This window comes from Saccopteryx leptura, chromosome 6, assembly GCF_036850995.1.
Source record: "Saccopteryx leptura isolate mSacLep1 chromosome 6, mSacLep1_pri_phased_curated, whole genome shotgun sequence".
In the NCBI taxonomy this organism is placed as follows: Eukaryota; Metazoa; Chordata; class Mammalia; order Chiroptera; family Emballonuridae; genus Saccopteryx; species Saccopteryx leptura.
Genome location: NC_089508.1, coordinates 8,830,285 through 8,885,348, shown reverse-complemented (window position 1 = coordinate 8,885,348; position 55,064 = coordinate 8,830,285). Strand labels below are relative to the sequence as shown.

Sequence of the window (55,064 nt, the reverse complement as noted above, 5' to 3'; positions counted from 1 at the left end):
TCATCTTATCATTTGTCAGTTTATCTCGGCAACTGCACGTACGCTCTTACTGGGAAAGGTCAAAATCTAAATGTGATTGAATCCCCGTTGCCTCCAACCCATTCCACCAGACCCCACCCACTTCCAGGGATCTTTCGGAACTGTTAGGAAGTAACCCCTAAATCAGCTGAGCACCATGGACCAAACGGCAACTGGCTGCTCAGTAGGAACCAACCCCCTACACACACACACACACAGTCGTTCGGGTATCCAGGACCCGGAATTCCAAAGCAACAGGTCTTTGCAGTAGAGGATTATGTCACCCCACATCAACGCCAACATTTCAGAGGAGGCCAAGGCTGCAGGCTTTACCTCCTCATCAGATCAATCACGAATTTTAGTCTTCCCTATCAAGTGAACACTGGGACGTGAGTCCAGAGTTTCCAAATGAAAGAGAAAGAAAAGAACTTAAGACGCGCCCTGCTCCAGGGCACACGGCGTGTAGCAGGACAGAGTGGGGCCCGGGCTGCAGGGACAAGGCGCGACGGTAGACAGAACTGGCGCTGGGACGCCTGCCTGGCTCCCAAACCCCGGCAGAGCTACACAAGCGCGGGAAATCAGTAGCCCCGCCCCCATCCCGGAACGCCCCGCCCATCGCCCTAGGCCCCGCCCCATCCCGGAACGCCCGGCCCATCGCCCTAGGCCCCGCCCCCGGGGCCTTGGCGACCCAGCATTCCCAAGGCCGCGACCCCGCAGCCTTGGCAACCAAAAGGACGCTTTCTCCTTAGCAACTAGCGTGGCTCCCGCCATGGCAGAAGAGGAGGTTGTTGCCCGGACTGACAAAGTTATCCGGATCCAGAGGGTGTTTATAAACCTGCTGGACTCCTACAGCAGCGGAAACATCGGGAAGGTGAGCAGTGGCATGTCACAGAGGTCTTGTGCCACGGGGCGCCGTCGGGGCCTCTCCTGAGGAAGGGTCCCTCGTCCGGGCACAGCCAACACCCCCAGGACCCCAGTTTGAGTCCACGGTAGACAACGGCCCCACCTGGAAGTCCCCCCAAGCCTGAGATCACCAGCCGAGCCCCAGGTCCTCCCCTGTATTAATTGAGGCTCAGAGGAAGGAAGGCACTTTCAACTACCAATCGAATTGAAGGCAGAGCATGGAAAAGAGAGCCCAGGACTCTGACCTCCTATCTGATGCTCTTTCTCCTCCACCGCTGCATCTAAAGCAGGCAACTGATAAGAAAAAAGTCCAAAATAGTCACGGGGATGTGAAGTACAGCATAGGGAATATAGTCAATACCATTGTAATAACTATGTATAGTGCCAGGTGGGTGCCAGGTGTCAGCAGGGTTGGTTCCTCCTGGAGGCCCGAGGGGAGGATCTGTTCCATGCTTCTCTCTCAGCTTGGTGGCTGCCAACAGTCCTTGCCATCCCATGTCTTATATTGTATAGAATCATCACTCCGAACTCTGCCTCTATCTTCACATGGTGTTCTTCCCTGAGTGTCTCTGTGCCCAAATTTCCCTCTTCCTATAAGGACACCAGTCATTGGATTAGAACCCACCTAATCTGGTATAACTTCACTTACCCTGATTATATCTGCAAAGACCCTGTTTCCAAATATGGTCAGATTATGTTCCAGGTAGACAGAAATTTTTTTTGGGGGGGGCACTGTTCAACTCAGTGTATCATCTAAAGTTAATCAGTAAATTAAAAAGATATATATGTGATATATATATCTGTATATATATAATTTATATGCAAAAATAATATATTTTTATACAGCATGTCATTATCTATGACAAACAATATATATGATATTATATGTATTATATATAGTAAATGTCTACTGGAAGAGACTAAACACACATGACCAAAAAGAATGGAAAAAGAAGGGACAAGGACAAACAAAACTAAAACAGCACAATAACAAAAACATTTTTTAAAGAAAGGAAGCATTAAACAGGTATGGTGTGCATTTCTTTGTGTCTTTGAAAAAGATAGATATAGAAAAGATAGATAGATAGATAGATAGATAGATAGATAGATAGATAGATGATAGATCATCTATACATAGAAAATATCTCCAGTGATACACAAGAAACTTAACTAGTACGGCCTCTGGAGGATGGGGTTCATTCATGAGCACCAACAAAATGGCAGGCCCAGAGAACTGCACTCTGAAGAGGACCAAAAAAAGTTGCTGCCCTCAAGAACCTTGCCTCTCCTGGAAGAAGACAACTGCTAATTTTGAGAATAAACAAGACATTTCAATGTGTGATAAGCACTCTGAAGGAAAGAGGACATAACATGTTGACTGGTGGGTGAAAGCAGCTACTTTGCATTGAGTTGCATGAAAGGGCTCTTGAACTCAGGATGAGGGTCAAGCCCCAGGAACTAGTTCTCAGGGCTCACGAGAAGGGCAAAGACTCTGAGGTGGAGGTCAGGTTGGCATTTTCAGAGGACAGAGTGGCCCCGAATGGGAGCAGTGACTGGGAGCTCCAGGTCTGACTTCCTGGGTGCAGCAGACATGGTGCCCAGAGCCCACGAGACTTTGGGGCCCACACAACTGTTTTCATTTCTTTGAAAAGCAGAAGGAAGCAACTGAAATTTGAGAGCCAAAGATTATGTTTGTCTTTACACCAATACACATTTAAGTATAATTTGTGATATGTTTTTTTACGGAGGAAAGGGCCATGAAAGTCAGAATGTGGCCCTGCTCCACAGCTTAACAGCAGAGCCTCACACATGGTCAGCAAGCCAGTGGCATTTGCTGCATGAACCAATGAAGGAGAGTCTATCGCAAAGAGTATTTAAAAGGCGAGGCAACATGATTGAAACCAGAAGGGAGAGAAGGAAGAGAATGGAACTTTTTACTTTATCTCCTTTTGATCTTGGATTATTTTTTAACAGCATATCTTCAAAATAAAACTTTTAGTGTATAGAGATATTTCTTCACAAGCTTATGAACAGAGTTTTCTGGTTATCCCAAAACTAGCCAGGACCTCTCTTTCTCACATGCTGAGTAACTGCTGTTGTCTGTGCTATTAACCTAAAAACCAAAAGCTGAGGAAGAGGCAACAAGTGTGTATTTGAGATCCAAAAAGAGTGACTGTTCCGGAAGCACCAACCCAGGGAGAAGCCCAAACAGTGTTCCGATTGGGGGCGTGAAGGCAAAGGGGAAGGGAACAACTACACGAACAGAAGGGAGGAATTTCTGTTGGTGTTGAAAACTCAAGGAACTAATTTTTAGACGTGCAAATAAGCTAAGTTATCTGTTAGCTATACACGGTGATGCTTATTCTAGAGAGTGTGTTTTATTTCCACAGGTGATGCCTCTAGCAAGCCCTAACTAAAGGTGAGTTTTACTCCATTGTTCTCAGTATTGGGGACATTTCTCTTGTCTTGCAGTTCCTATCTAACTGTGTCGTCGGGGCTTCCCTTGAAGAAATTATGGAAGAGGAGGAAGAGGAAGATGAAAGTAAGTCAGCCATGCTAGCCGCCTCCTCGAACAAGTTGAAGGAAGGCACATTCCAGATCGTGGGCACGCTTTCCTCACCTGAGAAACCTGTGCCCGATTTTGCCCTGGAGACATACTCTGTAAGTCCCTACAATTCTCTATAAATACTGTATTTAAAATGTATTTTGTCCTGCATTACCCCAACACAACCCTGGGTCATGGCAGACACTCTCTGCGAAAGAGAAATCTCCTTTGCTAACAGGTCTCTCAGGAATAACATACCATTATATTGCTAACTTATTGGGAAACACTGCTGCTTCCATATAGCAAATTCTGCACAGTTCTCGTCCTGAGACATTGAAATACCTCCAAGAGGGGTGTTCCTCCCAGGTTAGCTCCTCCCATCACCCTGCCTGATACTCTCTAGACCAGAGGTCCCCAAACTATGGCCCGCAGCCCCTGAGGCCATTTATCTGCCCCCGCCGCACTTCCAGAAGGGGCACCTCTTTCATTGGTGGTCAGTGAGAGGAGCATAGTTCCCATTGAAATACTGGTCAGTTTGTTGATTTAAATTTACTTGTTCTTTATTTTAAATATTGTATTTGTTCCCGTTTTGTTTTTTTACTTTAAAATAAGATATGTGCAGTGTGCATAGGGATTTGTTCATAGTTTTTTTTATAGTCCGGCCCTCCAATGGTCTGAGGGACAGTGAACTGGCCCCCTGTGTAAAAAGTTTGGGGACCCCTGCTCTAGACCATGGGTAGTCAACCTTTTTATACCTACTGCCCACTTTTGTATCTCTGTTAGTAGTAAATTTTCTAACCGCCCACCGGTTCCACAGTATTTGTGATTTATAAAGTAGGGAAGTAACTTTACTTTATAAAATTTATAAAGCAGAGTGACAGCAAATTAAAGCATATAATAATAATTACTTACCAAGTACTTTATGTCGGATTTTTGCTAAGTTTGGCAGAATAAATCTTTATAAAACAACTTACTGTAGTTAAATCTATCTTTTTATTTATACTTTGGTTGCTCCTCTACCGCCCACCATGGGCTCTTGGCTCCTCCTGCCTTCAAGACCATCTTGGTCAGGGGGTCCTCAACCCCATCTCTCTTTACCAGCTCTCTAAGGGGCACCTCCTTTCCTTAGTTCAGTTCCCCATCATCTCTCCCCTTTTACACCTGACACTGCGTCGGTGAGTGTGTATGGAGCTCCCTAAGGATCCACAGTGGACAGAGCGCTCACAGCGGACGGGGGCTCTGTGCCACAGGCTGTTTGTTTCACAGCAGCACAGTGGACGTGACGGCAGAGGTGTGCACAGCAGTGTCCAGAGCAGTCTGGAAAGAGCCGGTGCTGAGTTCTCAGTCTTACCTACAGAGCCAGTCTGGCGAATGGGGCTCCAAACTCAGACCCACACGGATCAAGGCCCCCTAAACTCCTGTGGTCTGGAGACCCTGGAGCCTCCAGCAGCACAGAGTCCTGCAGATGGGCCTCCTTTGGGAGGTTGGGGTCTACTAGGGAAGCTGGGACTGGTGCTGGGCCTCTAGGGGGAGGGGGAACTGGGACCCAGACATCACCCGGGGAGAAGGTCATGTGAAGATGAAGGCAGGGAGCTGGGGATGTGTCACCAAGCCAAGGGACACCAAACATTGCCAGTGAAGCCACAGAGCTGGGGGAGAGGCGTGGAGCTGATTGTCCCTCACACCCTCAGGAGCAGCCAGCCCTGCCGGCACCTTGATCTCGGAGTCCAAGGCTCCAGAACTGTGAGACAATACATCTCTGTTGTTCAAGCCACTCAGTTTGCGAGACTTAGTTACAGCAACCCTAGGAAATGAATATAGCTGGACACAGAAAATAAGGTAGTAACAAGCTAAAGAAATGGGCATTCCACGCTGTTGAACTTGACATGGGCACATTAAACTCCCCAAGGTAGTCCTCTAGGATTAAAAAAAAGCATTCACTTTTCTTTGGTTCTCCTACCAATTGTGGTAAGAGACCAAATTTGATCTGCAAGGTTCTGTTTTAAAGCACCTGGTCAAGGACCTGTGGGGGATAGCTGATCCTCAGGATAAATGCAAAGGCTGGTTTGGAAGTCCATGGTCCTTACGTGGTTATCTTAATACCCACCTGCGACATTGCTCTCCTGGGAAATGTGCTGGCGTCCACGCAGTGAGGAATAACTAGTCAAAACACAATGATCACCACAGTTACTTTTGTCCAAAATAAGAACTTGATATTTTTTTTACCATTAAAAGTTTCTGTATTTTTAAACTATTCCCAACAGTCAAACCGTAATAAGAGACCATCCATCTAGAAAGAGAGCAGATTGGTTCCGCCTCAAGGATTCTGAAATAATCCCCATAAATTACTCATCAGCCCATCCAAGTGAGTCAAGATATATAATTGCCCAAGTAATCTTGCACAGAGTTTGAGTGGGTTTTAAATGCCTCCCACAATTTTTTCCAGTATGTTCTAATTCTTCCCTTCTGAATTGGGATGTAAGCGGCATACCTAAGATCATTATGCAATTTTCTGTTCCCAGCTATTTTCATAAACTTCTTTGTTATTTGAAGATGACACACAGAAGGGAGCCAGAATTTTATTTCAAATAGAAATCCTTCTGCAAATGTTTTCTGTGGGACCCTTCAATGCAGCATATCTAATTTGGAAATTGTCGTTCTGTCTGAATATTCAGGCTGTTTCGTTACCTCCCTGAACAAATGCCTGTCGATTCTCTCTGCAGGCCCTCTCTCGGGAAGAGCTTCTCCTGCGCCTGCTGGAGTGTGACGTTGTTATTTATAACATCACTGAGCACCCACAGCAAGTGGAAGAAGCCACCTGGGCAGTCTCTGGTCAGTGAGGAGACCTTTTTATCTCTGGGGACACCACTTTTGTGTAATTTACTTTACCTTAGAGTCCTCTAATGAACACTTGGCAAATTAACACCATTAGGGAAAAAAAATAATTTGAGACCTACCTAAAACACAGAATAAAATCAAGCTAATGGATATGCCTATCAACAGTGTTGAAAGGCAAAAAGGGGTATTTGAAAATTTTTAAGAGTTTGAGCGAAACTCAATACAATGTAGGTAGTGTAACATGGGCGGTGGTTAGGAGTACTCATCAGTAAGAGCCAGGGGAAAGGCTCTTCTAGAGAAAAGCTGGAAACAAAGCAGAGAAATGATTTGCTGGGCTGTAACTTAAGCATTTACCTTATCTGGAAGAGCCTCGTTGGCTGTTTGTGATTGTTGTCCTTACATTTTGATTTCTTAACCTTGAGGCATTAACTGACTTGGGTCTTGGTTTGCTTCTATAGGCTGTGAAGGTATCAGAACCACCTCAGTCTAATGGGACTTCTTGTTTAATTATTTTAAAAAAAAATAATTCTACTTAGACTATTTTTTTATCAGTAAAAGAAATGAAGGCTCTGGCCGGTTGGCTTAGCGGTAGAGCTTTGACCCAGCATGTGGAAGTCCCAAGTTTGATTCCCGGTCAGGGCACACAGGAGAGACAACCATCTGCTCCCCCCCACCCTAACCCCACCCCCTTTTTATCTCTCTCTCTCTCTCTCTCTCTCTCTCTCTCTATCTCTATCTCTCTCTCTCTCTCTCTCTCTCTCTCTATCTCTCTCTCTCTCTCTCTCTCTCTCTCTCTCTCTATCTCTTTCTCTCTCCCTCACTCTCCGGCAGCCATGGCTCACTTGATTTGAGCACATCAGTCCCGGGCACTGAAGGTGGCTCCCTCGAGCCTCCATGTCAGGTGCTAAAAATAGTTCGATTGCGATCAGCCCCAGATGGGCAGAGCATCGTCTCCAGACAGGGGTTCCTAGATGGATCCCACCCAGGGTGCATGTGAGAATCTGTCTCTGTATTTCCCCTACTCTCACTTAAAAAAAAAACAAATGAAACATTAACTTCCAAAATGTGACCTTTCTCCATTCTGCAGGCACTGCTTAAGGAGATGTGGTTGAATCTTATTGGGCAGGCACAAAGACAAATAAGCAAAACATTATATCCTCCAGGCACCTGGAGGCCTGCAAGAGCCCTGAGGCACCCGTGAGAAACTTGAATGCAGGCCCAGAACAGCATGTTCCCAGGAAGGGTATCACAGGACAGGCGTGATGTTAAGAGGAGAGAAATGATTTCTAACTGTGAGGAGTGGATTCGAGTCAACAAATATTCCCTGAGAATAAGAGCCAGAGAGGGCAACAGGGAATACTTGCAGTTTAAGATGCCTTGAAAAATGTGATGAACTCTAAGGACCTCAAGTCTAAGAGAACAAGGTGATGTTGAGCAAGTTGATGCTTTGTCATGTATCTCATTAAGCCAGGACCAAAGGAAAAAGTAGACCCATTCATTTGAACAATTTCTAGACTAGGACAGCCCAGAAGACACAGAGCACCTTACTTTTCAATACTTTCCTCACAGCATTATCGTTGTTTTAGGCAGTTTAGATCATGGGGTCAGCCAACTTCTTCTGCACAGGGCCACATAGTAAATATTTTTGGCTTGTCAAGCCAACTGCTCTGCTGTTACAGCCAAAACATAGCCACAGACGATATGTAAATAAATGGTCCGGTTCCAATCAAAATTTATTTAAAAAGCAGGCAGTGCTTTTGCCAACCCCTGAAAGGTATCAACAGCAAAGCTGTGTTTTGGCTTAAATTGAAGAAATAGAATAGAAGCCCTGGCTGGGTAGGTCAGTTGGTTACAATATCATCCCAATACACCAAGGTTGCAAGTTCTTTCCCCGTCAGAGCATATACAAGAATCAATCAAAGAATTCATGACTAAGTGGAACGACTAATTGATGTTTCTCTCTTTCTTTTTCTCTCCCTTCCTGTCTCTCTAAAAAAAAAATCAATAAATAAATTAAAAAAAACAAATAAAATAAGTGGAATAGAGCCTCAGGAATGACTGTGCCCATTCTGGGAAATCATGATGGAAAAGTGCTCTCTGTGGGTGTATAGGACTCCTGAGGGGCTTAGAATGATTGATCTCTCATTGATAACTGTGGATCTAAATTCCATTCAATAAGATGCAAATCAAAAACACGAACATTGTGTCATCTCTTGGATGCCTGCTTTGTGCATTTTGTCCCTTTGCAAATATTTACAAATGACGGATAATTGCACCTTCTGAAATAATTGCACCACCTGAAATAATAATCAGAGCTAACGTTTACTGAGCTCTTACTTTGTGGCAGGCTTTGGAAATTGATTTTCTCTATATAATGTATATGTGCAATTTTCTTCACATTTTTAATATCTTTTTTTCTGAAATAAAACCTGGACGTGTTTTGAAAATTGAAAAGCACAGTAGGGCTTAGAATAAAAAGCAACAACTCCCTGCATTTTCTTTCCACTCCATTCCTACTCCCCAAAAGGAACCTGCTTTAACACTCTTTCCTTTTAATACATAAAAATACCTGCACCGGTGCCCTTTGATTATGAATTTTAGCCATTAACCACTGACTTTCACTATGATGGATAGCGGACCCTCACACCCTCATAAGACACCTCCACACACACACACACACACCCAGCGTCCCTCAAAGGGAATGTAATTGGTTCTCAAACTTGGAAAGGAAGCTGCATTTTCTTTCTTGAGCTTTGAAATGTAGAGTATGTTTAACTGCTTCTTATTCTAACACAGAGCTTTATATAATTAAGAAAATGTTAACCTCTCTATTGGGTGGAAAGGTTTTTATTGTATCACCTCATTTTTGAGATCAAGAGTTGACTGTGTCTGCAAGAAAGTATAGTCAGAGGCCCTTGGTCTGTCATCCGGGTCACCTGGGGGGGGGGCATAGGGTTGGTGGGGCTATGGAGAAGGAGGGGGACACTTTGTCACTTTGCCTGAGGACATTGTTAGATTTGGGGGTTTTGTTTTATTTGAGCTTTGCAATGGATATGTATTACTTCTTAATAATGTGTTATTAAATTATCTTAACACGTTTTAATATAAAAGAATTCTCCTACCTCACCTTTCAGGTACAAGCAAAAGAAGGTAAAATGACATAGGAGAAAGGAAGAAAGTTATTAGAAATGACAGAAAACATTTGTGCACATGGATAAAATGCACTTGTTCACAAGTGAGCAAGCAGGTCATTTTGACCCATTAAAATGATAAATAAAGACGGTAACCCAGTTAGAGGACCTCTAAGTGTGCCAACACTCACAAAATAGGCCAATCTGAAACAACGTAGGGCAGAAAGCAGAATTAAATGGAAGAGGCAATCTTTGTTACTAGAACAAAGGTAGAAACTAAACTTAGCATTTGAGTTGGGAATGACGTGTGGACATAGTGCTCTTAGCCTGAACTCAGTGATACTCTCTCATCGTCAGTAAGGACCCAGTCAGATAGTAGAAGCCGGCATTTCATCGTTTTACTGGTTGTTTAAGGAATCAGCTCCTGAGACTAAAACTGAACCATGACTGTGTCTTTAGATCCTCTGACAATTTCATCAGACCTCACTTTAGAGTTTTTTCCTCTGGAATTTTACATGCCACAAAAAATATTTTAATGGAATCACGTGCCCAAAGTATTCAAGTAGAGTAGATGCTTAGATGTGTGGCAAGCCCTCCTGGAAAAAGAAAAGCCTTTGGAAATCAAATACTCACCCTTCCATTCACCACTGTTTTGAATTCCGAGGCCTACACCTGTTCCCAACCGAGCATTCCCACCTCACCCAGGCCCACAAGCACTGCCCACAGCCCCCGGGCAGGGGCCACTCTCCCCCACCCAGGGAAGTGGGAAGGGTGGGCACATTCCCAATTACTTCCTTCCACAACGGCTTGGGCTACATGGGGCTGCTTTATGTGAGTTCCTAAGAGGACCCTCCCTTCTGCGCAGGCGCACCCGCAGCCCCCAGCCCCAACCTTGCTGGGGCCTCCTGCTCCACGCCCCCTGCAGCTAGCTGCTCCTGCATAGTGGGAGGAGCACAGGCCTTGCAGCCGCTTCCCTCCAGGACCCTAGGCAAACTGTACCTCCGTTCCCTCACCTGTAAAACAGAGATCAGAGTGGTACCCATCCCATAACGGTCAGAGTTCAATGATGCCCATGAATCGCGCCCATCCACGTCCGTCCATTATGATTATTGCCACCCCTGGCCCTCCAAACAGGTGACAGCACGCAGCCACAGGCCTGAGGTGGGAAGGGAGTTCGAATTCTCAGCCGGGCTCAGAAGAAGTCAAGCGGCTGCAGGGAGAATGCCGACAACAGAGATGGGGGTGGACAGTGAAGCGCGAGAGGGGACGCCACCCTGGTGTTAAGTCGCTCCTGGGAAAAGGAGTAACCTCAAGTAACGCTCACGGTCCACGTGGTTTCAAAAACAGTTCCCACGTGGATCCAAGTAACCGCTCGCTTTTTTGGCCCTACAGCCCTGAATGAAGAAGTCAGCCACTTTGAGAGGCGAAAGGTGTTTATTTTAGTTTCCACGGTGATGACCTGGGCACGATCCAAACCCCTGGACCCTGTAAGTAGTGCAGCGCCACTAGCTTGTCCCTTGGGCAACGTTTCATCCTTAATACCATGTAATCTGTAGGCGGAGAGAACCTTCTGCGGCGAATCCTGGATCTATTCTTACTCTCCTGAACCCAATCTCAAAACAGGCACCGGACAAAATGCGCTGAGTCCGAGCTCACTCAGCCTAAGGGGGCCCACCGCTGCAGGTGCCGCCTGTGAAACTATACCAATGCTTGCTTGTCACTTCGGCTTTTTCCATGTGTTGTAAGAGCGCTCTTTTTAGACTTATTCAGACCTATAGTTTGGCCCTCTATAGTCTTGTGCATACACTAAAAGGAAATAGAAGTAAAAGACAGTGGTCATGGTAGCCCCAAAACTCGCTCAGAGCCTAACCTCTCTGAATCACACCTGCATTCTGTCTCCCCACAACTCAGCATCGAACCTTTCCTGGTGGGTACCTCCCTTTCCGATAAAGCACAGGGCTATTACTTTGCAAGAAAATGTGGACGTAGGGTCATTCTCCGAGCGCGGCTCGTTTTCCTCGGCTGACCTCAGACTTAGGTTTGCCGCTCGGCATCTCTGCGCCCGTCAACTGCCTTTGACTTCAGGGCTGAATCGCAGCATAATCTTTTCAAAGACGCTTTACGGGGCAATTGGGTCAACACGTGTAGTACCGAAGTGAACTGGGAGGGATGACAAGACGGACAGTCGTTCGCAAGGTCCCCCAGGCGCCAGCAGGGACAGGGTCAGCGCTTCCTCACTGGCTGTAGTTGTCATCGGTCATTAATCACGAGACACATTTAATTTCAGAGATGTTAAAATGGGAGACATGCACATGTCAGAATTGATGAGATACGTTACTTATAACAAGGAAATACTTAGGCGTTTGTCACACTGCTTCTGTCAGATGACATTTGTTTAATCCTCTCCCGCTTGGTGTACCAGGAAATCCTCGCTGGCAGGGGCCCGGCTTCATGCTCTTTTCTCGTAAAGTCCCCGCACCTAGGTCACTTGGTTGCCGATATCTCCAGGGACCGGCAAGTCGTTTAATTCCTGTTATGAGTCTAAGGGAAGGAACCCTTAGAGTATCTAGTAGGGTGTTTACTGCAAACAATCAGTGGTCACCCGACTGGCCTTACTGGTTGTCCCCAGTTATAAGCCAGCTCACGCTGACGTTAGCAAAGTGGGAACTGAATGACTCACATAGCTGGTTTGTCCAATAACGGACCTCAGGCACAGCTGGGTCCGAAGGCTTTAACAATGTCCGCAGAGCTCTCCTAGTCTCTTTCTCCCATTGCTTCCTGTCTCCTCTGAGTGGGCTCCAGTCTCAGCTAAGCTCTCCCTCCTTCTGGCCCTGAGCAGCTGCCAGGCTTATGTCCCTAGAGCCTCAATTCTCTTTTCCACATTGGCAATGTCCCATTCCCAGGACTGCAGGTGCTGTTTGACCGGGGCTTAGGTCAGGGGCCTAACTTTGAACCAGTCACTGTGGCCAGGGAAACGTGGAGCTCTGATTGGCCAGACCTGGGCTCATATTCCCACATGTAGAAGAAGGGTGATCAGCCCCCTAAAAGAGACAGGCTGAAGGGGGAGAAAGAGGTTCCCTCCTTGGATGGGGGGACATGACACCTGTCTTAGTTCTGATGTCCTGGCATGTCCCCATCCTCTCACTATGGTTTTCATTTGCATTTCCCTAATGGCTCGTGATGATTTTAAGTCAGGCTTATTAAGGTGTAATCTACATACAGTGAATTTAGCCCTTCTTACTGTATGGTTCTGTGAGTTTTGACACATGCATACAGTTGTGTAGCCACACAATCAAACACAGAGCATTCTCATCACCCATTCAGTTTCTCTCCCTCGCACCACACAACAGATCAGCTCCCGATGGATCACAGAGTTAAAAGTAAAAAAGCAAAACTTTAATTTTTAAGAAAAATTATAAAACTTATAGGGAAGGATTTCTGTCACATGGCCCAATAATGCTAAATATTCTTTTAAAAGACTGATTAATTCAACTGGAATACAATTAATGAAGTGTTTATGGGTGAAATAATACTATATTTGAGATTTACTTTAAAAAAATCCAAGATTGGGGTACCTAGCCAGTTAGCTCAGTCAGTTAGAGCAGTGGTCCCCAACCCCTGGGCTGCGGACTGGTACTGGCCCGTGGGCCATTTGGTACTGGTCCGCAGAGAAAGAATAAATAACTTACATTATTTTTGTTCTATTTATATTGAAGTCTGAACAATGTTTTATTTTTAAAAAATGACCAGATTCCCTCTGTTACATCCATCTAAGACTCACTCTTGACGCTTGTCTCGGTCACATGATACGTTTATTCATCCCACCCTAAAGGTCGGTCCGTGAAAATGTTTTCTGACATTAAACCGGTCCGTGGCCCAAAAAAGGTTGGGGACCACTGAGTTAGAAAGTCCTTTCAAAACACTAAGGTTGCAGGTTCAATCCCCGGTCAGAGCACATATGGGGAGTGACCAATGAATACACAACTAAGTGGAACAATAAATGAACACTTCCTTCTCTCTCTTTCTCTTTCTATCTCTCTCTCTTTCTCTTTCTATCTCTCTCTCTTTCTCTTTCTATTTCTCTCTCTTTCTCTTTCTCTCTCTCTTTCTCTAGCTCTCTCTCTTTCTATTTCTATTCCTCTCTCTTTCTCTTTCTATCTCTCTCTCTCCCTTCCTTTCTCTGTGTCTCTAAAATCAATCAACAAAAAAATTAAAAAGTAAAATAAAATCCAAGAGGGGAAGTAACCCAAGGGAACGAGTGAGTAGAGAGAGCACAGGGAACACAAGACTCGCTTTGCAGAAACCTGCATCGCGTCACGTGGAAACTTCTCATAATCCAGACGGAAGGACATTCTATTAAGTAACTGGCCTATGTTCTTTAAGACTGGCAATAAAAGACAAGGAAAACTGAAACACAGGTCCAGATAAAGAAGACTAGAGAGACATGGAGAGACATGCTCCGGGCTGGCCCTGCGCGGGAGGAAAACGTGCTAGAAGGACACTATTGGGAAATTGACAGGATTGGAACACGGACTGTCCTTGATTGGATAAAACCGTGGCGTATGGTTAACTTTCCTGAATTTCATAACGGGACTCCAGTTCTGTAGGGAGAAAGTCCTTAGGAAACACACCCTGAAAACTCAAGAGAAAAGGGGCATGACACCAGCAGCCTACTCTCAGATGGCTCAGAAAAAATAATATGTGTATACTGCTGGGGAAATCTAATTAAAAACAGAACCTTCATCCAGTCCAGAAAAATCTTTCCACGGGGAAGTAGAGAAAGAGAACAGCTTTATGACCGAATAAGCTTTAGACCAGAAGGTCACGCATATCACGGGTGATGCACTGAGAGACTCGAAGGATGGAAGGAAATCCCACCCTATTGCATAGCCAAGCAGATACCACCCATTACATGCATTTTCCTGATAAACAATAACTAGTTCTGAGTAAGAGGACTTCACAAAACCATTGGTTCACACATTCAGTCGTTTGGTCTAGAATTCTTCACCGAGTAATTCGAGTGACCCTCTGTGTGAGCGGACTAGCTTTATCCAGAGGAAAAACCGAGGGTGTGACAATGCTCAGTGGAGGGGTGCTAGGCAGCCTGTCACAGGAAACAGGAAGGTCATTTAGGCAGGCTGGCCACCACGTCCTATTGGCCAGGTCTGGGCAGATGCCAGGATGCAATGCATCCCAAAGGCAGAGAGGGTGACACTTGTTTCCAGACCCTGTGCAAGTAGGATTGCCAAATTTAGCAAGTAAAGACACGGGACACCCGGTTAACTTTGAATTTCAGATAAGCAGCAAATCATTTTTAGCATAAGTAGATCCCATGCAATATTTAAGACCGACTTATACCAAAAATGTGTGTGTTTATCTGAAATTTAAATTTAGCCGGGTGTCCTATATTTTATCTGGCAAACCTACATGTGAGCCACTGGGCATATATTTTTTATTTCTATTTTTTGTGACAGAGACGGAGAGAGGGACAGACAGACAGGAAGGGAGAGAGATGAGAAGCATCAATTCTTTGTTGCGGCACCTTAGTTGTTAAATAATTGCTTTCTCTTATGTGCCTTGACCGGGGGGGAAAAGTGGGGGCTACAGCAGAGCAATTGACCCCTTGCTCAAGCCAGCAACCTAGGGCTCAAGCTGGTGATCCTTGCTCAAACTAGATGAGTCCACGCACAGGCCGGCGACCTCGGGGTTTTGAACCTGGGTCCTCCGCATCTCAGTCCGATGCTCTATCCACTGTGCCACCGCCTGGTCAGGCCCACTGGGCCTATTTAAGAAGTCATCCACTTAGCTAGCACGTTTCCACTGAATGTGTACTATGGCCCCGGAATTGAGGTTGGTTAACTTGATCTTCCCCAAAAAACGAATTCCCCCGAGCCGTTCTCCCAGTGACATCTCCATCATTTCAGCTGCTCATCCTCACTCCCTTCCATCCACCAGCCAGTCAATTCTGCTCATTCATAATCTCAACTCTGTCATTCATCCATCTTGTTCTCTTTGTATCCATGGACCCCTAACATGGCTGCCTAACTGGTACCTGCCATCGCCTCCTCCGGGTCGATCTCCAAGGCACAGCCTAGGTGACCTTGTTTGGAACTGAGACCCTGTTGGAGTCCTGATGAAAACCCTTCAATGCCTTCTAGCGCCCTTAGAAGAAATCTAACATCCCCCTCGTGGTCCACAAGGCCTGATGACCTGGCTATGACCCACCTCATCCCCGATCAGTCCCCAGCTGGGCTCCAGTCATTTGGGTCCCCTCTTCCCATTTGTCAAACCTGCCCACAACTGTGCTACCGCAGGGACCGTCTTCTTCTCCCTCTCTGGTTAATTTCCCGGAAGCCTTGTGCGCTCTGGACTGGCTACTGAACTGAGACTGACGTCATGTGATTGAAAGGCTCCTCACTGGACACTGCATTTTAAAATCCTACTCCGAGTAGGACCTCTGAATCTGGATGGATTTGGGAGAACCCGCTCTGTGTCACGGAACTCGTTTCTCCCTTTAGTTCTCCGGTAACTTGTCATTTCGTTGTTTCAGATGTGTCCCTCCATGGGACAGTATGGGAGGGCGGGTCAAGGAGAGACAGAGTGTGACTGACAGCTCAGGGGACTGTCAGGAAATATTTATCATTCCTGTTCTCAGGGCAAACGGATGTTTTATCTTATCTGATGAAACCAATTTTTAGAGTCTGAGACAGAAAGTTGTACGTGGTATGTTCTTATTCACATGGGGTTGATTGGAGGGCAAGGGGCAGTGTAGAAAAGAAAAAAAGTCACAATTTAGATTGAAAACAAAATACATACATTATGAGCACTGTTAAGGAATGGGTTATTTAATGACTTCTTGGAGTCACTGTGCCAACCTGGCACCATCGCTACAAATAAAGGCATTTCCATTTTTAATTTTCTTTAGATTAAGATTAAATGATAAAATTTGGCTAGTTAAAACATTTTCAAGAAAATTAAATCACTATCAAATAAGCAGTCGTTTTTTTTTTTGTTGTTTTTTTTTTTTTGTATTTTTCTGAAGTTGGAAACAGGGAGAGACAGTCAGACAGACTCCCGCATGCGCCTGACCGGGATCCACCCGGCATGCCCACCAGGGGCAATGCTCTGCCCACCAGGGGGCGATGCTCTGCCCCTCTGGGGCATCGCTCTGCCGTGACCAGAGCCACTCTAGCGCCTGGGGCAGAGGCCAAGGAGCCATCCCCAGCACCCGGGCCATCTTTGCTCCAATGGAGCCTTGCTGCGGGAGGGGAAGAGAGAGACAGAGAGGAAGGAGGGGTGGGGGTGGAGAAGCAAATGGGCGCTTCTTCTATGTGCCCTGGCCGGGAATGGAACCCGGGTCCCCTGCACACCAGGCCAACGCTCTACCGCTGAGCCAACCGGCCAGGGCCTAAGCAGTCGTTTTTAGAACACTTTCTCTGAGCTTAAAGTAACACAGTCAAGCTGACATCTCTGGGTTTAGTTTTCCAAAGCCCTAACACACCGAATCTGGACTTTTTCCTTTTATAGGAAGACTCTGAGGTCCCATTTACTGAAGAGGATTATCGAAGAAGAAAGCACCATCCCAATTTTCTGGACCACATAAATGCTGAAAAATTGGTTCTCAAATTTGGAAAAAATGTAAGTCTGGAGTAGAAGAGCATTGTGGGTAAGAAAAAGTCCTTTTTGCCGCAGCGTACAATGGGCACGGCCAGGACCGTTGGGCATGCTCTCCATGAGTCCTCTCAATGCATCACACATCTCTGTGTTTGGTGTTTTCGTCCTAACACTCACAGATTTCTGAGCCTCAGGCTCTCCCCAAGATGCAGTGTCCTCAGGGCCTGGCCCAGGTTCTGGTCCAGCCCACTAAGCTGAAAGCCTTGTATAGGGTCCCCACAGAGGCGGATTAAAGTCAGTTGAGTCCCCAAGTGCAGAAGAAAATATTGGGCCCCTTAAAAAAGAAAAAGAGAGAGGGGAAATAAAAATACATGTTAACCATATTTTTAAATCAATAAAAAATATTAGGTACTATTAATGTTAAAATTGCACATACGAAACCAAACGTGGTGTCATTAGAAAAAATGTGTAAAGTTGGGGTTTTGCGGGGCCCTTCAGAAGTCGGGCCCAGGGCACGTGCCCGGTGCACCCGCCATTAAATCCACCTCTGGGTCCCCAGCAGAACTCAAGCTCTTACCTATGAGGAGTCTGTAGGTCCGAAGCATTGTTCAGCCCAGAAGAGGCAAATAACTCAGAATTGGAATGTGGAGGGCACATTTTCCCTTTTTTCTAGAATCAATCTCCTTTGGTTTCACATCTCTGAAAAGTGCATATTAACCTCTAAATCTTACAAACAAAGCGACAGGTTTTCAGAGGTTGAGTAACTTGGTCGAGGTCACGTAGGTAGGATTTACTAGGCACCATGCTGAGCACTTCTTCGGCCTGTCTGCTCTGCCCCTTACAACAGTACAGACGTTCTCATTATCCCCATTTCACAGGTGTGGACACTGTGGGTGAGAGATGTGAAGTGGTGGAGCCGTCATTCCAATCGAGCTCCATCGGCCTGCGGGTTTTTTTGTTTTGTTTTGTTTTGTTTTGTTTCTGACTCTAAAACTCCATCATTGAATAGAGTTATCTTGATACATCGAGGTCACCGATTTTTAAGACATACCTATAGTTGAGAAGTTCATGTAAACAATAATAGTAGCTTATTAGCCTTCTGTTGCAGCAAAATGTACCATATATATATATATATATATGAAATTATTTTATTTCTCTTATATTTTATCAACACAGATAACAGGAATGTCCTGGTGAAGCAGTAACACAGCTAAAAGGAAGGGCTTGTAAATCTCAGGCACTGTGCTAACTGGTTTACTTGTGGTACCTCGTGTAATCCTCGCGTGTCTCTTATCCAATCCTCAAAATTCTCTGAACTAGGTGCTATTATCATCATCCTCAGTGAGTTTTTGTACAACTTACATGGAACTCCCAGACCTCTGAGGGGTTCCATCCACTACATTTCCCCATTAGCTGGAAGACCTGCCGAAGTGGTATGGAATACTAGTTCTAAGGTGACACCTAGTGGTCTCAGAGGATATTACATTAGGAACTTGGTCCCCCGAGTTCAAGTTCTGTCCTTTTTTTTTTTTTTCTTTTACTTTGGCAATACAAACACTATGGGTATAAAATGTTTGAAGAAAACCACATAGGATTAGAATTAGAATTTATAACCGCTTTCCTACTTATTAATTTATAACCTTAGACAAGTGATTAAACTTTTGGAATTAAAATAAATAAATAAAGGGGCGAGACTAGACAGTTTAAATTTCTTCCAGTTTTGAATCTTATAACTGCATTATTTTATTAAACATTAGCCATTCCCCCAAATACAAAATCCACAATTTCTTGATCATTTATGCAGTTCAGTAATTGAGAACACATCCTTACACACACACACACACACACACACACACACTCACAAATAATTGATGTGAATGATAGTCTAAAATGGAGAAATGGCTTTATCTTAATATATTTTTTGTTAAAAAAAAACATTAAATTTGTCCTATACTCTAAATAATAGAATAAAAACTTTATTTTAAAAAAATTATTATTTTTATCCCCAGCTTTTATCACTCTTTTCTCAACAGTTAATAAGTAAGGTTGACCTGGCCAACTTGGTCATTGCAATGACCCTAATTTTCATCAGATAGACAGAACCTTGGAATTAGTCACGTAACCCATTACTTTAACACGTAGCTGTTTGGATCCTACTATGCCCCAGGCACTGTGGCTAAGGACGTCACAGGCATTGTCCTTCTAGATGTTTGTAGTAGCATAACACAGTGAAATGCTTGACCTTTCTGACTCCATCTGGTTCAAGACTACTTGTTCCCATGGCCTTCAGATGAGTAGCTTCTGCTTGATCTTGCATAGAGATATGTCAGTCTTTAGAGGAATTCTGCTTGGGGTTTGAGGAGATCAGAGAAGCAGGCATTGTGTTAAAGATTTGCTGGAACCTCACGACCAGCTCACAGCAACTAGTACAGTCGTCCTCAGACCCCTGCTGGCACCCAGATGTCTTCAGTGGTCACTCACCAGTTGTCCCTGGCGTTTCCCCTTCCTTTGATATAAATGAAGCCTGAATTCTGTGGTTCCCCAAGATGCATTTGAGGTACCCTTAGGGCTCCCATCTTCTCGGTTGGAGCCTTCTCAATCAATAAACCTTCCGCTACTCCAAACTCAGACATTTTGTTTCAGCCTTTTAAAATGTCAGGCACACCAACCTTGGACAGGTAACAGTAGGTGTCAACATCAGAATGTCCAAATCTACAGAGAATTTTTATAAGAATTTATCTGAGGCAAACTAACAACAGTTGCCAGGAAGCAAGATCTTAAATGCTTCCAAGAATGACAGTTTGCAGTTTCTTTTATGTCTTTGAAATTACAGAGGGAGAATTACATGAAGGTGGGAGAAAGCGAGGCGGGGACTGAATGACAGCAGAGTTAATGAGATTATGTACTTTCCCGAGGGTCGTTATGCTTACTTCAAAGGTGTATTAACCTAGATGAACAAAAAGAATGGACAGGGCCTGCTTAAGGCAAAGACAAAGCTTTTACTAAAAAAAGTTATATTCCCAGGGCGTGACTACTCACCATGAACTGCTCATTTAGGCATTTATGATCAAATCACCCTGTGGGGTTACTTTCTGTAGAACCCCTTTTATGTCCATATAGAAAAAGTTTTAGATTTTTTTTTTTAACCCACCATATTACTTGAAGCAGAAGAGAGGAATTCTATTTTCCTGATAAAGGCTCTGGATCCAATTACAAAGTGTATAGGGGGCAGGTTTTCCCACGCTACCAAGCAATTGTCATATACCACCTGGGTGTCCTACAATTCAACTCAATCCTGACACGACCCACCTGGAGATAGAACCACAGAGGACAGGCTGAGTTCTGCAAGACTGCTCCCAACCTTTCAGACACCAGTGACAAGCCCAGATTGTCACCTGTGCTTCTGACCAACCCTAATAGATTAGAGGTTCCGATGTCTACCCCACTCCCCAACTTTGACTTTGATTAATTGGCTAGAGTGGCTCACAGAACTCAAAGGAACATTGACTTGTTAGATCACTGGTTTATGATAAAAGGATATAATTCAGGAAGAGCCAGATGGAAGAAAGGCACAGGGCAAGGGACGGGGACAGGGTGGCAGAGCTTTTGTGACCTCTCCAGGAATGCCACTCTCCCCAAGTTTCCACGTGTTCACCAACCTCAAGCCCAAAGGCTTTCAAATCCTTTGGGGGATTTTCCTTTAAAAAAAATTTTTTTTAATTGATTTGAGAGAGAGGAAGGAAAACAGAGAGAGAGAGAGAGAGAGAGATATCGATTTGTGTTCCACTTATTTATGCATTCATTAGTTGACTCTCATATGTGCCCTGACCAGAAATCGAACCCTCAACTTTCGTGTTTTGGGGTGCTCTAACCAATTGAGTTGCCCAGCTAGGGCGGAAACTCTGTTGTCCCCTTACCCAGTACGTTTGGGGAATGCCAGGGAGCTAGGTTACCTGGCACCTTGCCCTTGCCTACCTTGTCCACTGGTCCGGGCAGAGAGGAGCGTGGGCCAGCGACAATGCCACAGATCCTCCTCAGAAACCTCGCTCAGGGACCCCAGTTCTCTCGCAGCCGGGGGTCCCCGCCTCTACTTGGGCTCCGGCCTCAGCTCATTACTCTTCCTTTCAGCCTCACAACCTCTAACCTTCCAGAATCGAATCGTAGTGCAGATGTGGGGAATGTCTTGATGGATAATTCTACTTCTGGGGCTCACGATGGTGTTTTAATTGGGTCGTGGATTAGCAAGAAGGGTCCGGGTCACACACATGTACACTTACAAGTTACTCTCGCTCAGGTAAGCATACATTTCCAGTTTAATTAACCGGGGAGAGAAAAGTCCGATCGATCTGCAGTGGGGTGGCCTGCGGCGCCCTGTGGGTCAAATACTTGATGGAACCTGAGCAGACATCCAGGGGCCCCTGCACCGCTTACACTTGGACCTCACATCGGATCCAGAAAGCGCTGCACCAGCAGCTCCGCAAGTCTCTCTGGATTTCTAAATTAAATATCATGAAAGGCATGTGGTTATTGGATTATTAGCAATGAGGGCATCAAAATAAGAATCAGTGCCCAGGTATTCTTAATATTATCTCTGCCTTAAGCTTTTCAACACGCCAAAAAAAAAAAAAAATGCCCATTTCCCCACAGTTTGCCATCTACCATGATGATTTTTTTTAAATGGTTAAGTAAATACTGAGGCAAAATCTCCCAGGCCTAAATTGCTCCTTCTGGAAGGAATAGACATTCCGTGGCAATTAAAATCCTTGTGTTAAGGTTTATTATTAAACACCTTGGCTTTATATATGTCCACCTTCCCTACTAGGTAGTTAAAGATCTTTGTGGAAGGAGTAATTTTTATATCTCCCTTTCCCCAAAGTCCTCAACACAGTACTTAGAGGTACTGTCTTCACAAATAATAAACCCTGGCTGTCATTTAATTAAGAGTGACACTTAAATTCTAATTGCGGCCAGATGCATTTCTGAATAGTGGGGGGTAGTGTCTATTGTCCACTTCAGATGGTAGGTACCATTTCTATCTTAAACAATACCTTGGTCACCTGAAAGAGGTCATGGGACTTCCTAAAGTACTCATTTTTAACCACGAAAATAATCTGGTTATGGTTATGATTACTAATATTACATTTAGCTTTTTTCCTGTATTTTACCTAATAGATGAAAAAATTCGCGACTTACGTCGTTGCTGCTGGACTTCAGTATGGGGTGGAAGAAGGAATCTTACATTGCTTTTTTAAGGTATGACTTTTCAATGACTGAATTTATTTATTTATTTTTTTTTGAATTTTTTTTTAAGACAGAGAGACAGGAAGGGAGAGAGATGAGAAATATCAACTCATAGTTGAGTCGCTTTAGTTGTTCCTTGGTTACTTCTCAAACGTGCCTTTACTGGGGAGCTCAAGCTGAACTAGTGACCCCATGCCTAAGTCAGCAACCTTGGGCTCAAGCCAGCGACCTTGGGCTCAAGCCAGCGACCTTGGGCTCAAGCCAGCAACCTTGGGCTCAAGCCAGCGACCTTGAGCTCAAGCCAGCGACCTTGGGCTCAAGCCAGCGACCTTGGGCTCAAGCCAGTGACCTTGAGCTCAAGCCAGTGACCTTGGGCTCAAGCCAGCGACCTTGGGCTCAAGCCAGCAACCTTGGGCTCAAGCCAGCGACCTTGGGCTTCAAGCCAGCAGCCTTAGGGCTCAATACAGTGACCTTGGGCTTTGAGCCAGCGATGTTTGGGCTTAAACCAGCGATCATATCAATGATCCCACATTCAAACTGGTGACCCTCTGCTCAAGCGGGTGAGCCCATGCTCAAGCCAGATGAACCCACCAGCGCTAAAGCCAGTGACCTCAGGATTTCGAACCTGGGACCTCAGCATCCCAAGTCAATGCTCTATCCACGGCATCATCACCGGTCAGGCTGTGAAGATTTTTTTTTTTAATGTTTTACAGTAAGGTTATACAATTTGAAGATATTTTTTATTGCTTCTAGCTGTGGCTATGCCGGTGAAATAGCAGAGAGTTCAGGGAAATATGGGTGTAGACGTAGCCACCTGTTTTTCCCAGTACCAACACTTTGTAGTCACCGCTCTCAGGATAATAAAGAAAAGGATAGATTAGAGCTCCTCTCATTCACAAGACAGTTATCGGTCGAGCGCCCCCCACATGCCGGAAACACATACTGGGTACCAGGAATCCGACGGCACGACCAAGTCCCTGCACCTGTGCAGCTCCCTTCTGGTGGGGCAGGGAAGAGGAGCGATAGGTCAGAAACAAGTTAGCCAGTGAACGCAGGGAATTTCAGATGTTGAAAAGTAAGTGGAAAGGGAGAGAGCAGAGAACGGTGAGAAGAGGGGGCCAGGGTAGGCACGGCGGTTGAGGAAGGGCTCTCCAGTGACGTGACATTTGAGCAGAAGGGGAAGGCAGGGAGGCAGCAAACTCACTTGCTCTCTGCAGAGAGACCCTTCCAGGTGGTGGGGGCGGGAAGAGCGAAGCACTGAGGCAGGACTGTGCTGGCTTTGTGAAGGAACAGCGAAAACACCCATGCGCCCAAGAACAGGAGGACGGTCGGCAATGACGTCGAAGAGGTGACGGAGGCGTCAGACGGAGCCCAGCCCTGTGGGCTATGGCGAGGACTGTGGCTTTTAACTGTGTAGGTTGGGAAGCCTTTAGACCAGTCTGAGCACAGCCGTGGCATCATCTGTCTCAGGTTTTAAAAGGGTGTCTGCTCCTCTGCTGTGCTGAGCATGTGCTGTACGGGGCACCAGCAGAGCAGGGAGACTAGGGAGGCGTGTAGAGCCCCAGCCCTGCATGGAAATGGTGGAGAGACGGAAGATCATTCCGACTTTGGGTGTATATGGAAGGTAGGGTCGATGGGATTGGCTCAGAGCTTGGATGTAAGGGTGACAGGAAATAAAAGATTGCTTGAAGGATTTTGGTCTAAGTCACTGGAACTGCCATTCCCAGGGACAGGGAGAGCGGGGGACGGAACAGGATGGGGGGGGGGCGTGCCACAGGAAGTTCAGGAGCTCAGTGTTAGACATGTTAACTTTGAGATGACGGACATCCAGGAACCGGTACTGAGGAGGGAGTCGGGCATATGAGTTTGGAGATCAGGGTGGTCAGGACTCGAGCTAGAACCTTGGGAGCTGCCAGCATGTGGGTGGCGTTTAAAGCCACGGGACTCGATGACGTCACCTGGAGAGTAAGAGTGGAGAGGAGAGGAGATCTGAGGACCCAGGCCAGGAACACTCCACTACTTGCAGATGACACGGAGCTGGGAGAGAATCAGGAAAGGAATCTGAGAAGGGGTGCCCAGTGAGGGAAGGGGGAGACCAGAGCAGAGTGTCAAAAAAGCCAAGAGAAAAAAAAGTGTTCCTTTAAAAAAATTTTTTTAATTGATTGATTTGAGAAAGAGGAACATTGATTTGTTGTTCCACTTGTTTATGCATTCATTGGTTGATTCTGGTTTGTGCCCTGAGTGGGGATCAGACCCACAACCTTGGTGTGTTGGGATGACGCTATAACCAACTAAGCTACCCAGCTGGGGCCAACAAAAAGTGTTTGTAAATAGAAAGAATGACCAACTGTGTGAAATACCAGTCAACCTCCTCAGCGCCTCAATTTAGATGTTTCACAAATCCAAACAAACTATACCTGTAGTCGCCCCCAAACTGCTGCTCCTCCAGGCCCCATCTCAGAAAATTGGACCACCTTCCACCCAGATGCACCAGCTAGAACCCAATCCCTCTCTCCTTTCCACCCATCACAACATCTCCAGCACTGTGGAGCCACCTCCTTTCCAACCTCCCCCCCCACGCCCCACCCACAGGGTAGGGTAAGCCGTCTCTTGTCCGCACAGCTGTCCCGGTCTCCACCGCCCTGTCGAGAGTCTCGCTTCCCCTCCTCCCTGCACAAGGCAACAGAAACAAATCTAATGAGGCCGCTTCACTGCCTAACCCTTCAGTGGTTTCCCGAAGTCCAAAAGACCTTACAACATCCCGCGATCTGCTGTGGCCCTCGGCTCCTCCTCTTCCACCGGCCGAGCACAGGACAGGGAGTTGGCACCCAGACTGTCTATTGGCCGAAATATTTAACGAAGGGAAAAGACAAGGATCTGGAGTCTGAAGATCGGGGTTCAAGTTCAGGCTCGGGGACTCATCAGACGTGTAAGCCCCTGCCCATTATTTTACCAGGCACGTCATCTATAAACTGATGATAATTATGCCAGCCGGAGGGGGTGGGGGGGTAGTAGAGGTTGCATTTAAAATTTTAATTGTCATCTTTGTGAGAATCAAAGACATCATGCTTATATAGGTATGACGTAGGTAACAGGCAGATGACTACTAAAGACAGCTGGTGAGATTACAGATGTCTTGAAAAGGATTTTGGCTCTGGGGTTACACTTTAATTCTCTTAATCGGGTTTGGTAAATCTCACCAGAACCGGTTGACCAAGCATCTCTTTGTGGCTTCGTTTGACGTGTACTGAGCCAGGCAGACAGACCTGGGGCGCCTCTGGCCACGGCGCTTTACGGGAACTGGAACAGTCACACACGTGTAACCGGGAGCACACACGTGTAACGGGGAGCACACACTTTTGCTTTTCTTCCTTTTAGTCCGCTTGGCTGGGTGAGGTCCCCGCGTTACCAGTTTTTGGAGACGGATCAAATGCAATTCCAGCGATTCACGTTCTTGACCTAGCGGGGTAAGTGTCCCCCCCAGAGAGGTCACTTCCCTCGGAGTCACTGACTAATAACTGCCTTTGTTTATGAGTGAGCGTTCATCGAGCGCTCACCAAGTGTGTTACCGTATTTATTCACTCCTCACGACAACTCAGTGCGGCAGGGACTGTGATCGTCTCCGTTTTGCATCTGGTGACATTGTATCCACCGTCTCAAAGCCCCACACTTCTGATGACAAGTTCAGGGTCATCTTTCACACACTTGATTGGCAGAATAGCACGTCTTGCAATTCTGGAAAAGAAGGCACTTGTTATGTGCATTCTGGGGACCTACCTTCTCATTCTTCCGTCCCAGGTGAGATTGCTACATCCAGCCCACAAGTTTAAGTTCTGGAAATCGGATAGCAAGCTCTAAAGGTGGCGTGGGTGTTTTTTTGTTTGTTTGTTTGCTTTTGGCAACTGTAGATAAAATTAACACATGTTTCTCACGCTCACAGGGTACCTCAGCTCTGCGCTCCAGACAGTCCGGAGACCCCCTCTTCTTCTCTGTACACCGTGACTTAAACACGAGTCAGACGGTGGTACACACACACACACACACACACACACTGAGGGCACAGTTTCAGCTCTTCCCCGATCTAGACTTCAGCTCTAGATTCTCACCCACTGTCACAGTCCCAGGCGGATTTACAGATCTCCTGGGAAATCAAATGAAGCTTTCACTTTGGGACCCCTCCCCTGCCTGGGTCTCTTCCAACCGAAGCCCTAGACTTCAGTTTTATTATTTTTTAAAACATACGAGCCGCAGGCCCCATGGAGAGCCTCGGTCCGTGGCAGCCCACGCTCAGGCAGAGACCTCGCAGCGTGACGTGACCAGGCTTCACAGACGTGCAGGGGTGTTTTATGTTATCGCAACGAAATATCGCTCAGCCCAAGTCCTTATCTTCCAAGCAGATAAACTGGAGAGTTACGTTACCCCCATCCCAGAGGGACTCGGTAGCGTTTTCTTTTCCCTGCAGATTTCTTTGAAGATTGTCAAATATTTAACAAAGGAAGAAACTAAAGGCTGCCGTGTTCTGAGGAATTAATATAAAATAAATGTGACACGGGTATTTAGATGCCTACATTGGTTTCCTTTTCATGTCACTGAAGGAAGAGGTTTCCGTGGAGGCAGCACCGACAGGCCTGGATTAGACTTCGGTTCGCTGCGGTGTCCCTCTGGGATTCTCTCCTTTGTTCTCAAATCCCTGCTCTGCCCCTTGCCCACCGTGTGGGGCTGGGAACAGTACGCAAGCTCTCTGTGTCTGATTTTTCTCGTGTGTAAGATAAGGATAATCAGAGTACCTACCTGATGAGATTGCTGTGTGGATTCAAAGGGGTAACACCCAGAAAGCCCAGAGCCCAGAGCCAACCCCGGGAACCGCTGGCTGTCACTGTTAACCAGGGTAGAACACCTTGGGCCCAGTCCCCAGAGCGATGTGGCTCTCTTAAGAAAGCAACAGATTCTCTGACCCTGCGTCTACTTTGTGAAGCACCTGCCCCACATGTCGTGTGGTGTGGCTTCAGGCAGCCTCCCACGGGGCAGACTTCCTGAGCTGTAGGCCCGCGGGGTCAGGAACACTCTGAAGTGTGCTGGACGGATCTGGAGATGGGTCGGTGTGGCTTCAAACCCCGCGGCCCTTCAGCCAGAGACACATCACTTAACTCTTGACCAGTGTCCTCCCCTGCAGTGCAGGGCCTCATCCTGCCCCCGACCTTGCTGGAAGTGAAGTGACGCCAAGCACCATGGTGCCGGGCACGTGGGGCTGCCGGTCGGTGAATTCCGGTTTCTGACACCTCTTCTGCTCTTCCCTCCCTGACGATTTCCCCTGTCGGTCTACAGAGTGATACAAAACGTCATAGACCACGTGCCGAAAAATCATTACCTGGTTGCTGTGGACGAGTCGCTCCACACCTTGGAAGACTTCATCAAGGTACAGCCATTTAACCCGCATTTGATGGCACTCCTTAAATCAGGGGTTGGTCCCTAAACATTTTACACAGGGGGCCAGTTCACTGTCCCTCAGACCATTGGAGGGCCGGACTATAAAAGAAACTATGAACAAATCCCTATGCACACTGCACATATCTTATTTTAAAGTAAAAAAACAAAATGGGAACAAATACAATATTTAAAATAAAGAACAAGTAAATTTAAATCAACAAACTGACCAGTATTTTAATGGGAACTATGCTCCTCTCACTGACCACCAATGAAAGAGGTGCCCCTTCCGGAAGTGCAGCGGGGGCTGGATAAATGGCCTCAGGGGGCCGCATGCGGCCCGCGGGCCATAGTTTGGGGACCCCTGCCTTAAATCATGTTAGCCCTAAAGTGCAGTTATGGAATCAGGTGTGCTTACAAGACTGGGGGCTCCTGACGCAGAATATCCTTAAAACCAAACTCCCCCATCTGCATTCGCAGTATAGGTGTTGGGGCATGACAACCAAAGTGGTCTTTCTCCAGTGACAGCGTCCGGGGACGCTCGCCTCAAAGTATTGGTGGTCGGGTTCTCCAAGCCCGCCGGCAGCTGCCAGGAGCTCTGGGTCTGTCAAGGCTCCCTCTGTGGTCCAGGCTGCTCTGCCAAAGCCATCTGTCACCTCAGAGCCTTCTCCTGCCCTTCCCCTCATCTTTAAGGCTCAGCTCAGATATCCTCCCCTGCGCCCTCCCTGCCTCCTTTCCACCTCCCGCGCAGGCCAGATGTTTCTCCCGTACTCCCAGCATGCCCTTTGGGGGCCGCAAACATTGCACACCTGTGTACACACATAGGCTCGCCTTTTCAGAGGCCCCTTCCTGAGGGCAGGAACGGGCCTTTCTCGTCCTTATCTCCAGTCCTGGCATGCAGCGGTGATGGTCCAATCAATGAGAGAATACACTCAGTGCCCTCCCCTCTGTTTTTCATACACACACACACACCCATCCGTATATACATATACATATACACACACACATATATGTGTATTTATATTTTAGTATTCAGTTATATTTGCATTCATTTGAGAACTTTTATCTTAAAACCTTCTGGGGAAACCAAGTAATATTTCTATTTTTCTCCCACAGTGCATCAGTAAAAATATGGGCCCTGGGAAAGTCCAGAAAGTGCCCAAAGAAAATGCTTTTGTGACCAAGGACTTAACAGTTAGTACCTGAGATTCTTTTTCCTGCCCTTTCCCTAAATGGAGCAGTCCTCGAGGGGTCCGGAGTCAGCGTGCCTGGCTGCCACGCGCCTTGCCAGCCCCTCCTGCTCAGCTCGCCAGCTGCCCCAGAGCAACTTTCTCTTCTTTGCGAGCCCATTTTCGTTTCTGAAAAACTCTGGGACGTTGTGGTCAGAAAATGTACTTGAAAGCTGTTTGACATGGAAAATGCTGCACAAACCCCAGTCATCCTCTTTGGCCTCTTTCGGAACTTCAAATGGGAGGCGGAGGTTCTGACTGCATCGCAGCAAAACAACAGTGCGGATTTAGCCAGTGTGTGCTCTCCGAGCTGGCTTCCGCTCCGGGTGTGACTGTTTTAGGGATAAACTGATCAAAACACTGCCTGTGAGACTGTTTCTGAAGGGGCTGGTGTCGTTGGTTGCCTGAGGAGCAGAACTGGGTTGGGTTGGTGGTGATGGCGTCCAAGAGTGTTTTCCTCTGCCGTTGGTTTTCTTGGATTTTTTTTAAAAAAATTTTAAATTTTGATGGCCCTGGTCATTTGGCTCAGTGGTAGAGTGTCGTCCCAGTGTGTGGATGTCCCGGGTTTGATTCCCAGTCAGGGCATACAGGAGAAGCGCCCATCTGCTTCTCCACCCCTGCCCCTCTCCCTCCTCTCTCTCTCTCTCTCTTCTCTTCCTGCAGCCATGGCTCCATTGGAGTGAGTTGACCTTGGGCACTGAGAATGGCTCCTTGGCCTCTGCCTCAGGTGCTAGAAGAGCTCAGTTGCTGAGCAACAAAGCAACATCCCAGATGGGCAGAGCATTGCTCACTAGTGGGCTTTCTGGGTGGATCCTGATCTGGGCGCATGTGGGAGTCTTTCTCTCTGCCTCCCGCCTCTCACTGAATTTTTTTTTAAAAAATCCATTGATGAGACAAAGAGAGAGAGGGAGGCATCAATTCATTGTTTCACTTAGTTGTTCCATTTACTTGTGTACTCATTGGTGGCTTCTCCTATATGCCCTGACTAGGGATGGAACCCATGACCTCTGTGTGCCGGGATGGTACTCTATCCCCTGGACCAGTGTCTTGCTTGGGTTTTTGAACTATTCAGAAAGTAGATACAATTAAACATTTTTAAGAAAATACCCTCTATTTGGACCACCCGAGTATCTTCCTCCTATGAGTGGCTGTGTAACTACGAGAGCCAGGGTGCTGCCCTCAGGAGAGAGCAGGGCGGGGGGTGTGGAGAGGTGTTGAAGCATCACAGCAGCGCTCCATCCGGGCTTAGTGCTGCATTTACTGACTGTCATGTGTAGTGAGTGAGTGTATGTGTGTGTGTGTGTGTGTGTGTGTGTGTGTATATATATATATACACATTTTTTTTTACAGAGACAGGGATAGACAGGGACAGATAGACAGGAACAGAGAGAGATGAGAAGCATCAATCATTAGTTTTTCATTGCGTGTTGCAACACCTTAGTTGTTCATTGATTGCTTTCTCATATGTGCCTTGACCGCGGGCCTTCAGCAGACCGAGTAACCCTTTGCTGGAGCCAGTGACCTTGGGTTCAAGCTGGTGGGCTTTTTGCTCAAACCAGATGAGTCCGCACTCAAGCTGGGGACCTCGGGGTCTCAAACCTGGGTCCTCTGCATCCCAGTCCGATACTCTATCCACTGCGCCACCACCTGGTCAGGCTATATTTATATATTTTTTAAATAAATTTTGGTCCGTTAGAACTGTCAAAATAAAAATGAAGAGACAGCCTGACCTGTGGTGGTGCAGTGGATAAAGCGTCAACCTGGAAATGCTGAGGTCGCTGGTTCAAAACCCTGGGCTTGCCTGGCCAAGGCACATATGGGAGTTGATGCTTCCTGCTCCTCCTCCCTTTTTCTCTCTCACTCTCACTCTGTCTCTTCTCTAAAAAATGAATAAATAAATAAATAATTTTTTTAAAATAGAAGCAATATGGTAATATCTTAAATAACACTTTAAAAAAAAAGAAGAGACACATCTTTAAACTTGCCCTTTTCTCTTAGCAAGGGAGTATTGACCATTTACTGGTCAACCTGAGAATGGAGGCGCTCTTTGTGAAGGAGAACTTCAACATCCGCTGGGCTGCCCAGGCAGGGTTTGTGGAGAACATCAGCAGCATCCTCAAAGAGTACAAGCAAAGCCGAGGGCTCCTGGTAACTATAACCGTGTCCTGTCCGACTTTGTGCTGATAGCAGTGGGGGTATTTCCTTTCTCAAATGCCCACATTTCTAAATTTGAGTGCTTTTTCGAGTTTGACCCATTTGTTCAGGGCTAACCATCTATGTGTGTATTATATTATTACTTTCAACCGAATATTAAGAATTATAAAGTTAACCTGGTGACTATTAAGTTTGGCACTCATTGAACGTGCTAGTAAGCTCAAGACTGATGTCCAGAGTTGTCTGTATAAGGGGAAAACCCGGTGCCTACAGCCTGCCGGCATCGGCCCTGGGGCTGTGCATGGGAGAGAAGGTGGGAAAGTCTGGTTATTACTTGGATCCTTTTGGCCAGGAGATTCACTGGTCATTTTAATCATCACAGCTTTTCAAGGCAGATATTCTTATCTCCTTAGTATAGACATGAACACCAAGGCTCAGAGCGATGGAGCAATTTCTTCACGGCCATATGGCTAGTTAGGGATTCAAACGAGGCAGGATGCACACTTAGAACGGCCACATTGCAGAGCCTCCACACCGCCCTCTGAAGGCAGGTGACTGCAGCACCCGCCTCAGTCTTTGGATTTACTTCTGGGAAGCTCCACAAAGGTGACAGTGAGCATTACGTGAGGAAATGTTTTGGAACTGTAGTGTAGCATCTGAGTAGTGGTGCCATCACAATCAAAATGACCCCTGTGCATGGGAATACTTCATACAAGCAAGTACAGTGTCACCTCATATCCTAAGAACCATATTTTCCTGAAAACCATGCCTCATTAATAATGAGTAAAAGATGTACCACTTAGTAGAAGAAGCACTGACCCCTTTAAGCATCTGAGATACCCGTGGAGACAATTCCGAGGCACAGACCCACCCAACTCAAGAAGTAAACTAGTGTTTCCTCTGTGAATCAACTGTAATAAGACACACAATTAGAGAGAAGAGATGTTAAAGAGACAGTGAGGTTCCTGATTAGCAAGACCGGCCAAGAACAGGATAGAAGGAATAAGTATATCTAACAATTTAACAGTCTCTCCACCCCTGGGGGCGCTGGTCAGCGTGGCAGCACAGAACAGGAAACATGACGGGGGAACTGTGTAGACAGTGCCATGGCAGCAACATCCGAAAAGATGGAGCCTCAAGCCCAGGGCTTGCGCGATTCCAGTTCCTTAGGGAAGCAAGGTCACTCTAGTCGCAGGGACAGGTGCATCAGTCCACCTTGACCCGGTGTCAATGAGCGGTCTATTCAGCTCACTCTTCTTGTTGTCGTGAATGCTCATCAAGCCATCTCCCACGCCTGTCTGCCCTGAGGGGAGAAGTGGACCCTGTGCACTCAGACAGTCCTGAGTTCCGTGGTAGTCATACCTCTCATTATACATGAATAAACCTCCATGCAGGCTTTGTACCTGGATACGGTGAGCTCAGGAGACAGAGCCGTCCTTGGTCTGTGCACAGAACAAGGCAGGCGAACTTGTTCGGTTGACCACGGGCTTCAGACCTGGTGGATGCAGCCAGCCCACCCAGGAGCCCCGCCCAGCCCTGCCCATCAAGACTCAGCTCCCGAGTTGCTTTCTCTGACGCCTGTCCCGCCCTCCCCCCACCCCCGCCACTGCCTGCTGCCATCTTGGTCATTACCATCACCCTGATAGTGCCTGTCACTAACCAGACAGGGCCTTTGATGTCCACCACTCCCCATCCGGCACCACACAATGTCCCTACGCATTTCCTTCATGACCTTGGTTTCCTCATGGACACCTGATAGTAACAATAACACTAACCACCTTCCTGGATGAAATCAGGTCATTGTTAAGCACATGGAGACTCTGCCAATGGAAACTCTTTTCATTGGCATGATTTTTTTTTTTTTTTTTACAGAGACAGAGAGTGAGTCAGAGAGAGGGATAGACAGGAACAGACAGACAGGAACGGAGAGAGATGAGAAGCATCAATCATTAGTTTTTCATTGCGCGTTGCAACACCTTAGTTGTTCATTGATTGCTTTCTAATATGTGCCTTGACCGCGGGCCTTCAGCAGACTGAGTAACCCCTTGCTGGAGCCAGCAACCTTGAGTTCATGCTGGTGGGCTTCTGCTCAAACCAGATGAGTCCGCGCTCAAGCTGGGGACCTCGGGGTCTCGAACCTGGGTCTTCTGCATCCCAGTCCAGCGCTCTATCCACTGTGCCACTGCCTGGTCAGGCTCATTGGCATGATTTTTTAAAACATTTTTTAAAATTAAAAAAATGCTTTTAATTTGCCTTGCAAAATAATAGGCTTCAGTGTCATAACTGTTTGGGCCACTTTGAAATGACTGTTAAGTTATTCTTATTTCTGTTTGACTCAAGCATTTATTCACTGGTGATGAATATGACAGAGTGTCTTTAGCATTCAAGCATGCATTCAGCAGAAGAAATAGCATTATTTTAATGAGTGTACTTTTAAAAATTAGAGTAAATTATCTGTGTTAAATATGAAAGTAAAATTAAAGACCAAGTTCAGTCCAGAAGCAATATTCACGAGGCAATAAATTAAGCACTACCTGCACCAGGCCAGAAATTCTCCATTGTCTTGGCTCTCCTTACTGGAGTAACGCAATAGCTGCGAAGCTGGTAGCGTGTTGTGCTCGAGTACTTTCTACATCCTCTAGAGGTGTTCCTGAGCTCACACGCGAGTGTCGTATTGCCCCTCCCCCCCCCCAGGCCACTGCATGCCGTAGGTGCTCCCTGAGTACTCAGAGAAAGCCACTCGAGAGTTAGCCTTATAGGATCCCGAGGCTCAGAAAGGCACGCCTCTGAGACAGCAAACCCTCCATCTAGCTACGGGTCGTGGTCGTGCGGGGCGCACTAGCTGATCTTCAGTGTCCTATTGCAGCCCGTTAAGCTGTGCATCCTCGGTCCTCCCGCTGTGGGGAAAACCAGCATCGCTGAAGTATTGGCCAAGTACTACAAAATCCATCACATCAAGCTGAAGGACGTCATTTCCGAAGCCATTGCAAAGCTGGTATCTCTCTTAACAATTTGATTGGGAATTTTTTTGTTGTTGTTTTTTCTGAAGTGAGAAGCGGGAAGGCAGAGAGACAGACTCCCACATGCACCCGACCAGGGGGTGGTGCTCTGCCCCTCCGGGGCGCTGCTCTGCTTCACCCAGAGTCATTCTAGTGCCTGAGGCAGAGGCCATGGAGCCATCCTCAGCACCCAGGCCAACTTTGCTCTAATGGAGCCTTGGCTGCGGGAGGGGAAGAGAGAGACAGAGAGGAAGGAGAGGGGGAGGGGTGGAGAAGCAGATGGGCGCTTCTCCTGTGTGCCCTGGCCAGGAATCAAACCTGGGACTTCCACATTCCAGGCCTGACCACTGAGCAAACCGGCCAGGGCCTGGGAAGTTTTATATTTTAAACAAGACTTTTCTTAGTTGTGTGATAAAGAGCCACTGTTTTTACATGGCATCTTACAAAGAGATTTGTCACTTTTGTTGGATTTTGTTGTTGGTCCCGCTCATAGAAGCACTGAATCCACAGTGTTTTTCTCGAAGAGATGAAAGCATGGGTTGCTCTTGATATTTTTTAAAATTATTTGATTTTTAATTTTAATTTTTTATTGATTTTAAAGAGAGGAAGGAAGAGAGAGGATGAGAGACAGGAACATCAATCTGTTCCTGTATGTGCCCTGACCAGGGATCGAACTGGCAACCTCTGTGCTTCCGGACGATGCTCTAACCAACTGAGCCATCCGGCCAGGGCTGCCCTTGAAACTTAGTCTGTCTCCAGCTAAGATATATTCCTCAAAATATATCTTGTATTCTCACTGTTGACTGGAACCTTTTACTAATTAAAAAAAAAACTCTTGATATACACTTCTCAGGATATTATCAGACAGTTTATTTATAAGATGCTTTTTTTTTTTTTTAAAGAAAGGCTTTATTTTCTTAGAGCAGTTTTAGGTGCACAGCAAAACTGAGAGGCAGAATCAGAGATTTCCCGTATGCCCCTGCCCCTCCCATGGCAGATGGTGAGGGAGAGCAGGGCAGCAGCCAACGGCGGGGGGCGGGGGGTCCCTGTCGTGTGCAGGAGGCGGTCGTGGCCCTTAAGTACGGAGCGGAGGGAGAAGAAGGGGATGAGGAGGAAGAGGAGGAGAACGTGTACGAGGCACAGGAGCTCTTGGATAGCATCAAGGAGAGCATGGAGCAGAATGCAGGTAGCGCCCACCAGGGAGCGGGCTGGCCTTGCTAATGGTCGGTTTTCATTTCTTTGTGTTTGTGTTTAATTTTTCCATTGATTTGAGAGAAAGAGATGGGGGGGAGAGAGAGAGAGAGAGAGAGAGAGAGAGAGGGAGAGAAGCATCAGTTCGGTCCACCTAGCTGTTCCATTTAGCTGTGTGCTCATTGGCTGCTTCTCACACGTGCGGTGACTGCGGTCAAACCTGCGACCTCTGGCACATGGGGGTGGGGGGTTGACACTCTATCCACTGAGCCACCTGGGCAGGGCACAGTGGTTTTTGTTTTTGTTTTTTATTTCTACAGGTAGACAGCACAACACTTTTATTTTTTATTTTTTTGTTGTTCTTTTTTTTTTTTTTTTTTGTATTTTTCTGAAGCTAGAAACGGGGAGAGACAGTCAGACAGACTCCTGCATGCGCCCGACCGGGATCCACCCGGCATGCCCACCAGGGGCGACGCTCTGCCCACGAAGGGGCGATGCTCTGCCCCTCCGGGGCATCGCTCTGCCGCGACCAGAGCCACTCCAGCGCCTGGGGCAGAGGCCAAGGGGCCATCCCCAGCGCCCGGGCCATCCCTGCTCCAATGGAGCCTTGGCTGCGGGAGGGGAAGAGAGAGACAGAGAGGAAGGAGGGGGGGGGGGGTGGAGAAGCAAATGGGCGCTTCTCCTATGTGCCCTGGCCGGGAATGGAACCCGGGTCCCCCGCACGCCAGGCCGACGCTCTACCGCTGAGCCAACCGGCCAGGGCCACAACACTTTTATTTTTAAATTTATTTTGTTTTTCTAATTTGGTCTGTGAGTCTTTTTGGTTTCATTTCTTTGTTATAAAAGACTGCCTTTTTTTTTTTTTTTTTTTTTTGCTATTATAAGTACAGAAATTATGACAACCACAAAGGAGTTTCATTTATAATCTCTCTCTTCTCCCACCCCAGAAAAAAAAAGAAGTCACCATTAATATTTTGGTGGTTGATCAAAGGATGGGAAAGAACTACCCAAGTTAAAAAATAAAATCAAATAAACCAACTGTGTAGTCACAAATATTGTATAAGCATCAAAAATCATTAATTAAGCCCTGGCCTGTTGGCTCAGTGGTAGAGCGTCAGCCTGGCGTGCAGGAGTCCGGGTTTGATTCCCGGCCAGGGCACACAGGAGAAGCGCCCCTCTGCTCTCCACCCCTCCCCCTCTCCTTCCTCTCTGTCTCTCTCTTCCCCTCCCGCAGCCAAGGCTCCAATGGAGCAAAGATGGCCCAGGCGCTGGGGATGGCTATGTGGCCTCTGCCTCAGGCGCTAGAATGGCTCTGGTTGCAACAGAGCGACGCCCCGGATGGGCAGAGCATCGCCCCCTGCTGGGCGTGCCAGGTGGATCCTGGTCGGGCGCATGCGGGAGTCTGTCTGACTGCCTTCCCATTTCCAACTTCAGAAAAATACAAAAAAAAATCATTAATTAAAAAGCAAAGGACAAACTAGGAGAAAATACTTGCCACCAATATGACAGAGTTAGTGTCCTTAATATATAAAATACTCAGGCAAACTAATAAGAAAATCATTAAATTCTTAATAGAAAAAAAATTAATGAATAACCTGGACCCATAATCAATGCTGCAAGAAATACATAGAAATCAATGGGAACATATTCCTACTCATGTTTGGACATAAGAAACATACAAACATGTAGAGATTTTTATTTATTTATTTTTTTGTATTTTTCTGAAGTTGGAAACGGGGAGGCAATCAGACAGACTCCCGCATGCACCCAACCGGGATCCACCCGGCATGCCTACCAGGGGGCGATGGTCTGCCGATCTCGGGCGTCGCTCTGTTTACGACCAGAGCCATTTTAGCACCTGAGGCAGAGGCCAGGGAGCCATCCTCAGCACCCAGGCCAACTTTGCTCCAATGGAGCCTTGGCTGCGGGAGGGGAAGAGAGAGACAGAGAGGAAGGAGAGGGGGAGGAGTGGAGAGGCAGATGGGTGCCTCTCCTGTGTGCCCTGGCCGGGAATCGAACCCAGGACTCCTGCACGCCAGGCCGACGCTCTACCACTGAGCCAACCGGCCAGGGCTGTAGAGAATTTTTATAAGACTTTTAGCCAAATTGAGGACATGTGCTGAGGCGCAGGATCCCAAATGCTCCGGAGAATGACAGCGTGCGGCTTCCTTTATGCATCTGCAATGAAGGGGAGGACCGAAGGGAGATTACATGAAGGTGGGGGGAAGCGAGGCGAGGACTCGGTTACAGGACAGTGAACAAAGTTATGTGCTCCCTTGAGGGTGAATACCCCCCTTCAGGTGGTTACTTCTGACGTGTCAGCCTAGGTGCACACGAACAATGGGGTGGCCACGCTTAAAACCTTTCACTGAAAAGTTGTGTTCCTGGAGCATGACTGCCCACCGTGACCTGCCCAGTTAGGGGTTCATGATCAATCACCCTGCGGTGTTACTTTCCATATAGAAACCCCCCTTTTTTTCATCCATACTCACCTGGTAATTTTAACCAGTTGAACAAATTCATCACAGTCAAGTGTCACTATCAACTCAAAATCTAGACTCATTTTTTTTTCCCCACCCTGCTATGGAATTTAAGGCTGGTCCCACTGCAACCCCAAGATAGTAAGTAAGTGGCCTCATTGTTTATTCATGCTTTAAGAAGTCCATTCAAATACATACACACAAACTGGGCTTTGAACTGAGATGTTTCTAAGGGAGCTTGCTACCAAGCCGGAAAACCATCAGTTAGCAGTTATTAGAAAAACAAAACCACTTCATTTTTATACTTTGACAGCTGAGTTCCTCCATCAAGCTGGTTATGCTAGTATCGTCTGCAGACTAGTCCAATCGCGGGGACCCTTGTGCAACGGAGAGTTTCTCCCTTACCGTCTTTATCACACACATTTGGTTTCTTGTCTCTGTTTACCTCTCCCATCTTGCTAGTGGCTGTTGCTGATCCCCAGGGTTGGACTGGAGCAAGAGGGACTTAGGGGACTCTGGCCCATTAACTCAGTTGGTTAGAATGTTGTCCCGAAACGCTAAGGTTGTGGGTTCAATCCCCTGTCAAGAAATATACAGGAAGAGACCAATGAATGCATGACTAAGTGGACATGAACACCCCACCCCTCCCCTTTCTCCCTTCCTCTCTGTCTGTCTAAAAATCAATCAATTAAACAAATAAAAAAGGAGGTAGAGAAGGACAGAGATGTAAACTGGCCTTGGGTGACAGGTGGCCTGAGTGCTTGCTGCTCCTTGCTGGTGTGCTTTCACGGGCCACTGAGGATGCGCCTTCCTTACCCTGAGGCACTGCTCCTGAGTGCCCTCCCCACCTTCTGGCCCTCCACCCTTTTGTCTTCCAGGTGGCCCTTCCCAGCTACTCACCTTCAGTGACCCTTGCCCCTCCACTCCCTCCTTCCCCCAGGCTGCGCCTATCTGTTTTCAGTGGTGGAGACAATGGCTTTGTTAGCATACTCCAAGTGTCCACTTATACCAGCAGGCATTTCTGCCTTGGTCCCTGCTTTGATGTGGGCCACGCTGGGAGAAAATGGGATTTCGAGGCCTAGAGAGTGTCCTTAGAGGGAAGGAAGGTGTGCAGAAAACACAGACTGATGCTTTGCCATGTACCACTGCCCCTGCCTCACCCGGGGGAAGCTGGGAGGTGCTGTCCCAGTTTAGTCTCAGAGTCCTGGTGCCCACCATCTGGGGAAGAGGAAAAAACCAACATAAGACATTCCATGGTGGGCACACCTGTGGAAGGACATCTGGCCAGGCCACATTAAAGGGGGCGGAGCACTTGAGATCTTGCTTCCTGAGATGTCATCAATTTGACTCAAAGTCTTATAAAAATTTTCTTAAAAACATAAAAAATAAAGGGTAGATGACAGGGATGTTTAGGAATCCACAGGTGTGCGTGGCCATGTGTACGTGCACTCTAAGCCTGGGGTGTAAGGACAGAAAGTGGGCGCTGGGGTAGCGAATGAGGCCACCCCAGAAGAGAGGCAAGAACCAGATGAGACAAACACTGGGCAATATTTTTTGACAGAGACTTACAGAATAAGTCTTCGCAAGGACCCAAAAGTCTGATCCAAGGACGTCATGTAACAGGATGGTGTGATGTATCCACTGTACCTCTGCTTTCTCACTCCTAAACTCCAAGGGCCCTTCTTTTGCTTCTGTAACCTGGCTCCTGAGCCACGCAGCCCAACTGGCTCACTTTTCTATCTCTGTAATTTTCTAAATCGGCTTTCTTTAATAATTTGAAAAAAAATTTTTTTTAAATAAGCCAAGGTTTTTAGGGGTGGAAGGCGGATTTCTGAGTATGTGCCTTTGCTTTACCAAGGAAGCCTTTGGAAATGGAAAGTAGAGTGCTTAAATGGCACCTGTCTTTGAATATTAGCAAATCCCTTGACAAAAAAATTTGTTCTTATGTCTTTGCATCATTGTGAGCCTTACTGGGAAGTAATGTCGGATCATTTTGAAAAATTTCATTATGTTAAATAACACTTTTGATTATGTTTTATCTCGGCCATAATATTTAAATTTCTGAAAGACAGTTATTTTCTGAATCAGTTACTTACTACTTAACGATCAGTGTGACAATGAAATGTAGAAGATAGGAGAGATGTTTTGATTAGGTCATTTTATTGTCATTAATAAAGTGATAAAAAGAGGCCAAACACTATTTATTTTATCTTATAGAAACATGATAAACTGGAAGTGTAGTACTACCCTAGAAACAGTTTAGAGATCAATTTCTAGAACTTGCCAGACTCACATCACCATAATAATGTATATATAAAGCAATGTATGGGCAGGGCCTTGTTTTAGAAATGATAGCTGATCAATAATTATGATAAAATAATAAATGGATATTGTCTGTGAAGAGGGAGAAAATTTCCCCTATCCTCCTAGGTTCTTTCGGTTGGTCTAATTAAATCACCATGAGGCTGACCTGTGGTGGCGCAGTGGATAAGGTGTCCACCTGGAACACTGAGATCACCAGTTCAAAACCCTGGACTTGCTGGGTCAAGGCACATATGAGAAGCAACTTATAAATTGATGCTTCCTACTTCTCCCTTCATCCCTGCCTTTCTCTCTCTCTCCTCTCTCTAAAATCAATAAATAAAATCTTTTTCAAAAATCTACATGAGACAGATTAGAAAGAGAAAATGACCATATTTAATTACATATGTACATGGGAACAGCCATATACATGAGAGAGTCAGAGACCACGTGCACATGAGAGACACAGACAGAAAGGGAAAATGAGGACGATACAACATTCTGAGCTAGGGATAAGGTTCCGAGGGGAGGAAGAGCATTTACAGGACGATAAGAAAAGCCGATGTTCGGTAATTAGTAGTTTGTCTACCATACAGATAGGTAAAATAAAAAATATATATTTCTGATGATAACTCTTATTATAAGCAAGGCCTCTAGTTTAAAGGAGAGAGAAAATTTTTCCTTGAACTCAAAAAGTCTCAATTGCCTTAAGTTCAAAATAATTCACAGGTAAAAGTGCACATTTTGGGGAGGCCTGTTCTGAACCCCTACATCTTTAATGACTGCGCCGTTTTATTTATTTATTTATTTGTTTGTTTATTTATTTATTTTTTGTATTTTTCTGAAGCTGGAAACGGGGAGGCAGTCAGACAGACTCCCGCATGCGCTGGACTGGGATCCACCCGCACGCCCACCAGGGGCGATGCTCTGCTCATCTGGTTGCTCTGTTGCAACCTGGGCCAGTCTAGCACCTGAGGCAGAGGCCATGGAGCCATCCTCAGCGCCCGGGCCAACTTTGCTCCAATGGAGCCTTGGCTGCGGGAGGAGAAGAGAGAGACAGAGAGGAAGGAGAGGGGGAGGGATGGAGAAGCAGATGGGCGCTTCTCCTGTGTGCCCTGGCTGGGAATCGAACCCGGGACTCTTGCAAGCCAGGCCGACGCTCTACCACTGAGCCAACCGGCCAGGGCTGACTACGCCATTTTAGAACAAACTCACTCCTCCCCATCCTCCCTAGGCAATTGCAGTGGCCAAGGCTTGAGAGGGACCTGCCCAGGGGACCAAGGTCAAAAATGCCATTTGGACTGGAAAAGACAAGGACAGGGAATTGGGGAGGCATGACATTTTCTGCCGCTTTATAATTAAGTTTATTTTCTTGAATTTGAAGTTTTTTTAAATTATTTTTTTTTATTTATTCATTTTAGAGGAGAGAAAGAGAGAAAGAGAGAGAGAGAGAGAGAAGGGGGGGAGGAGCAGGAAGCATCAACTCCCATATGTGCCTTGACCAGGCAAGCCCAGGGTTTCGAACCGGCAACCTCAACAGTCCAGGTCGACGCTTTATCCACTGCGCCACCACAGGTCAGGCCATTTTCTGCCGCTTTAAAGAGGATGGTGCTCTTGGGGCTCCAGTCAAGTCTGGTTTTTATTCAAATGCATCAAATGCTTGCTGAGCACCTACTGGCATGTGCCAGCAACACACATGCATACAACCTCCACTCACCCAACGGAAGCATTTACCGTTACGTAGGAAAGTGACGGAGGTATAATATCAAATCAGAACTGAGCGGACCTACTGTCGAGTGGGAATGCACTGGATTTCTCCACTTACTCCGTAATCAGCTGTCCCCGGAAGCTGTGGCCACAGCGGACAGTCTGGAGATGCGGACGTCAGCATTTGTTTCTGTTCCTCCTTGGAGACGAGCTCATTGGGGTCTCCTACTTTGTTGTGCATTAGAATTCATGTGTTGTGTTTGAGACCCAAAACCACGTATTTTTCACTGTGATGAAAAACATAAGGGATTTGCAAAAGCAACTTTGACTACGGGATAATTTTTCAGATGACTATAGGAATGTGTCTCTACAATAATATATATATATTTTTTTCTTTTTATTAGGCCGACTGGAAGATCAATATATAATTCGATTTATGAGAGAAAAGCTAAAATCTATGCCTTGCAGGAACCAAGGTTTCATTTTGGATGGGTTCCCAAAGACCTACGATCAAGCCAAAGACGTGTTCAGCCGTGAGTCTGAGCGCTCCCTCTGCTCTGAAGAGTTACATTCTGTCAGGTTGTGACTTTACAGGGCAGAGCAATAGTCACCCAGTCAAAATTAGTGACTGCTAGTTAAAAGAGTTTAATTTTTTAGCTATCCACGGTAATAATATGTAATAAACAGGACAATGTACCTTTTGTTTTTATTAGAAGAAGAAGACGAGGAGGAGGAAGAAATCAGAGGCAAAATGTTTCCCTTTGATAAATTAACCATGCCTGGTAAGTTTAAAATATTTCTGCAAGGTCCTGTTTCAAGAACTGCCACTTGATAGCTCTTTTGTACCAGAATTATCTCTTTAATGTTACTAAAGTAGATTTATTTTTTAGGGGAAAAAAAAATTTAAATGATACACTTTAAAATCAAATTTCCAAACTAAGGAGTGCATTGGGGGTAAATATTTGTGCTATTCAAGTTCTCTGAGAATGTCTATCTCTGCTGCTCCCTCCGATAACAAAGCCTGACTTCTGAGTCAGCTGGCGAGACCCCCAGGGACTGGATCCCTGCCACCCCTACTTGTTCCGGGGGCCGGCGATGCCGTCACCTCTACCAGGAGGCGTTCAGAATCCAGAACTGAGACTGGGCAGGGGAAAGAGGCTTGTCGGCACCCTGTGAACTCCACGGGCGAATTTCTCCGATCACGTATTTACACAGAGATTTCACAAGAGAAGCATAAACAACTTATTCCGCGAAAAAGGAGCTGCTGAGCAACTGGCAGGCATGTCTTCTGACCTTGCCATGAACTCTCAAACGTTTTCCTCTCTTTTCTTAAAAAAAAAAAGAAAAAAAGAAAAAAAAATCAGTTTGCATGAGGTGTAATCATAGGAGATGATTTTTGCCTGTATGGTAAATGCAAGCTATTTTCTCTCTTTCTTTCTTTTTCTTTTTCTTTTTGTATTTTTCCAAAGTGAGAAGCAGAGGGGATGCAGACAGACAGACTCCCGCGTGCACCTGACAAGGATCCACACGGCATGCCCACCAAAGGGCGATGCTCTGCCCATCTGGGGCATTGCTCTGCTGCAACCGGAGCCATTCTAGCGCCTGAGGTGGAGGCCATGGAGCCATACTCAGCGCCCGGGCCAACTTTGCTCCAATGGAGCCTTGGCTGCAGGAGGGGAAGAGAGAGAGAGAGAGAGGAAGGAGAAGTGGAAGGGTGAAGAAGCAGATGGGCGCTTCTCCTGTGTGCCCTGGCTGGAAATCGAACCCGGGACTTCCACACGCCCGGCCGACGCTCCACTGCTGAACCAACCGGCCAGGGCCAATACAAGCTATTTTCAACAGCTTAGTACCGGGTTGTGTTGCAGAGAGGTAGAATCCCCTCAACCCCGCCACTCTTCTTTAGTTCTTACAGCTGGACTAATAATAAAATAATGAAATTGACATAAGACTCCATTAACAGGAGAAACACCAACTTTTATATATGGACAGAGAAGAATCATCATATGATGCTTCAGATCCTAAAAAGAGCCTCAAAGAAAAAAAAATCAAACCAGGCACTTTTTAATACTTTTTCAGACAAAGAAACAATGAACTGATGAGAAATTGACAGAAGAAAGTTAGTGGTCAGCAAAAAGGAATCTAAGCAAGTTGTGGGTCTTCCTCTCAGGAACCTGAACAGGACCAGGCTTGAGCTGTGACTGGCCACTGGCGAGGGCGTCACACACACACACACACACACACACACACACACACACACCCCGGGGCTCTCTGAGCTCTGTGATAAGGTTGTCTCTCGGGAGGGTGCCGGTCACATGGCAGAGTTATCTCCGCTCTTAGGGGGACCGAGAGGTCAGGGTTTTCTTCTTGCACAGTTTTTTAAAGCAACTTTAATTCCAAATGATCGATCTGCCACTGTGGGTTATCTTGGGGTGGGCTGTCCTGGGCCCCGAGAGCTGTTACTCAGAAGGGACTGTTCACTCGTGTCAAAGTCCCCAAGAAAGTCAGTTCACGGCTGTAACCCTCTCCTCCTCTTGGTCAAGGCAGAGCTTCCGAGGAGGCCTGTGGAAGCCCTGAGACCCCCAGCGGCAGCCGTCCTCAGGGATGGGGGTTCATGGCAGCAACACGAAAGGGGTGGGTTGTCTCACATTCCCCCTTTGTTTATGTATTTGCTTCAGAAAAGGTTAGCAAGTGAACTCCATTACTCTAAATAACCGGGTCTGTCCAGTTTATGAGAGTTTATCACTTCTGGGCTCTATTCATTCGCTGCAGACCTCGTCATAAACCCTCATGTTCTCGCTGAGACATGAATAGATAAGATTCAGCTCAGGGAACCGCCCGTCCTGCCCCAGGCAGCTCAGGAGGTGTGGGCTTGCTCCTTGACCCTCCCCACTACCCTGCGAGGTGGGGATTACTCCCGTGTTTGCCCTTCCTGAAGGGACTTATCCAAGTCCACTTCGCTGGTAAACGGGAAGGCTCTTAGACTCATTCCCAGGAGCTTCCCGCTCCACGGCCTCCTCACCATGGAATCAGTGAGAGCCCTCCACAAGATAAAGAAATGGAAACAGAGCTAAAATGACGAATGCTTTGTAAAACCTAGCTAGCCTTGGGAAGGGCAGCCTCCCCCTAGCTCGATAAGGCCCCCACAAGACGTCGAAACACCGTAAGATACCTAAAATAACATGATTAATACCAGCACCCGCGCTTGATTTGAACGATAGCACATTTGAATGGATGCTAACCAAGTCTTGGGGGTAAATCATTGCATTTTACCTCTGCTGCCTGCACATATCCAGTTTGACTGTTTTCAGATTTCTTAGTTGAAAGAGACAAATTTAAAGTTGTACTTACCTGATAAATATGGAAACATTTGTTAAAACTTAGATTTTCACATGACTCCAGAGAGCCACATACAGTGACCTCTTTGTTTTGAACAATCTAACCAAGCAGAAATCTACTACTCACCGTCCACGGTTAGCCAGCGCAAGAGAAGTGTGCGTTCTGAATAATTATCTCAAGCTACTGCAAAATGCTGACGTTCTTCCTGAGTCGTAAAAGGACCTCAAAAAATATACCATCTAGCCCTGGCTGGTTGGCTCAGCGGTAGAGTGTCGGCCTAGCGTGCGGAGGACCCGGGTTCCATTCCCGGCCAGGGCACATAGGAGAAGCGCCCATTTGCTTCTCCACCCCCCCCTCCTTCCTCTCTGTCTCTCTCTTCCCCTCCCGCAGCCAAGGCTCCATTGGAGCAAAGATGGCCCGGGCGCTGGGGATGGCTCCTTGGCCTCTGCCCCAGGCGCTAGAGTGGCTCTGGTCGCAATATGGTGACGCCCAGGATGGGCAGAGCATCGCCCCCTGGTGGGCAGAGCGTCGCCCCTGGTGGGCGTGCCGGGTGGATCCCGGTCGGGCGCATGCGGGAGTCTGTCTGACTGTCTCTCCCTGTTTCCAGCTTCAGAAAAATGAAAAAAAAAAAAAAGAAAAAAAAATATATACCATCTAGTGGGAGATATATTTTATCATATTAAAATCCTTTGAACATTGGAAGCCAAGTATATCACTCATTATTCACAATATTTGATTAACTAGAATCTTCCATCTCCCCATATTGGAAGAAAGATACAGCATTATATTTTGAAATTCGCAGATTTTTAAAGAGGAATTATAAAATCTTGACCTAGATAACTGACATCATGGAGCTTAGATTTAATTTCCAATAAATTTATTGACATAATTTCTATTTAAGTACTATACCAGCATTTGGGGTCCAGCTATCTCCTTTTCTTTTTTCTTTTTTTAAGTTATTTATTTATTTATTTATTTAATATTTATTTAGAGAGGAAAGGGAGAGACAGAGAGAGAGAGAGAGAGAGAGAGAGAGAGAGGAGAGGAGAGACAGAGAGAGAGAAGGGGGGGAGGAGCTGGAAGCATCAACTCCCATATGTGCCTTGACCAGGCAAGCCCAGGGTTTCGAACCGGCGACCTCAGCATTTCCAGGTCGACGCTTTAACCACTGCGCCACCACAGGTCAGGCCTATCTCCTTTTCTTTTTAAAACATAGCTTGGACCAAACATGAGCATCTAAATTAAATGACCCTGGCTGGGTGGTTCAGTTAGAGCATCATCCCGATACACCAAGGTTGTGGGTTCAATACCCAGGCAGGGCACATACAAGAGACAACCAATGAATGCATGGTGTATCTCTCTCTTTCCTTTCCTATCTCTCTAAAATTAATATAAAATAAATAAATTAAATTAAATTAGGTCAGAATAGTGGTGGCATCAGACTATGATTATGAATTTACAGGATCTATTCCACAAGCTCTGTCCTCAACGTTAATTTTCACTGTTAACACACAAAGCAGACAATGTTCACATATGTTCCCTATGCTCCACGGGCACATCCTGCTCTGAGCTCTGCACTTAATAGTTTTCTTGCTCATTCAAGAGAGCATATTAGTCTTGACTCGTGGTAGCACAGTGGATAGAGCCTCAACCTACAATGCTGAGGACTCAGGTTTGAAATCCCGAGGTCACTGGCTTGAGTGCAGGCTCGTCTATAAACATGATTCCCACGATCACTGGCTTGAACCCAAAGGTTGCTGGCTTAAAGCCCAAGGTCGCTGGCTTGAGCCCAAGGTCGCTGGCTTGAGCAAGAGGTCACTGGCTTGGCTGGAGGCCCTACAGTCAAGGCACATATGAGAAGCAATCAATGAACAACTAAAGTGCCACAGCTACGAGTTAGTGCTTCTCATCTCTCTCTCTCTCTTCCTGTCTGCCTGTCTCTTTTTCTCTCTCTTTAAAAAAAATAAATAAAATAAGAAAGCATATTAGAATGCAATTAAATGAGAATGGCATTATTATGTAGCAAACCAATACAATTTTAAATAAGAATTAAATCATTCCCAAGCTTCACCAGGCCCTGACAGGTAACTAGTTATTTGCCATGCCATGTCTGCTGGCCGTATGCTGACCAGTGTGCTGTGGTGAGGACATCTGAGAAGAGTAACTCGCCTAGAAAGTTAATGTCACTGACCTGCACCTTCACCAGCCATTCATTCATTCACTCAACAAATATCCACTGAACTTACACTAGATGCTGAAGAAACAGCTGCTTTCATGGTTCAAAAGAAGATCACAGGTGGGTGAAATGACATCGTCATTAATATGATCCACGTGTGAAAACATAGATGCATGCTGACCACGTTGTACTGGATATAGATGTTTCACAGCCCGCGGCATGAAGGGAGGACCACAGTGCACCATGGAAAAATAAAACCTCAAGGAGAGTTCTCATTTTTGGTAATTTGGCAAGTCAGCCATTAAAGCATTTGCTTATAGCCGCCGGTTTCTTTGGAGATTGACTGGGAGGCTGATGATAGTTACCACGGGGTTATCAGAGACTTGCTATTTGTAACTTCTGCTGCTTTTATTAAAGGGAGGGAAAAAAGGAAAGAAGGGAGGGAGGGAGGGAAGGAGAGAGGAAGGAAGGAAAGGGAAGGAAGGAAGGAAGGAAGGAAGGAAGGAAGGAAGGAAGGAAGGAAGGAAGGAAGGAAGGAAGGAAGGAGGGAGGGAGGGAGGGAGGGGGGAGGGAGTTTAAGAAAAATAATAGATTCCCACAAATACCAACTAGTCGGGCCTCAGAGGGTTGTCTCTGAGAATGTTCCTCATGAGCAACATGAGGTCCTGGCTGCCAACCAGAGGTTTTCCTGTCTACGAGCACCTGCTGGTTAGTGACCCACATCGTCCCGGTTAACTCAGGAGCCTCTCCTTCTCCCCAGAATTCGTGTGCGCGCTGGACGCCTCCGATGAGTTCCTGAAGTTCCGGGTGATGAATCTGCCCGAGAGCCTGGTGGCGGGCACCCACTACAGCCAGGACCGCTTCCTGCGCGTCCTGAGCAACTACCGGGACGTCAACACCGAGGATGAGACGGTCCTCAACTACTTCGATGAGTTTGAAATCCACCCGATACATATTGGTATGAAATGAAGTCAGGGGTCATGTGAATGTGCACAGCCACCACCAAGTGTCAGGACCCCCCCCACACCACCACCAGCCAACCCCAGAGCAAGGCGACGGTAGGGGGGGGGAGGGTGGGAGAGTTGGGAAGTCACAGGATGAACAGGGCACTTCTCCTGGGGAGTCCTCCTGGAGGGCGTGGTGGGGGAGTGTTACTGTTATATAGAAACATATATTATGAAATGGAATACCAACATTTTAAAAGGTATTTCAAAGAAACGTGTTTGCTGCCGGCTGCTCTGGGCCATTCCCCCAGCTTCCTTGGGGACAGCATGTCAGTTGTCATAGCTGTTTCCACTTCCCTTGGCTTAGTGAACCCCTCAAATTCCTTTCTGCTGAGCTAGAAACCTGACACTTCCTCCTTTGTTGAGAAAAGTCCTGGCTTGGTGGGAGCTTAGTGGCCAGGCTGATTTCTAGGGCCCCCCGAGGCCTCTCTTAACCCCCCTCCCAAGAGCCAGATGGGGCAACATCTGGACCCTGAAGTATTGGGAGGCTTAGAGCTAATTCCAGTTCTGGCTCTGGCTCGGTTTTCTCATCTGGGAAACAGGAGAATAACCCCTGGCTTGTACAGTTCTTCCAAATGGTAGAGAGAAGAGATAGGAAGTGTCCAGCACACGGAAGGAGTCCAGCTAGTGGTGATTTTGTTTTTACTACCAACACTAAGGCATAAAATGGCCTATTGAGAAATGACAAGGTAACACTGCTTATTAACCTGCACGTTCATCTCCGTTTTGCACCCTCAGAAGTGATTGGGTTTTGCCCTCCTCTGACTGTGTCTGTGCATATTGGATATATTTTATATATTTCCTGTGTAAAGCTAAGGACTTGACATCTGCTAATATGAAAAGTCCTTTACCCTATTTAATTAGAGAACTAGGAAAAAAATGATGAGCAAATTTCACAAAAATAGCAATTGTCATCTTTTCAGTAAAACCCCAGAAATTATTTATGGAAAGATCGGGAGAGCCCCAGGGAGGAACGTTGAGAGACGCAGAAAGGAAGGGTGGAGAGAAGGTATGGCCGTGGGGCTCCCGTCTCCTCCCGTGCCCAGCAGGCACCAGCAGCCTTATCTCCACGCTGACAACTGGGAGAGAAACACAAGCAAAGCGGAGAAACTATCACAGGAGGGCGTGGGGGAGGGTTCAAGGTCAGGAACCTGTGTGGGGGAGGGTGTCAAGGTCAGGAACCTGTGTGGGGGAGGGTGTCAAGGTCAGGAACGCAGCCCTGGGCGTGGGGGAGGGTGTCAAGGTCAGGAAGGCAGCCCGGCCTCAGAAGGGTCTGGAGCAGCCTGGGAAGAGGCTGGCGCCCGCATCCTCCCTCCGCATCGCTGAACTCCACCTCTGTCTCCTGTCCCTTACCTCTCTCACCCTTTGGACCAGAATCTCTCTCTCCTCTCTGGCTCACGTGGTGGCCTGGGGCAGCCCTACAACCCAGAGTTTCCGTGTTCCCAGGAGCCAAGCCTAGCGCTGGACATGACTTTCAGTCATAATTCCACATTCCAAGAAGGCAGGTCAGAGGCCACGTGGTGCCCGTTTGGCCAGGTGCCCATCCCGCCCCATCCACAGCGCCCCCCCCCCCCCCACACACACACCAGGGTCAGGGCAGAAGTGTTCCTGGGGCAGCACTGCTCTCTGTGAGCCCCTCCTCCAAAAGTGACCCTTCTCAACTATGTTTCAGAGCCCTTTCAAGCACCTCAAGGTTGTAATGACGCTACTAGAGGAAGCAGAAAAAAACATTTAAATGCTAGTAGTGTTGAGGCACCAGCAGAAGTGAGTTTTTGTTTCTGTTTTTGCCCTTTTTTTGGGCTTGCTTCTACCCACTAGTTGATGCACTGGCCCCGGTCTTCCCCTATTCCCGTGTTAGAACCTGGTGGTGCCTGTAGTCTAGGTCAAGGTCATAGTGTGTACACCTGGGGTGGGGGAGGGGAGCACCACCCTGGCTGCGGGGGGTTAGGGGTGGGGGCAGGGTGACAGGTTTCCTGGAAGAAGGCCAGGAGGTTCAAGTTATATAGTGTTTGGGAGAGCCTGAGGGGATACTGAGGCAAAAGTCTTGGTATGTCCAGAATGCTCCTCCTTGGGGGCTTGGAGCATGTGGGGGTTGAATCAAAAGTCCTGGTGTGTCCGGAGCCCCTCCTTGGAGCGGCTTCTCAGCTTTTTGGAATTCCTCTGTCTCAGGGGCAATAGTTCAGTAAGGGTGAGGTCTGACAGATAAGCGGAACATCAAGAGGGCAGTTTGGAATTCACGTATCTATCACTGAGTACCAAAACACACCCATTGCACACCCTTGATGCAGACACTTTCCAAGAAAACCCAAGAAAGAAGGTGGTGTCGAATTTACCAATAAGCCCTTTTTTCTCTTTTTTTTTCTTGGTCCTGATATTTACATGAGTCAGTCTGGAGTTTGGACTTTTTCCTATTCAAGTAGGCTAATTGAAATGGTTAATTTTTTATTAAATATATATAAACTGAAACCATGTTCCAGAATAATTGATTCTCAGAAACAGAAAGCCAGAGAAACCCACCACCGCCCCGGACAGCACCCTGTCCAGCCTCCATCCGACAAGCACAGGACCTCTTCTGGTGAAAACCCCCAGTTGAAGTGCTTCCGTCAAGACTTGCTTGTCTGCTTCCAGGGATGGAGAACTCACTCCATTTGAGGAAGTCCATTCCCCACCCCCATCCATCCACTTAAGTTAACAGTTGACCGTCAGGATGTGAGGACCAGAGCCCAGTCTTTCTTCCTCCTGTTTCCCCGACACGGGTCGGAGGTCTGCCAGGGTGACAAAACATTCTGATCTGTGCTTGCAACTAGAAAAGGAAGCCCCAGGGTGGTCTAACGGACCATCACAAGTTCACGGTGGTGAAGAATCTCCCCCAGATATGGTCTCGGAATATACTGCAGGCAGGCCCAGAATTGAAGTCCTTGTTTATCACCTCTCTCTCTCCCGGTATTTCAAGAGGTAGGAAAACCGGAAGACGCCCAGAACAGACTCACCATCAAACAGCTCATCAGAGAGATTGGGGAGCCTCGAAACTTTGGTTTAACGGATGAAGAAAAGGCAGAAGAGGTGCGGAGGGCGGCGGAGGAACACATGGCCAGGGCGGCAATGGAGGAAGCCAACCGGCAGCAAAAGGAAGCCTTGGAGACTGCAGAGAAGATGGCCCGCTGGGAGGAGTGGGTGAGTGTGCGTGCCTGTGCGCCTGTGTACGCTCCTCCCCCGCACACACAGCAAAGCCATTTGGGACAGCCGCACTCTCCCATCCTGGTATAGAGAACTGTCACAGAAATACCCCAAATAAGTTGTGCTTGTTAGTTTCTTTTTTTTTTTTTTGTGGCAGAGACAGAGGGAGAGTCAGAGAGAGGGACAGATAGGGACAGACAGGAAGGGAGAGAGAGATGAGAAACATTAATTCTTCGTTGCGGTTCCTAAGGTGCCGCAACATGCAACGAAAAACTAATGATTGATGCTTCTCTCTCCGTTCCTGTCTGTCTGTCCCTGTCTATCCCTCTCTCTGATTCTCTCTCTGTCTCTATAAAAAAAAAAAAAAAAGAAGTGAGCATAGGGGTCCAGTTGATTATTTTCTAAATGACTAACCCATTGTCATACACCATTTATATCTATTCTCTGCTGGTCAGAAATGCCATCTTTATAATAACGTGGTGAACATTTATAGCACAGTCTACTTCCAGTACCTTAGGGGGTGAGTCGTGTGAAAGTGTTCTCCCTTTTCTGACTGTTTACCCACCCCTATATGTCCTATCTGCAGAATAAGCGCCTAGAAGAGGTGAAAAGAGAAGAAGCAGAATTACTAGAGGCTCAGTCTGCTCCCCTGAGAAACTATTTAATGACCTACGTTATGCCGACGCTGACGCAGGGGCTGAACGAGTGTTGTAAGATCAGACCGGAGGACCCTGTTGATTTTCTGGTAAGAGCTTGTTATCTTTTTTTTTTTTAATATCAATCTAAAAGTAAAATATACCTAAATGTTAAGCCAGTTGACATAGATAAATTGTGTGTCTGCTATTTCAGAAATAGCCTCTAATACCTTCACAGTTTATATTAAGATTTAAAAACAATTTTTTAAATTGAATTTATTGGGATGACATGTGTTAGTAAAATTATATAGTTTCAAGTGTACAATTCTATAACACATCATCTGCTTATTGTCTTGTGTGTTCACGACCCCAAGTCAAGTTATCCTACTGTCACCGTTTAACCCCTCTCCCCTCTTCTCTCTCCCGCACCTTTCCCTCTGCTGATCACCATACCTTTGTCAGTCTGTCTGTTGCTTAATCCCTTCACCTTTGTGACCCAGCCCACGCCAACTGCCCGCCCCTCTGACAGCTGCTAGTCTGTTCTCTGTATCTATGAGTCTGTTTCTATTTTGTCAATCAGATTCCACACAGAAGTGAAATCTTATGGTATTTGTCTTTCTCTGAAAGGTTTATTTCATTTAGCTATAGTAGGATTTTTATTACTCAAAAAAGTAAAAGATTTTTGTACTTTTATTTTTAAATTATAAATATTAATAGCACAAATACATGACTCATAAATATCCCGTAACACCTCCTAATTGTTGACTTGTTTTTTCTTTCTTTCTCTCACTTATAGGCAGAGTATCTCTTCAAGAACAATCCCGCAACACAGTGACACTGGGAAGACCTCGTGCCGTAACCCCTTCCAGAGCTAGAGATGTCTTCGACATTGTAATTTGAAAAATTGCTTTAAAATATGCTTTCCTAGTTTTTTGAAAATTCTTTCTTTTCCACTGCAAGCAAATATTTTATTAAGTGCAGTCAGTATAAAAATGTTACATGGCAACAAGTGACTACTTCACTTTTCAAAGGTAAATTTGATAAGGTATCTGTGATGTAGCTCGTGGGACAAGCGTTGATTTAATATTTCATTCTTAATCCAAGAAGGCTTCACACTCATGTTTCTAGTAATTTACAGCACTGAGAAAAATCAGACGATACATTATTTGAGCATATAGGGTAATGAATTTACACAATTTGTTATGGCCTAAATGCCAGTGGTATTAGACATGCAAATAAATTAGGATGGTTTATGCTTTGTTGAGTCACACAGTGAGTCAGATGTGATTGTTTTCCACAAGACTGCTTTTTGAGTTTAAGGTCAGTGCCCCAACAAATGAGTCAGAGCACACTGCAAACCTCTTGGTAAAAAAATTCATGTAACAGAATGAATAATTCTAGTACTTATGATAATTAGAGAAGTTGACGAATTATTTTTAACAAACTAACTGTACAGTATAGGCATAAGGAATCAATCCCTACGGTCTCTAAAAATCCTATAATTCTCAGAATTACACCGAGTGAGAAATGTGGTTAGGTTTCTTTTAATGGTATATCTATTTTATCCCTTTAGATAATGTAATCTGAACATAACTATGCTAATTTTTTTATTGTAGTAAAATACACACAACATAAAGTTTACCATTATAACCATGTTAAAGTGTGCGATTCAGTGGCACTGAGTACACTCAGTGTTGGACACTCACCACAACAATCTAGCTCCAGAACATCTTCACCCCAAATGTAAACCCTGTGTTCATTGAGTGGCCACTCCCCATTATCTCTCCCCCCAGCTCCTGGCAACCACTAGTCTGCTTTCTGTCTCTACGGACTTCTCTACTCTGGATATTTTGTATAAACAGAATCATGCACTATGTGGCCTTCTGCGTCTGCCTTCTTTCACTTAGCATACTTTCAAGATCCACCCATGCTGTAGCAGGTATCCGTACTGCCTTCCTTTTTACGGCTGAGTAATATTCCATTGTGGGGCTAGACCACATTCGTTTTAATCATTCATTCGTTGGTGGACATTTGGGTTGTTTCCAACTTTAAATATCGTGACTACAGCTGCTGTGAACATTTGTGTGTGTGTTCTCATTTGAACACCTGTTGTCAATACTTTTGGGTAGAGAGCGAGGAGTGGAATTGCTGTCATTTGGAAGGCAGTTCTATGTTTAACTGATTGAGGAGCTGCCAAACTGTTTTCCACAGTGGCCACATCATTTCACATTCCCAGCAGCAATATAGGAGGATTCTAATTTTTCTGCATCCTTACTAATACTTTGTATTTTGTGTGTGTGTGTTTAATGGTAATGAAGTGTGTATCACATCGTGTCTAAGCATCTCTTCATGTGCTTGCTGGACACTTGTACATCTTCTTTGGAGAAATGTATATTCAAGTCCTTTGCTCATGTTTTATTTGGTTTGTTGGTCTTTTGCTATTAAGGTATAAGAATTCTTTATATTTTCTGGATATAAGATCCATAGCAGTTAAAGATTTACAAATCTTTTCTTCCATTTTGTGGCTTGTCTTTTCATTTTCTTGATGGTCCCCTTTAATGCACAAAAGTTTTAAATTTTGATGACATCCAATTTACCTATTTTTTCTTTTGTTCCTGTGCACTATTTTTAACCCCTATATTTTAATAAAACTACTAAGTAAATAATTTTTTTTTTTTTTACTGAGAGAGACAGAAAAAGAGACACACAGAGAGAGGGACAGACAGGGATAAACAGACAGGAAGGGAGAGAGATGAGAAGCATCAATTCTTCATTGTGACAACTAAGGGTTGTTCATTGATTGCTTTCTCATATGTGCCTTGACCAGGGGGCTACAGCCAAGCCAGTAACCCCTTGCTCAAGCCAGTGACCTTGGGCTTCAAGCCAGCGACATTGGGGTCATGTCTATGATCTCATGCTCAAGCCAGCTACCCTGCGCTCAAGCTGGTGAGATCACGCTCA

General features: G+C 46.3%; 1 protein-coding gene across 1 annotated transcript; it reads left to right on the top strand.

Moving 5' to 3' along the window:
- Positions 1-762: 762 nt before the first annotated feature.
- On the top strand, positions 763-54,781 carry AK7 (adenylate kinase 7). The gene is made up of 18 exons (XM_066343170.1): positions 763-889; positions 3,394-3,582; positions 6,190-6,298; positions 10,828-10,922; positions 16,963-17,073; positions 22,222-22,302; positions 25,669-25,757; positions 27,616-27,706; positions 28,831-28,908; positions 30,942-31,091; positions 33,964-34,092; positions 35,156-35,282; positions 42,180-42,308; positions 42,489-42,557; positions 48,048-48,245; positions 51,245-51,465; positions 52,055-52,213; positions 52,900-54,781. Exons 1-18 carry the CDS (start codon positions 788-790, stop codon positions 52,936-52,938), a joined length of 2,166 nt encoding a protein of 721 aa, XP_066199267.1. The 5' UTR covers positions 763-787; the 3' UTR covers positions 52,939-54,781.
- The last annotated feature ends 283 nt before the right edge of the window (positions 54,782-55,064 follow it).

What these genes read in the sequence shown, in the direction of transcription:
- AK7 (XM_066343170.1), top strand. Translation starts at nt 788, where the DNA reads ATGGCAGAAGAGGAGGTTGTTGCCCGGACTGACAAAGTTATCCGGATC. An exon ending in GAGCATGGAGCAGAATGCAG is followed by an intron (nt 35,283 to 42,179) that starts GTAGCGCCCACC and finishes TCTTTTTATTAG; the next exon opens with GCCGACTGGAAGATCAATAT. An exon ending in TGATAAATTAACCATGCCTG is followed by an intron (nt 42,558 to 48,047) that starts GTAAGTTTAAAA and finishes CCTTCTCCCCAG; the next exon opens with AATTCGTGTGCGCGCTGGAC.